At 41.8% G+C, this 60,530-nt stretch overlaps 1 protein-coding gene across 4 annotated transcripts; it reads right to left on the bottom strand.

Annotated features, from left to right (window-relative positions):
- Positions 1-2,515: 2,515 nt before the first annotated feature.
- On the bottom strand, positions 2,516-33,926 carry LOC122180201 (protein FAM53A). Of its 4 annotated transcripts, none has more exons than XM_042871736.1 (4): positions 33,865-33,926; positions 14,757-15,011; positions 5,721-5,775; positions 2,516-3,471 (listed from the first exon to the last, which is right to left on the bottom strand). In XM_042871736.1, the coding sequence occupies exons 2-4, from the start codon at positions 14,832-14,834 to the stop codon at positions 2,618-2,620; spliced, it is 987 nt and encodes a 328-aa protein (XP_042727670.1). In that variant the 5' UTR covers positions 14,835-15,011; positions 33,865-33,926; the 3' UTR covers positions 2,516-2,617. The 4 variants fall into 4 exon arrangements, with proteins under 4 accessions (XP_042727670.1, XP_042727667.1, XP_042727668.1 ...); XM_042871733.1 differs by having other exon boundaries at positions 2,519-3,474; XM_042871734.1 differs by having other exon boundaries at positions 2,519-3,474; positions 33,819-33,890.
- Positions 33,927-60,530: the final 26,604 nt, after the last annotated feature.

The following is a 60,530-nucleotide window of genomic DNA, read 5'->3' as shown; positions in this document are numbered from 1 at the left end:
CTTTCTGTTATTGCTAAAAGGATCAACTGATGCATATCTACATGAAGCTGAACATTTAAGGGCTTAACAGTTTCCTGGGGATGGAAGATATCCTCAGTAAAAAAAAGTTTCTACTTTCCAGCTGCAGCTACCAATCCAAGTACCATCTTAACTTCTTCTTCATGGTAAGAAGCTATTAGCAGCACAAAAGTGAGATTCAAAAGTAGCTCCTTTTTACCTTGTCCAGACATCTGGAAATACCAGGATGATCAGATTCCTGCTGGAGAAAGAATGGACCAAAAGGAGCCAGTTCCTCATGTAGACTATTGTGAACAAATGCTGAACAGGAATAGATTCAGCATTGAACTTCTACAACCATATAACTGCTATGGCAGGATACTGAATGAATGCAAAGTCATTTAGAGTCCTCAGGGACTGAAAACAGCTATCACATTTTGTTATCATTTACTACAGTCTTCTCCACTTGTTTTTACAGCTGTCTTCATGTTCTAGCAAGCCTGAAATTGCACAAGTTTTTATTTCAGCTTTAAATCCAGAAGATCATTCCAGAAGTTGGCACCAAGACCCACACAACACCATTCAGGAGCCTGTCTGCTCATATTTTAATCTACTTCTGCATACATGAATTACTCGTTTTACTGAGGGTTTTTTCCCCATGAGAAATTAAGACATCACAGTCTTTTCTAAGAAACAAAAACAGAGGAGATAGTGAAGTGCAGAGGTGTTTGGACGAAATTACCCAGGAACACAAAGAGAAGCTGCTTCTAATGCTAAGAGTTGCCTGATTTTTTTTCTTCTTTTATTTAAAAACACAGAACTGAATGTTAAAGAGGCAATGGTAGAAAGAAAAGCATAAACAGGTCTAGAAACTTGTGATGGGTGAACAAACACATCAACAACCTGTGAACTGTATTTGGACTAATTTTCTATCACTTATGTTTTGCAAGTCAGTAGGGACTGAAGCATCACTAACAGTCTCTTTGCCAGTTAAAGCAAATAAATCCTTTCGTTTTGATAAATACTATTTGAGAGAACTAAAACCTTAGCAATTTTGCTCTCAGAACTAAAAGTGTACCAGGAGAAACAGCTGTGGACCCAAATTCTGCTCTTCGCACAGATGTGACTTCAGAATAGCACTGCTACATTAAGCAGGAGTCTTTCCCCTGGAACATCAACTGTATCATAGCATGCGAAAAATATTCACTGATCTGTTCTTGAAGCAATGTTTGAAAATTTTTAATTTACGAATTCAAGGATTTTTCGTAGAATCACATAATCCTTACAGTTGGAAGGGGCCTTTAAAGGCCACCTACTCCAATTCTTCTGCAGTGAACAGGGGCATGCAAGATCAGGTTGCCTAGGGCCCAGCACAGCTTCACCACAAAAGTCTCTGAGGATGGGGCATCCACATCTCTGGGCAACCTGCACCAGTGCCTCACCACCCTCAATGTAAAAGACATTTTCCTTATATCCAACCCAAATCTACCCCCTTTTAAGCTTGAAACCATTTCCCCTCATCCTATCACCACAGATCCTGATAAAAAGCCTGTCCCCTTCTTTCCTGTAGTTCCCCTTTAGATACTGAAAGGCTGCTATTAGGTCACCTCAGAGCCTTTTTTTTTTTTTTTTTTTTTTTAAGCTTAGAGATAAATGTTTAGGACCACAATATAAGTTCCAAAGTATAGACGTTTGCTAGGACTTGGGGTACAAGGAGAACACAGGTTATGAAGAAATGTTACACTTTTATCAATGTAATAGGTTAATAAACCACCATTCTAGAACATATCATTGATAGAAAACTTGATTCAAATTTTACTTCAAGCATTTTCAGCCCTTTCCTAGTTTTAAAACAGATGTATAATCTTTTAAATGAGCTGAACTTCAATGGGGACATTTCCTAACTATATTTTCTTCCCTTCATTTAATACACAGTGTGGAAAGATTATACTGAAACAGTAAGAAATTACTATCAGGTCCTTTCCAGTTGATTCTTTCTTAAGTATAACATATGGACAATATAATATAACACATGAAAGGGTCTCTAGAGCTTGAAGAATGCAAGCAGCTAATCTAGCCTTGAGAAGAGCAACTTCTAAATTTTATACTTAGTTTAAGTGAAGAAATCCGTTTTAGACCACACATACAATTGAAAAGTAAATCCACTAGTATTTCCGGAATACAGCAACCCCAATCTCAGCAGTGATTAACGCAGCTAATTTGGTCTTACTTAAGTAAGAAATGTGCATCTTAAACAAAACCTGGAACATTGTCTAGTCATACCTAGAACTCAGCTCGTTACCAAACTTGCCAATGAATACATCATCCTCTGCAGCTTGACACCTGACTACCTGCCCTACAGCTTTATCAAGTCATATTTCTAAAAGAGAACGTCCTCTAAGCTATTAAGTAAACTGTCTCACAAGGGTAGAAGGACCAATGCTGTCAAACAGACTTTCAGCTAAGTGAAGTGGAAGCAAACCTGCTAGCTCAGTGAGTATTCCACAGAACGTAGTTCAATATTTTACTAGTATTTTTCCTGTAATTTCCCACTGAACTGGGGAAGTTAGTACAGATCAGTATTAAAGACAACTACAAATTAGTTTGATTTATCAAAAAATTACATGTCTGCAGCTGTTCCCTTCACACACACTAACTGAGGAAAGTAAAATCTCACCCGTGTCATTTTAAAAAAGTCTAAAGACGGCCTGTTCCATCGTACATCCTCCTCCCGTCTGCGCTTTAGCCGGCTCTTCTTTTCATTCAGAACACAAGGCTGAGAGCGGCACCTCAACAAGCCCTGACGTCGGCTGAGCTCGGGTGTGGAGGTGGGAGTGCTGTTGGCTGAAGGCAAAAGATTCCCAGTCTCCGTGATGTGCTCCTGGGAGAGGGAGAGGCGACGCCTTGGGTTAAAGTCACAGGGCCCTCCAGAATTCCAGCGTGTACTGGAGCTTGTGCTTCCCTCACTGCTGTCCACAAACCCGCTGCTGGCAGAGGAAGGTCTGGGTACTGGCGATGTGTTGAAGCTGGTGACGGTGAAGACGTTATTGAGGGACAGTATGTTTTGTGGCAGGCTGATGCTTGTGCTTCTCTGCAAGGTTGCACTTCCGTGACTGTTGCAGCGTTGCAAGGTTGCGCTGCCACCGCTGTTGCATCGTCTCTTTGACACGGGAGTCCAAACCTTCGAATTGCCAGGTTTCCAGGGTGAGCGACAGCGAGCCAGCTCATCTGGCTCCGAGAGGGACCTGCAGTGGCGTTTTGTGGGTGGTGCCAAGGGCTGACCCGAGTTTTCGTTGAGGTTTAACTCACTGATCCATCCTGACACCATGGACGTGCTGGAGGGCTCCTGCTGCCACTGCAAAGTGCCATTGGTGGCAGGGCCGGTGCTGAAGGGGCACACTGGGAAAGGGTAGGCAGAATTCCTGGCATCAGTCTGGATTGGACATCCCCCATTCAGAGCTTTCCAAGGACTGTCTTCTAGGAAAAAAAAAGATAGAGGTGATACATAAAGCAAGAAACCTTTTCCTTCCTATGTCTGGCTTAATGTAAAGTCATTACTCAGGCTTAGAAGAGAGCCATAGATACCCAGCTCCACATCAACATTTAAAAATACAATTATAAGGTAGATAGCTCCAAAACCATGAAGACCAAGTATTTCAGGGACAACTCCAGGCATTCCAGTACACATGTGAGTACCTAGTTAAGTCTTCTTGCTGTATATTGAAAGATAAGAGCTCTATTTCTTCTCTGTGAGCAACAGTAACAGATTCGTTATCTGCTTTTCTAGTGCACACCATACAACAGAAATTAAATCCTGCAGCAGTGAACCAAAAGTATAAAAGTGGATTAACAACCCTTGTGAAACCCTACCAAGGATTTCTATGTTATTTTTATTTAAAAGAGCAGGATAATCTGTTCATAGACAGCTGTCTCTCATTTGGCTGTAATATTTCTCCATTAAGAACACCTTACTATAGGAAAGTTTCAAAGAGATGGGTGTTCGCATTCCATGCTGTGAATAGCTTTAATTTAAATTGGAAACAGTATAAAGTTATTTTAGACTGCACCGTGTTTCCTTTTTTTCTTTTTGCTCAAATTCCAAGTATCAGAAAAAAAAGTCTTAATTCAATGCATTAAAATAGTGAGGATACCTTCAGAACCTCCTGCAAGTTTTACTGTGAATACAGACATAACGCATAGTGCACAACTTCTCATCTGAAGTGGCAATGCTGGGTTAAAAGAAGTCTGCCAGTGTAGGCTCTCACTCTTTTGTAAAGCATTTCTTTGAGAACATTCTGCACATTTTACAGCTGTTCCTCCACATTATACAATGAAATGTAAGAAGAACTACAGCAGACTTTGGATTTGCAAATTGAAAAGCAGTAAAACTGTTGGCCAGTTAGCAGTGCTTCATGCTTGGTTAGAAAATTTGCTAATTTAAACCAATTAGCCAAGGAAGCTTCACTTATCCCGGACTTAAAAGAATTATTTAAAATATCAAGGGGTTTTTTTTGTTTTTTTTTTCATCTAGACCTCTTTTAAGAGTCTAGAATATAGCCTAAATATTAAATACCTGTGTTTTCTTACAGTTAATTGTCCAAAAAGTGTTTTAGAAGTTTTGCAGGATAGCTTTAAAAATCCAAATACTTGTACATGTTCCATGCCCAAACTATGTCATGGATTATCCTGCTTATTTGGATCTTATTTAAAGAACACCCTATTGTCTCAAAATCATTTAACTGTGCAGACAGCTGGCCTATTCAAACAACATGTTTTATTAGAATTCCTCTGTCCTTCCTCCTCCATTCTTTCAAATGGGTACAACCACATACTGTGCTTTGCCTTGAGCACGTAAGCTCTTCAAGGCAGAGACCATCCATAATTCAATGCAAGTAAAATAGCCAGCACAATAGGATCCAGATACTGTTTGAAACTCCTTGCATCTATTGTAGGACAAATTTTTAGCTTGGTCTGGCTTGATTAAAAAAAAAAAAAAAAAAAAATCTTTAGGAAGCCTACTCCTACAATAGAAGATGTTTTAAAGTTCGCTGTGAAAAGAAAGTCAGAAGTTGCACATGTACTTTAATCATTCATATGCTATCAAAAAATACTGAGATAAAGTATTATTTCCCTTTGGAACCTCATACAAACCATGCACCACGATTCAAAGGGAATCATTGAGCAAGTAAGAACTACTCATGCTTTAAAACAACAGAACACACAGCGTTTCAAATCCATCCCTTAATAAAGCAGCATGACATTTCCCTATCAGTTAGCATGCTTTTGATTTTTGGTGATAAAGCTTACTCTTAACGGGATCAAGGGAATATTGATTAGGGAGGGGGAGCTAATGCACTCAAAGCACTGGACATGACTTATGGTTTGCACTGTATATTCTGTATGGCAAAGCCTGCAAAAAGGTGTGTAAAGAGGTTAGAGATTTCCTCTAGCAGATGAGATGTGCAGGATGAAAACCAGCATTGCTGAGCTTCTGTACACCGTAGTAGATAACATAAAAAGTGTTACCAGGGCTTTTACTATGCAAAGCAGATCACACGTACAAAACTAACAACCAGCTATTCCCAGTATTGTTCATAGACCAGCTTAAACCAGCAAGCTCTGCAACTGCATGCTCCATCCCCCTCACCTTATTTACAAAAGAAAGGCTGCTTGCTATACCAATTACCTCAGTAAAACACTGCTAAGGCTTCTGAAGAACTTACCGTTGATTTCGAAAGAGAACAAGCTGCCACTTTTGTTCAACTTCTCAGATGAGTACTGAAATCAATCAGAAAAACAGTTTTAACTGTGTGAAAGAACCAGCATACACCCCAAGGAAAACACACGCAATTTTCAGTTTCCCTCTATGTGCCCCTAACAACTTCCTTAAAGGAATTGGTTTTGCTGGGTATCTTGAAGAAATTCCTGAACAGCAGATCTTCCCGAATGAAAACTCTGAAGCTTAACTACTGGCAATATTAACTGATACACTGTTAAGTATCAAATTGTTGCAACGTCAGCCCATGCAAGTAAACTTCAGAATTACGAACGATCATTCACTCAACGAAAAAGCTTTGGTTCAATTCTCACTTCAGTGGCAACTGATTTACAATGTGACAACCACATTTCCATGCTCAATCTTAAGGCTAAATAGCAAAATACTTCAACTTAAATGAATGAGGAATAGCTTTAGATAAATTAAGCATACAAATCTTAAAGGTCTCCACTAGAAATTTCATATCCAACACAGGCTTTATTATTTTACATGTTCTTAAATACCAGCACAGCAAAATGTTTCCTTATTTCTTAAGGTCTATGAGTCATTAAAAAGTAAATCATGTCCAAAACTCATCTTTTGCATAGTTTTTGAATTCATACAGTTTATTGGCAATAGTTTATTAGTCTGAAACAATGTAAACCCCCTACTTAAAGTTTGTGTGCAAAGCCCTTCAGAATTTAAGATTAAGCTTTGTCAGTATCACCTGCGCAGTAATACAGGCCTGTCTATAAGTAAGGCAGTTTCTATTTCTTTAGTGAATTTCACCTAGGAAGAAATATCACTCCATGGCATTGTTAGAGTACAGGTTTCTCAGGCATATAGGATGCTGAACAGCAAGCTGCAAAGAGAGTACTTGTAAATAAAACGGCTTCAGGCCCCAGATCCCAAGGACCATTCTTTATTCCTCTACGACAACATCTCAGGATGGAGAGAAAGATTATTTTACATAAGAAGTGTTGCTCTTTTAAACTTGTTTTAGGGTACAGGCAAAAGACATCTGTACTGTACACAGACTTCCTTACCAGACAATTTTTTAAACAAACATCATTGGTCTACAAAGCTTTTGTTTCTTGCTTTATAGCAACACAACTGAATATCACTGATGCACTTCAATCCTTCAATTCCTCACCAAGCTATGGTAGTTTTCCCTTGGTGACTTTGTTTTGGAGGTAGGGAATGGATGAACTGCTGGAAAGGACAGACCACAATCAGATAGATTACTAACCTTACTTCATATCAAGGTCAGCATATGAGAGAAGCTATTTGCATCACCTATTTCCTTGCATCTACAAATGCATTTATAGCTTCCTATTCAAAGGGAAATTCTTTAAGCAGAAGAAGTTTGAAACTCCATCCAGCTTGCAACTGATGAGTCCTTCTCAGAAGATTTAAGCCAAACTTAAGAGCAAGAGCTATCACTCTCACTAGCTTGCCTTTCATAATTGTAGTTGTCAGTTACATCAAACACACTAATAAAGCTAGTATCAATAATCAATAATTTACTAAACAACTACTAAGATAACATACAGAACACAAGAGTACATTGAGATAACAGCAGCGGCTGTGTTTTATCCATCTCTGAAGGACAAAAAACTTAAACATAAGGTTACTCAAACTCCTTCCTCTCCAGTTTTCTCCAAATCCGATAACAGCATCAATTTATTAACTATCAATTTATAACTAAGGAAAATATATATTGGAATCAAGAGCCACATTGAAGTCTTAAAGCTAATTCATCTCAAGCCACATGCAAAAAGATAGTAATTATTATGGTTGTTTAAGAGATTATATACACAGGCTAAGATCTTGGATATGTAGAAGGATCAGAACCTCAAGGACAATCTAAATCACCAGGTTGCTATTTAGTTTTTGCAAACATTTGACCAAATGCATCTTTCGTAGGGTGCTCTGCACACATGCCTGTTTCATCTGTTACAGTCTAACCACCTTAGGAAGCCTAGCCCATAAAATAGAAACCACTCTACTGCATCTCTGACAGTTGAAAACAGCATTTTTGAAAGGGACTTGAAAAAACTGGACTACACATACATAGATTATCTGCACTACAGGGAATGGCTGCAGTGTTCTTAACAGCCATCAGTTCCACCCTTAGAGCTATTTCTGAGCAGCTTCTAGGGAAGTCAGTGCTCAGTTCTGTGAGATAAGCACATTACAGCTACAATTCATTCTCTGAAGTGATCATTTATACAGAATCCTGGAAAAAAAAAATCACAAAAAGTGTCAATTCTTTGGAGATTGAAACCAAAGGGCTCTAAGTGTGACATCTGATACTGAATGCAAGAGAAAGGAAAAAGGGCATTCAGTAAAATGCTTGATGCAGTGAAATAAGGGGGTGAAGAACCTCTCTTACATGTACTTGGGATTTCTGTAACTGAAACTAAAAGTATGTGGATGATTTACCTGTTAAGTGCATTATAATGATGTCTGTAAGTTCAAACTTGAGTAGAACCTGTAAAGCTGTAAATTGTTTATTGCAGTTAGGATCCTTTTTATCTATAGAGAACATGGCAGATGTCCCACTAGGTTTACTGCAACAAAGCCCTGAACCAGTTTATCAGCTCTCCTGTACTGCCTACATACACTGCTTTCCTCCAGTCAGCCCTTTCATAGGAAGAACTACCTGAAGCTTCCTGAGCGAAGAGTCTTGTTATTATTTTACGATTTTACTGGAAAAAAGATAAGCAGAGTTTACAAAGCAATGGGGAAGTCTGCTAAGTTCTGTGTGAAGGACGTTTTCTTTAAATAAGGTCAAGTTATTCAATCAGGTCTTTTTCCTGATAGACTCCAGACCTCAAGCATGTCCATCTGCCAACTACTGCTTTTTCAACAAATGCTTAAAGAAAAACAAGAAAACATGTATTTTTACCCTAAAAAGCACATTTCTTAATCCTCACAATCTTAAAATTAACTTGTCAATGCATTTTCTCCAATTCTTAAGTACATTTGGAACTCCTCCAATTAGTTGGCTCTCTTCCCAAACCACAGGAAAGCCAGAGTTTACTATTCAAGTCCTAATTTAACTACCACCATGTAAGTGTGACGTCCATAGTTTGAATAAGTCCCCAAATCAGACTTTCATTTCTACCAAACACCTTCTAATTATGACTAGCTAGAAAACAGCATGGAAAAGCGTTTCATCTGTTATCAGCACATGAAGAAGTGATCAAGCCACATTTTAGACTTGGCCCTCAAGTCTTTCTACCAGTGGCTTTTCATCCAAAGCCAAGACATTCTCAACTATATTTGAAAAGTCATGGGAGTAAGCTCAAGTCCCTGCTGACTGGAAAAAGGCAGTATAACACATATTTTTAAGAAGGGTAGAAAGGGTAATCCAAGGAACTACTGACCAAGCTAGCCTCACCACAGTGCCAGGGAAGAACATGAAGCAGATCCTCCTGGCAGATATGCTAAGGCATATGGAAGAAAGGGGAATGTTACAGGATAACTAGCACAGCTTCACCAAGGGCAGATACTACATGACCAACCTTGTAGTTTTATGCTGGTGTGACTGCATCAGTGAACAAGAGAACAGCTGTTTATATCATCTACGTGGACCTGAGTACAGCTTTTGACACAGTTCTCTATAACATCCCTCACTCCAAACTGCACAAATATGAATTTGAAGGGTGGATTGTTTGACAGACAAAGAGCTGGTTGTGAGATCATACCCAGTGAGGGATGGTCAATGGCTGAATGTCAGGATGAAGATCAGCGATAAGTGGTATCCCTCAAGAGTCAGTATTGACTCTGGTGCTCTTTAACATCTTCATCAGTGACATCAACAGTGGAATCAAGCACACCCTCAGCAAGTTTGCAGATGATACCAAGCTGTGCCGTGCAATTCACATGCTCAAGGGATGAGATGCTATTCAGAGAGACTTACAGTCTCGAGCAGCAAGCCCAGTTGTCTTGCACCTGGATTGCCACAACCCCCACTGAGATGGAAGAACATAAGGCTCAACCACAGCTCTACCAAAAAGGGCTTGCGGGGTACTAGTGAAAGCTGGACATGAGACAGCAATGTGCCCCTGAAGATCAGAAAGCCAACTCTGTCTTGAGTTACACTATTCCCAGAAGAATAGTGGTCAGGGAGACCTCAGAACACTGCTTGAAGAACACCTCGCTTCTGAGATGGCCAACAAACTATTCTACTGTTCTACTTTGAGCTACAATGGTCACCTGAGATAAAAGTTCAGGATAACCTAACGCCCTAATCAAATCCCTTTCTGCTTCTACAGAAGGAAAAACAATCATGTTTCTTTCAACTCCCACAAAGGCAGGTGCAGCATGAGACTGTGTGACATAACTGATAAAATGTGTTATAGTAGCTTGGAAAATTACTATGTTGGTTAACAGAGCAGTAAGAGAAGCTACAGATGATGTACTACAACATACTTAGACAAAAGCAAAGAAATATAATTTGTCATTGTACAGGTTACACTAATGAAGAAGTACATTATATCCTGTATATGTTATCTTTATATAGAATGGTAGCCATAAGGTAAACGTTCTTTACTATGAGAGTGGTGAGGTGCTGCAACAGCTGCCCAGAGAGGCTGTGGACGCCCCATCCCTGGAGGCGTTCAAGGCCAGGTTGGATGGGGCCCTGGCAGCCTGGTCTGGTATTAAATGGGGAGGTTGGTGGCCCAGTCTATGGTGGGGGGCGTTGGAGATTCATGATCCTTGAGGTCCCTTCCAACCAAGGCCATTCTGCAATTCTACAAACTGCTTTCAAAGAGCCATTCCTTTTTCTTTTACAGCCCTAACGTATGATCTGTATGACTTTTCCTTTTTCCCTGCTAGCTGAATACATGTGGTTTTGTTCTTCAGGCTGGTAGATACCTGGGAAAGGCAAGTTTTTATTCTCTGCATGAGCTAGTAAAATATTTTATACAACTAGAAGAGAATTATTCTCTCACAAAGTCTTAACTCATAATGAAAATTCATCTGTAACAGTACCTTTTTCTTCCCTCAAAAATATATGGGAAGAGAGCCATGCCAGAGCCTGAGAAGTCACTCTGATGAGGATGAATAAGAACATGTTCAAATGAAACAACCCCCTTCCTCCAAAACACACTGCTCACTTCCACCCAAGTCAAAGTAGTTCTAATGGCTCTTTCTTGATATTAACTCTCTACAGAATCATTTTCATGTTCTTCATATTGTGGAGAAAAAAAAAAAAAAAAACAATTCATAGTTCTAACCGCTCAAACTGTAACAAATTCTGATCAGCTACCCACAAAAATCTAGAAACTGCTCAAAAAACTACCCACGAATGAAGTAATTCCTCCAGAAACAAAGAAGTAAAAGCAAAATGGTAAGAAAATCACTCTTAATATCTATAGGAAAAAAAAAAGTAATTGAAAAGCTTGAATAAAGGAAATTAAGAGAGCTTTTTAAAAAGCATATTCCACACTGCTACATGGGTTCAACAATTAAGCAGGTGTTTTATAAAATATATTTTCCTGTTGACTACACTGACCAACTCAAACTTGTACTTTTATGGAATTGTAATCCAACTCAGAGGCCAGCAAACATTGCTTTGCTTAGGAAAACTTAAACAGGACAAACTTCCTGAACAGCTTCTACACTCCTATGTTTATGATTGAAAAAGCCTGAAGTCTTCTGGGGGGTATTTAAAGGTCTCTGAGACTACTAGAAGCTAAATGCTTGAAGAAATCCTAGCAGGCTCCCAAAGTTCACATCTAGACTTCACTTCAGGGTCAGCATAAAATAGCTAGGGAAAAGAGGAAATGTTGGTTTATCTACTTATGCCAAGACATGCAATTATGCAGATGCACTGTGAGCAGGATCATGAAACCGATAAGACAACATTAATCCAGGCAAGAGAGGTTAGCTGTGATCCTGTCAGCTCATGAGATGATTCACTGCATGGTCCCACAAACTTCTGCCAGCACACGTGAAGGAAAGTGCAGGCAAGACTATTTAAGAACTGTTTCTGCTATTAACAACAGCAATTTGAAAACAGAACATTAAAATGAACTTACCAAAAAGTCTACAAAATATGCTACAGTTGAGTTATGGTGGAGGGAGTTGAATCACTCTTCTTCCTTACTAAAATTTTAAACCCTTGAAAGTGAAAAAGTGTACTCTGACCATTATTAGATTGAAATTTTATTCAGGAAGCCATCACTGATTCTGTGAATCCTTTTAAGGGACGGAGCAAGCTAGTTTGTACCTTTCTTCCCACTTGCTTATTCTTCATTTCTACACCTCACCCCATCATTTCCACACTTCAAGCTGTCACTGTCCATAGACAGAACTTATCCCTGACCTCAGAACCCATCTTCCTTCAAGGAGTAGAACATTTACATAACCAATTACTTGATGGTTCAAAGGGGGGAGGAAGGAAGGAGATCTATGCCCCGACAGGACATTGTTTGTCATTTTTATTTTCACACCAGTAATTCTTCTCCTTGTTTCATTTTAAAGACAGATAAGTAAAATAAGAAAACAACAGGAGAGTGGTGGAATCACATTGTGAAAGTATTCTTGCATAAAGTCCACGCAGTGTAAAAATAGCAGTACATCCTCCTCTGCTCTAACAAGTCCATGGTCCAAAAGCTACAGTGACCACCAGTAAAAGGAGGTCTCAATTCCTAAAGTTCTGCAAATTTAAGTGGCTCAAACTACGAATTATAAGCTGCCCACTACATTTTAGCAGCACTACTATTACAGAATCACAGAATCACAGAATTGTAGGGGTTGGAAGGGACCTCCAGAGACCATCGAGTCCAACCCCCCTGCCAAAGCAGGTTCCCTACAATAGGTCGCACAGGTAGGCATCCAGGCAGGTCTTGAACATCTCCAGAGAAGGAGACTCCACCACCTCCCTGGGCAGCCTGTTCCAGTGCTCCGTCACCTCACTGTAAAGAAGTTCTTGCACATGTTTGTGCAGAACTTCCTATGCTGCAGTTTCCAGCCGTTTCCCCTTGTCCTGTCTCCACTCACCACTGAAAAGAGTCCGGCCTCGCCATTCTGCCCCCCACACCTTAGGTATTTATAGACCTGGATCAGGTCCCCTCTCAGTCTCCTTTTTCTCAAGGCTGAACAGACCCAGTTCACTCAGCCTTTCCTCATAGGGGAGATGCTCCAGGCCCTTCACCATCTTCGTGGCCCTCCGCTGGACTCTTTCCAAGAGATCCCTGTCTTTTTTGTACTGGGGAGCCCAGAACTGGACGCAGTACTCCAGATGAGGCCTTACCAGGGCAGAGTAGAGGGGGAGGATCACCTCCTTTGACCTGCTGGCTACGCTCTTTTTAATGCACCCCAGTAAGCCATTGGCCTTTTTGGCCACAAGGGCACACTGCTGGCTCATGGCCAACCTGTCGTCCACCAGGACACCCAGGTCCCTTTCTGCAGAGCTCCCCTCCAGCAGGTCATCCCCCAACCTGTACTGGTGCATGGAATTATTCCTCCCCAGATGCAAGACTCTACACTTGCTTTTGTTAAACCTCATCCGGTTTTTTTCTGCCCAGCTCTCCAGCCTATCCAGGTCTTATTATCTTACTATTAACTGCAGGTCATCATTTTCCCACATCTAGGCCTGCAGTTTAACTAGAAGTGACACAAGATTGCCACTTCATGATGAAAGCAGATTCCCCTACAAAATGCCCATCCCAAGTGCTTCAACATGCTAGCTGAAATAAATGCAAACTAAGTATTTCTATTTTGAGATATCCTGTTTCCCACATTTTACATACGCCTTTCAAGAACTGCACATATTTCAGGTGGGGATTCAAAACCATGCAAATTATTAGAAGACCTCTAAAGGGGGCTGTTCAAGTTTAAAAAATAAATATTAAAAATAGTGCATACTACTAGGTATCTTTTTTATCAGGTTGCATGTGTGTAAAACACCTGTGATTGCAAAGAAATGTGGAGGAGTAAAGCACTTCACATATAAGAATTAGAGGTATTTATGCACAAGCTCCACTGTCTGTGACTGACCAGGTTCGTACTTGTGAAGTATATAAGGAAGCTGTTCTGTTACTGAAGTACAGGTTACAACGCAGGAAGAAGTCTTACTGCTAAAAGTAACTGAACATGCCTCAGGTTCAATGCTTGCATTACTTAATAATTAAATAACAGAAGCAGAGTTTAACAGTACTTTGACATTTAGTCATTAATTTCCCCTCCCACCCCCTGCTCCATTAGTACCCTAGAATTTCATCTGTAGAATTGCAATTAAAGTCAATGAAACAAAGCTGCTGCAGTGCTATACTGCTTTGCATTAAAGCACAGTATGTATCAGGTGGGCACCCAAGATCAACAGGAGATTAACATGAGACCCCTTTTCTTTAACTCTCTCTGGAGTAAAGTGAATCTAATCTCACAAATCAGATGTGAAGATAATAGATTCCTTAGTCTGAATATCATACCTGAATTGCCCACAGGCAATAAACAGAAATAAACACTAAATATTACAGAGCTTTTCCAAGCACACCAGACACCTGACACATTGATAAAGCAAGGATCTACTGACATAGATCAACAAGCCAATGATCAGGAATCTTACTTTCAGTTCAGTAGATGGTTATCTTCTTTTCCTCATGCTGACAGCTACCAACAAGTGGCTACTGATATTTATAACTAAACAGCAGTCAGATATCTAGCACATACAAAGCAAAGAAAGTTTCAGATACCAGTATCTGAGATTTTGTTGGAGAAAAAAAGAATACTAAGAAGCCTTGATAGTTCTTTTTCTGTCATTAGTATATAGGCTTTCAACTATTTAAGTGAAAACAGAGGTTAAACGATAATTGCAATAAGAAATTATCTTCTTAAATCAACCACACAAAATTCGCAATGCTTTCCCCCTTAGAACCTCAATCCACATGACAAGGCAGTCTGGCTGGCCTACACTCTTGAACATGGTTTTGCGTTGCTTTTGATTACAAGGTATTTTCATATTTACACAGTTTTGATATATCCTTACCAGATTAATATTGTACGTTTTACACGTCAGATCATCCAAGCTCTGGTTCTGCAGCTTTTCTGTTATTAGTGTTACCATTGTAGTTGTTCCTTTTCTACTGCTCACACAGAAGTGTTGGAGGCTCTCAGGTGTCTTGTTTCAACAATCACAAGCCATTTCTGTTTTGGTTTAAAGTCTTGAGATTTATGCTTCCATCTTACTGCCAAAGTTTATTTCCAAATGCTGTCAGCGTTTCATGTCTGCTTTTCTGTAAAACTGAGACAGAAAAAGGAAGAAGTCAGAAACATTATTGCATACATCATAATTAGAATTGTCACAACATGACTTGTTTGGACCAGGAAGATGTGAGCACGTCCTGCATTTAAACTGCTACACTGAAAATGTATCCAGGTGTACTACAACAGCCTATGAAACATGCAGCTACATGCCATACTCCTGTATGTTCAGCAACAGTTACACCATTTTGTTTCATCGCTAAACCCTTCTTAAAAGAAGAGTGGACCAGTGGAGAGCACTAACCACTTTCCAAACCCTCAGCTACTTTTAATGCATTCCTGTGGTTTTTGTTGTTTTTCTTTTGAAGGCTATGTAATTGCTGTCTGTCAGCAAACATCAGATCTTAACCTGGTAAGCAGGAGATAACCATACATGTAAAAACATCACTGACAAAAGCTTAGACGTTTGTATTCTGTGAGCAATCATTTGGATCAAGGGCAGATTTGCTCTCTGCCTCCTCTCCTAAGTGTAGAATCATAGGATCTCTAGCTTTCTTCCCATCAGTAAGCTTTAACTGCTACAGTTCATTCCTCACTGTCTTTCCAACACTTGTGGTATAAGCTTGTTGCTTATACCACAGCAAGTCACTTTCTTCTTCCTTAATTTCACCTAACTCCTCAACAATTCGCAGAGAAAAATGTATTTATTTTCCTTCTTCTATCACAAAGTCATTTAGGTTCAACATGATTCTCAAATCAGCTTCCAATTTTCAAAAGCAAGTTTGCATCAACAGCAATCACAGTTTCTCCATACTACTTCCATGGAACTTCTTTCAGTAACTCTGCCTTACTGGCTTAATCAAAACATCCTTACTAAACTCCTGCTGATGATCCACTACTGGGTGCACTAACCACACTCTTGCTTTTATAACTGAGAAGCGCTGAGTATATATTCCACGACTGTAGCTACCCTTCACAGAATTAAAAATTAAAGTCAAGACATAAGCACTACCAAATTCAAACAAAGCAAAACAAACAAACAAAAAACTTGAGGAAAGAACACAGCCAACTTATATACCAGAATTTTATTTTCATTTGCTAGATTTTAAAATTCATGGTGAAAACAAGTGGCAGAAAAACCACCGAAAATTTGTTTGCGTGAAATACTCCATCCTTTCCACAATGTTCTTATCAGCTGTTTAAGTTAGCAGTAGTAGCAAGAGAAAAGTCACTTGAGTCCGTGACTAAAGTTAAACCCACTTAAAACTTTAAGGTATTAATTGCCTTGTGCAGTTACCTTTGAAACCTGTTACCTATTTGTTAGCTCAAATATGATTTCATATGCTGGTCATGCACTATGTCACCTTCACAGACACCCGTTTTGCCAGGCTCCTAATTAGGCTGAGAGGTGCCAAAAACCCTAGCTTCTGACCATCCCTTCATCTCCATCCTCCTATCTAGTTTTATTTGCAACAAGGCAATGCTTACATCAATATATAGTGTTACACAGGCATCTGGATATGTGGAGACATTTTACTGTGTGCCCTATCTTCCAGGAAAGCACCCAAAGATTTGAAATATTTACCATTTCTTGTTCTGAAATCACACCAAGTCAAATATCAATAGTGTTCAAGTTCATATGTTCACTGGTAAAGGTTACAGAAACCCTTTCCAAAGTAAGCATCTGCCATGGAAAGAGTGATTCATGAAATAGTGAGCAAGTTTAAGGGCAAATGTGAACTGAGTATTATGTGAAGTAGCATGCTCAAGTGTACTGTAATGTAAAGGGACATCTACATCCCTTCTAGCCCTGGCAAAGTTGGAACTAGATCTAGAAAACCAGAACACAAGTAAAAAAAACTGACTGGATGGTGTAAGTCATCCATACTCTGCCTAAAAACATTATGAAAACAAAGGACCTACTAACCAGCACAAAGACTTTCAGATTATTTTGAGGATTAAGATTTCTGCAGCTAAGAGGCTACTATTAAGAAACAGCTGAAAAGTTCAGCAGGTGCTTAATTACTAAGCTTAAGGCTTTTGAGTTTTTGGTTTTTTTTTCCTCCCACAAATAGAAGAAAACAAATCCAATAAGGTTATGGGGGAAAAAAAAAAAAGATGAGCTGCAAGGTTCTAATCTGTAATCATTTAGCTATAGAATGTATTCGTATTTTGCTTAGTCTTCTAATCTTCAAATGCTTCAATGGAAAATTTTAAGTGCGCCTAGCACAAAGAAGAAACTAGAAAGGCATTCGTTTTTAGTTAATGGACCAATACATTCAGGTACACGAGAGGATAATGGGGAGGCACAGCACTTTCACAATCAAACTGAACCACACAACAATCATCCATTTAAACCTTACCTGAAGTTGAAAGTAATACTTCAGTTACAACCATTTAAGCAGTCTCTAATCACGTGCAACTCAAATCTATCTGGTACCACAAGCAAAGTGGAAATTCCAAGAGAGTGTTTCTCATGTTGCCAATTCAGCTATTAGCAGTTTATTTTTTTCAGATGAGACATCAAAAAAGCTCTGCTGCTCTCCACATCAGCAAATTCCATTTCTTAGAACCAAGCATGAAGAATGAGTTTTAGTTCAGACCAGAAGGATGCTTTGGGAGGGAATTCCCTCATCCTCTTTCAGCAAACTTTACCTCACATCACAGACCAGCCTCACCCAGAAGTAATCCACTCTGACAATCTGCCACGTAGATTCTCCTCTAATTAGGAATTAGATCCCCCACCCCGTTCCAAAGCAAGGCCTGAACATGCCTAGCTCCTCTTCTCCAATCCATACTCCTATGCTACTAAAATCCAGCAGCACACAGCCAGCTGAAATCAGCCCTGCATCTCAGCACCTTCACTCAGTGACAGAAGTCCCAGCTGCCATGAGCTGAGCTACTCATGCTCTGCAAGGAATTACTTCTCTCGTCTTTCCTAATTCACACTGGCCATTAGAAAATGGGAGGTTTCTAAGAGTCACTCCAGCTTCTCTGTGCAGTTGTCACTTTAAGACTTCACCAATATGTCCATACTACAGAATTTTTTAAGTCTTACGAGATCTTGTCTCTCAATGTCACCTAAAAGGAAGTTTCACAGGTTACAAAAACTCTCCATGATATTTTCACTTTTTTTTGTAGTCTTCATTTGCTTCACGATCCTCTGCTGCAGTATGTGCTTAAGGTACCCATATAAATGTTAAAGTCTATGTACTTCTTCCTAATACCTTCTTTCTAGAGTTGTTTCAAGGCAAGTGACTTTCTCTTCCAATCACTCTTCACTCTCATCAAGCTGAATGCCCCTCTTACTGCTTGGTGCTTCAAACTAATTGGATTTTCAGTCACAGGAACCCTTTGGCCATCCTTGTTAGGATGGATTCTGCTGCATTTGCATGATTTCAGCAGCCTCACAGTAGGGCTCTTCGTGCCACTAAGTTCTGACTACTGCTGCAACCACATGCCCTATGCAAGCCACAAGCATATCCCAAAGATACACATCTTTGCTGTCACGAAGGCTCCACAGTCTGTCTGAACTTGCCTTGCTCAGCTGCTGAGATCTCCAAACCTGAAGAAAACAATATCTCTTGGAGATCCAAGTTTGGTGAGGTCCTAAAAGATTAGGGCCATCTTTCCCTTAGCACTCCATCCTTTATGAAGCCTGATAAGGTCCAAGTGAGAAAGCTGAGGCATCCAAGATAAACACGCATAACAAAAGATGTTAAAGTCTTTGTGCTGGGAGACACTTAATCTTGCTATGATCTCCTTAAACTAGGAGGTGGGGGGTAAAGAAGCTATTTTTATTGCTGAAAGACAGACTAATGAAAAGGAATAACTTAAGTGGGATACAAAAAAACCTCCAAGGAACTCCAAACGCAACAGCAAGCCAAAGCTAACATTCCTCACTGATGGAGAATGCGCTGTGATGGATATCAGTCTCACCATCATTTCCAAATTTAAACTTCTGTTGTACAACAAATATCCTGAAATTTGAGTATAGGTTTGTAGTTCTACTTCTACAGTACTAAAGAAAGAGGTTTCACTACAGTATTTGTATATTAAGACTAATGAAAATTCTTATTTCTTAAGAATTTTAGCCACAAGTAGTAATGTCTGTTAGCACCTCTGCCAAAACTATGAGTGGAGAAGTGCTCATGTCACAAATTCTGCATCTTCTCAGTGATGTCATTGAGGTCTTTTTTGAGAAGACTACTAAAAATATGGATCCTCCTCCCCAGGCAGCGGATGCCAGAGGCTCATCTCATTTGACAACCTGCTTTCAAAGCGATGAAAAGTCTTGATGAAGAATATAAAGCCAATTCAAAAATCTCTTCTTGGATCCTAGAGAGTAAAGCAGCCAAATTCATTTCCAACACACTCCTACTACTCTGCATCCTGCAGGACACAGTGTTCCAGCAACAGTTCTCTTGCTGGGAAAATTTACATTTGTTTGAAACACTTCTAACAATTTCTCCTCTGTCCCTGAAGTTCCATCTTGGATAAAGAAGAAGAGATCACAAGATTTTAGATTATTTGCCCATAACACTAATGCAGGTGTTTCTGATGATTGCAATTCCACAGTTCTACCTATGGGACTAATATTGCCCACTGAGAAGATTCAAAGTTGTTCTCTTTCCTCTTTCATACTATTTCCTACTCTTTGCTCAGCTAACTACATGGAGCCCTTATTACCAACAATCCCACAAAGACATACTTAGCCAGCTCCCAGCAGAAGAAAAGGATTAGCTAGAGTCAAAATTCCAATTCGGATAAGTAGGTCCTTTAAAATATTATCTCTGCTTCAGCAAGCCAAAGCAGCTAATCACCCCAGCAATACTAACTCCAGATCTAGGTGATTTTGCTACTAGACTTCAGATGAAAGAAGCTGTGATTTTTGCCTCCTGGCACTTCCCGCAGCAACCAGGAAGCATTTCAAAACTGAAACACCATGCAAAACCAATTAAGTTTTAACAAAGCATTGTCCATTCCAAGCCTTGCTTCAAGCACAACTAGAAGACCAGGCACGGTCTTTTAGTTGTTTTTTTTTTTTGTTTTGTTTTTTAAACTTCTAAACTAATACTTTATGACATCTGAAAGAAACGACATAATATCCAGTTTCTCACAACACACAAGTCCAGCTTCCAAATGGAAAGAGAACATGGAAATAGAACACTATTTACCACAGTGCTAAGAAGTTCACAGGGAGGCTAAGCATTCCTTGCAACATAAGACTATTATTACCAACTTTTAGCCCAGAAAGGTTATCAACAGCATGCATTTTAAGAAAATTTGAACTTTCAGTGCTTTTCAGCACTAATCTCCAGAGCAGTTATTTTGAAACATTCCAAAATTCCACATCAAGCCTAAATCGAAGCATTAATTATGAAGTTCTTTGCCACTACAGAACTATTCACCAGTGTTTCACGAGACAGGTATCAGAAGTAGACAGACCCGCGTGTCACACTGTGGGAGCCCTCTCCTTGTACTTACCTAGTAACTTGTTGTGCTGTTTTCTAAGGTTCTCTGCATTCAGAAAAATATACTGTATTACAATGACAAAGTTGCTAATCCAAACAGGGTTAAGAAAGTATGGTTAATAACCAGTTTCACAGCTTTAAAGAGTAGTTCTTCTCCCTAAAGAGATGCAACACAAAAGGCAAGGCTTAACAAAACCTTCCCTACCAAAAATGAAGCCAGAGAAACTAGCTTCAACATCTGCAGTTGAGAGAGTTTTAAAGACTGGAAAGGTATTTCTTGAGCTACAGACTCTCTCAGCTTTCTCCATACAATTCTTTCATAAGCCAGTTTTTATTAGAAGAAAGCCTCAACATTATGAGGTGTTCTAGCCTGGATTATGGTTGCCACAACTCCAGCAGAAAATTGCAAGAAAAAGAGACAAGAAAAATGCTGGAAGGCATCTTTCATATTAACTGATGGACACTAGAATCAAGTTTCTCAGATATTCCACTGATTCAGGAAGCGTAAGCAATATAAAGAGCTCAAAACAGTCCACAGAAGAACATACCTCACCTACCATGCAAATAGGACTATATTTCACCACTCTAAGTGGAAAAGAAAAAAAAAAAAGATTTGGGTTGTTATCGCCTCCAGCGATAGAAGAGAACAAATAGAAGATCCACACGCCTCAAATGCAGAGAAATGTCAATGGAGCCCTGAATTTCCCTACATTTTGACCCTAACACATCACTATTCCAGCACCATCTGGTCACTGAGACAGCTCTGACAAAATATAAACTGTTAACAAAGATAGCATCCTATACATTCCTTTATACTCTAACCCCTACACTTCAGATGCAGAAGCTCCTGCAAAAAAGGAGCAAAGTCTGAACCATCAAACACTTTGGACTATTCCTTAAAATGCAACATGCTTTGGCAAATCCTCTGAACTCAAAGGGAACAAGAAGTACTCCGTTTTCTGATTGAAGAAACAGACCTTGTTCAAAGCCTCCCATGTGAGATGGAAGCTGCAAGCAGAAGAACCAGAATTAAACTAAAAAGAATATCCTGGCTGAAGTCGGTGGTTTCCAGTTTGCAAAATTCACAGCCAGATGATGTGCTGGAAAGAACTTAAAGGTGATACTTCAGCATAGAGGTTCTCCTTCATATGCAGAATCCACCCAGCTTGGCTGAAGAACACATACAGAGCAGAAACCTAAACCTGTTTTCATAAAATCTGAATTTAGAAAAATGGAAGATTTTAATCTTTTACGGAATTAACTGTTGTAAGAAATACTACCCTTAATCTCTCAGGTGGTTTGGGTTCATTTTTAAAATCAGGAAGAAAATCTCCTTCCAAAAAGCAGAAGGAAGGGTGAACATAAGGGGTGTTATGAAATAACATTTCTTGAAACAATGGAAGCAGCGGTGGAATAAGCTCATGAGACATTTTCCAGGTCATACCCAAATAGGTAATGTATCACCACAGAAATTTAAAGTGAAGAGCTCAACCCAATGCCAAAGGTTAAAGCTTTTATTATAGCCAGCTTTCATCACTATGAAGTCTCAACCCATCTTTCAGACTTGATGAAAAGTTAGCATTCACATCACGGACATGTCATCCTGCATCTTCTGAAGTATCTGTTCTCCTGTCTGACACAGATGATCTGTGTCTTGTGTCTCATCCTGTATCAGGATACTTTTGTTATCAGTGCTCCTTCCTAAAATAATCCATCACTACTTCAATCACAGGTAAGGATTTCATTAATTTTGCCAAAGGATATAAATATCTACTATGCTCAGACTAGTGCAGATAGCTAACTCTATGATCAGTCACCTCCCCACAATGTGGGAACCTGATTTTTTCCTCCTTCTTCTCAGCGTGATTGCAGAAAGTGCAGAAATGCTCCTGTACAGAGTTGAGGAACACAAGTCTGTTCTACTGAGGCTTTTACACACAAACTCCATGCTTTAGCTATACTCATAAACAAAGTGTGCTAACGCTCTATTTCAAGACAGTGCTAGCTTAAGATTAGGTACTCTGGCCCATTTAAATAGTTCAGACCAAAATCTAGCAGGCAATCATCACTCGAGAGTATTACTTCTACTTGTAGTCTATGACATCACTGACAGACTGAAGACTTACTTTCCCTCTCCACATACTGAGATACAAAATTCACATTCACTGCGAAGTAACTTATACAGGGAATATTTGCTTATGGAGAAACATGTGTACCACCAACCTAAAACTAAAGCAAATGATTCACTTTATACAACACTCACAAGATATTACTTTAAGTCTGTAAAATGTACAAAGATGAACTGGCTCTATTACTGGGATATTTGCCTCACTCCAATTAAAGAAAAGGCAGGGGAAAAACTGAATATAAGCAATAGCACTTTCCCTTAGTGACTGCACTTAAAATAAGAAGCCACACAGACACGAGCTTTAAAAATAATCAGGTCTGAAAGACACATAGCACTGACCCCTAACTTATATGTGCAGTGAACACTGTCACTAACACACACCCCTACCCCTGTGAAAGGCTGAAACCAGTAGCAGTGCTGTTGCGTTGCCAAACCCTATGGGCCCAGTGTTAAGAGATTATACAAATTCCCCCTATACACCTCGTTCCCCAAATGCAGCTATTAAGCCTCCTCCTATTTGCCTTCAGGTTCATTCTGAAGAGTTTCAGACATCTGACTGGCTCACTTAGAACAAAAAGCCTAACTAGTAAATTTGTTTTTATGATCCCTAGTGTGAATGTTCAAGCTTTAGGCTTCAAGCCAGGTGAAAAGCATTTGTGTTAAGATGCTACTTCGTGGCATTTCAGAGACCTAACGAGCTGTATAATCTGCACACAGGGAAGTCTCCCAAACATTAGGCTGTGTATAGGCATGGATGTTAAAAACAAGGAACCTATGGCAGACCAAATATTTTTTCAATAAATAGTACAGCTGGTGAATTAAAGACACCGCTAAATTTAGAACTCAAGAGCTTAGCAGTGTTCTGTAAATATCCATGCATCGCAGTGCTTGTAATAACACCAAGTACACTCCCCCAGCCTTACTGCCCTAATTCTCCATATTGAGAGCAGCATTTCCCTCAGGACACACAGAGCTGCACCCAATTTAGGAAAGTTTCTACCTCTATCTAAAAATTGTAACTCTCCAGAAGATCATTTTGTAATTGTATCAAATGAGCAAGTGAGTATACCCTTATTTTAGCCACTTCATTGTTTGGGTATTCCTATATAAAACCCAAAAACTTCAGAAAAGAAAGTTACAGGTAGAACTATGCAATGAAGTCCTCTTCAGACTCGCATGCAGTAGTCCAAGCTTTCTGCTATATCATATCTTGAAAAAGCACAGAAGGGCATCGAGCAGATACAAGATATCGTATGTAACAGACAAAACAAATACCCTTTCACAGCCCTAAGATCGTTCGCAATCATGGCTGACCATATGCAATTTCCTACCCAAGAAACTTCAATCTCTCTGGCAGGAGACAACACCTCCAGGACTTCAGGAGGCAGCATTCAAGTTTCCTAACACCAATCCAGCTACCTCTTCCATTAGAATTCAGAAGTCTACAGGCCACACAGCTTTGAAGTAGCATAATTTTTTTTTAATAACATTGCATTACAATTGCATACATTGAATTACAAATACCAAAACCAAATACTAGCTTGAAGCTGTCACTGGTGCTCCTTACTCTTCTGAACTGCTGTTTGCTGGCTTCCAAGTTCTGTTTCGCACACCCCCGTAGGTTTTCAAATGTCAAAAATTTCTGAACAGGTCCACACTACACATATACTGCTCTACCATACAGGAACCCACAGAAACAATCCACCAATTCTCAAAGTATGAGTGGACCGTAACTGAAGTTCCCTATAGCAATGGAAAAAGAAATAAAGAGGACAGCAGTACATACACTGATATCGTGTGGACTTTCAACATTCAACTCAGATGTTGCTCCATGTGTCATCAGGGGCATTCCTCTCACCAGACTTATTCAGCTACTTCAATAAATTCCTTTGAGATACACAGCTTAGGTTCTCCTAGTTCACTAAATCATTCCAGAAGCATGCAACTACTTTGCTTGCCTGAGCATTCAGCATATACTAAACAGCTTAATCAGGAAATGCTCTCTTAAAGAACTCAAGACACAAAGTAAGGTGGGTACACAACTGCAACAGGCATTTAGGAAAAGTTTTTGTAACAATTACAACTAATGGAAATCTCACATGGCAGCAGAAGTTACACCACAAGAGAAGATGACTATGCTAAACCAGGAAAAAACAGTTTAAGATGAACTCCCCCAAATTACATTGGTGTTCCTTGCTTTTGAATGCTGAAAATGGATCTTCAGCTTGAAAGAAAATCTCAGCATTTTCAGTGTGCACTACCACAACCCTATCAGATGTTTAATGAACGAGTCACTAAATCTACAAGAAAGGTCTTTGGAGAGATTCATTTGCCGAAGTGGATTATTGAAGTCACCAGGACTCCAAGCCATATTTACTCTCGCCCAGTATAGGGTACGTAACCTTAACGCAAAACCATTCTGCTGGATGGGAAGCAAGTGGACACTAGGTGCCAACCAGCACACACGTATCACAGACTGTGTGTCAGTGCAGTTCTACCTGTGCCCCAAGAACGCCTGACAAGAACTGAAAGTTGGGACGGAGGAAGTTTTTTGTTTTAAATCTTTACTGATCAGAACGTAAGGCTGGGGCTTCAAATGATGGCAGGTAAATTGCTTGACTAGGAGGTCAAGCACATACACCTGCAGACAAAAATAGTGCAAGAGAGCACAGGACCATGAATGCTTAGACGAGAAACCTGTGTGCCCCCCCCCCCCCCACGTGGGGGTGTATGCTTACAGATGACTGCGTTCTGACAAGATCAGCTCCTGGTAACCAAGTTGAAGGACAAAACAATAAAGATTTTAATCAGATAATGTCAACAGAAAGAGAGATGCAAGCTTGTCCTTTCAGCTCTTCACTTGAAAACTCTCAGCCCTTCAAGAGAAAGATTTCAAATGAAATCTTTCAATGCCAATAATAGTGTGCTTTATCTAAACACTCCAAAATAAGCCTCTGAGATTACATCTGAGATTCTGGCATCTTCACTCCAGCAAAGGTTAAACATAGCCTGTAAAGAGCAATAATATGTTTCCTGCTGAAGTTCTGAAACACCCAACCACTGCATTCAAGGGAAGTCAATGGCTCAGCACCTGAACCCAAAGAGAACTTCAGTGATAAACAAGCTTCTGACAACAGCAGGTGCAAAAAGCATTTGCTTCAGTTGGGTTCTGTTTAACAGTTCACCAAGTTTAAAACTTAGAAACTGGTTCTGCGTTATTTGATCCTGCTCAAGCAAGAAATGGGGAGCAGGGAAAGGAAGGTTCAAGCTCCCCACCTTCTCTCACTAGCTCCGCAGTCCTGCTGGAAGCACTGTTCTTAGGGCAGTCAAGATCATTAGTCATATATTATTTTCAATTAAGTTTATTTGAAATGCTGCTTTGAAGCTTCTCAATTAATCCAATTTATTTAATACAGTCTTATTTAATAAAGACTTTGACAAGCAAGGTACATTAAATTCAATCTCATTTTCAATCCAAGAGCAACTGAAGTATTATGTACGTCTTACTATGACAGAAAAGTGCCATTTGATCTATTTCTAGATCTGGACATCTACCTGTGCAACCTACTGTAGGGAGCCTGCGTTAGCAGAGGGTGGGACTTGATCTTCTGAAGTCCCTTCCAGCCCCTGTGATTCTTCAATATACATTTCATCACCCATCACCCTTACGTTTGGCAACACACTGGAGATCAGAAGTAACCACTAAAGTGCTCTCAGGATTCTACAGACCAACATTAAATGTTTTTAGAAGAGGATTACCACATTTTCTAAGCCTCTACTGAATTTAAGACTGCAGCATGATTGCCAAGGGTAGATGCCTGTCCCCTTGGAGCACACAGTGGAAACAAATGGTTACAAGAAATTACACATTGTAGCCAACAGCATTAAAACTGCACTTGACTGCATCTGGGTGATGAGGAGCAACTGCTAGATTTGTGTAGATCGTGCGCAGTGCAATGATTAGAGTAAAACTGAGGAAATTGCTGGAAAGTGGAGATAAAAGTTTACAGGAGCAGAGGCTGGAAGAACAACAATGAAAAGTATTTCCAGAACTCTGTCAAACAATTCTAACAGAGACAGGGCTTGCAGAAACTCTTTGCTAGAAAGTTCAAGATTTCTTATGTTAATTTAGTTAGTATTTCACCAGGCTGTTACGTGACAGGTTGGAGCCCAGGCAGCAACACACCACTTAAAAGTTTTGGACATGAGTTCCAGAAGTTTCCCTTCAACATCAAAAAGAGTCAGATTCATGTTATTGATGCCCCAAATCTCAGTTTTAAACATTAAAAGATAACAAGGAGATAACAGGGTTTGGGGACAGGAGAGAAGCCACTGAGGTCACACAATCAAGGTCAATGACTTCTGATGGTGGCAAGCAAGTAAAGGCTCTACAGCAAGAGCAGTTCTTGTTGGATAACCATACCCAGAGAGCAGCTATCAGTGGCACACAGGAGAATACACCAAGCAGGAATCCAGTTCAATTCGCCAATTAAATTGTCAGTAACAAATGATGGGAGAAATAGCAGAGAAGTAGAAAAATGCAAAACAAAACTGCACAACTTTGGCATGCTGCAAAACTGTTCTGAATGATATCAGATACAATTCAACCGTGAAAGGTGTGCTTGGGCAGCATTAACCAAGGAAACAGCAAGGTGAGGGCCTCAACAGAAAGCTGCTGGCTGCAGTGGAGCAACAAGCTGACCTTGAAACAAGGGTTGAACCCTTGTGGACAAGTCAAATGTTTGGAGATGCACAAACAAGAACACACAAAAACAGCCTTCACCCGATCAGCACAGGAAAGTCAGCTAGAATACAAAGGCTTCAAGCACCACACCTGAAGATCCATGCAAGCTAACTTCGGGATTATAAAAAATAAAAAGAACAATTAGAGCAGAAAACACGACTTCCCATGAAGATACAAATACACTGGCTTTATATAGTCCAAAATCATCACAGGGCTGTTGGGGAGGGGCAGGGAAGACGTGGAGAGACAAGACATGAGAAAACATGAAGATGACAAAAAACCAGTTCAAATATTTTCTGAAAGATTACTACAGGGATAAGAATAGATGTCCCTCGTGCCCACGGGATTAGACAGTAAGCTTGCACTGCAGAAAGGAACATGTCTAGCTCTGTATTCAAAATGAGTTTTAATGCCAAGGACAAGCAAAATGCTGAACTGGGGAAAAGCAGAGCTAGTCAAACTTCTTATGAATCACATTAGATGCACAGTACAGCTGGCCATGAGGCTTACAACCAGCCCACATCCTTTCCAGCCATTTTGGGGGGCTATCTCAATTTGAAGTTACTGTAGTGTCGTTGCCCATCATCCAATCAGATATTTTTATTCTGCATGAGCTAGAAGTCAGTCTTTTCATTTTTCAGAAAACAACTTCACAATTTCTAGCTTAATGTTTGCTTGCCCAGATGCCTTTGGTGTATGACAACAGAAAACTCATACCTGCCTCATATTTTGCTCATGCAGAAATAAATCAAGTCCAATTATATCTCACAGCAATATAAGAATTTCAGCAGCACTGTTGTATGCTGTTGGTATCCTTCTGCTGACCAACAAATTCCAGAATCAGATGCCTTCTAATAACCAAGAAGCACCATTCCAATGATGTAATGGCTTTCACTCTGGTGTCACAAGAGCACATGCACACACCTTTTACTGCAGTTATAGCCTTAGGCTTGGCTATAGGAAAACACTGCATGCAAACCAAATACTCCTAAATAAAAACTGACAGATACAGAACCTTGAAGATATGGAGCCAAAGCAGACAGCATTAGCTACAGCCAGTCGAGGAAGTCTGTGCCCAAAATAAGTTATATGTTCACACAGAAAGTGCAAACTTTGAAGTCATTAAACTGGGGAAAAATGAACTAAGAGCTTAAGCACAAATGAGACACCTAAGCATACAATGGACAAAACACTACGTATTTTGCCTCCCCTGTAATAGTTCTGGTAATATAAATGGCTTGCCAGATACAACTCTGATCTATAGGTCATCATTCTGAACAGATTTGCAAAAAAAAAAAAAAACAAAAACAAAAACAAAAACTGGAGTAAGAGCAATAAGCATCCTGTCTCACCTCCAGAGCGCAGCGATTTCTTATTCAAACACTGAAGTGAACAAGCCTGGTCAGGATGCAGTGTTGATGGAAGAAGACATGGCAAACAAGCACACACCCAGCTAAGTTCAAGTGGAAAATGACATCTAGAGAGGTGAGCAGCCCTGAGCTTCAGCTTCATGCCCAGGTTTCAGTGACAGAAATATTCTCTTCTAACCAGGAGCTCTGCTGTTGTTATCTCACCTTTCCAAGCCCTTACAGCAAGCCACAGCACTTCAGTTCAGCCTAAATTACCCACACTCCTCAAATTCATCAACTTCATTTTATTTCTAACTGTATTTTAAAAAAGCAAATTTTTAAAACTGTAAAAGCTTTTTTAAAACTGTATTTTAAAAAAGCAAATATGAGGTTCTAGGTACTCATTCCTTTCTCCTTTCCCACTAGAAGAAATATGTACCACATTTAGCCAGTTCACTGATTAGCTACTTACCAAATGCTGTTGTCATTACTCCTCTCTCCTCCTCCTCACTAAATATCATGGAACAAATGATGCTGTGATACAGCAGTAGTCTTAGGGCATGCTTACGCAGCACTGTGCTCCATTCCAAGCAGGACATAACAAGTAATTATTTGCCACTGCTATTAAGACTGTGAAAAATTAGCAAAAAAAAGTTCTGTTCCAGAGTCATTTGGCCACACACATTTCCACTATCCCATGTTTGATTCACATCCTACACCACAGCAGACTCCAAACACACCAGGCTTTTTCACATTCTGCATGTGATTTCTGGAGTCTGGAAGTTGATAAAAGCAGCAGGGTTCGACAGATCCAAATGACATACAACTTCTTTTTTCTTCCTTCAAGTTTTCACCCCTCTAAAATCAGAAGAGGTCAAATCAGAACCCTCAAAGGAATACATCTGTCAGTGGGAAAGTAGGGGGAGTTAAAGGAAGCAGACAAGAATTTGCCCTGTGAGCAAGCTTTGACAAGTAGAATAAAGAACCCAAGTATCCACTAGTAACTGCATGAAGTGCAAAACAGGAATACTGCAAAACGTAAAGCCACAAACAAGATAGCAAGACATAATATGGGTGCAGAGTAAGTGAAGGAAGAACATAGTACCATTTACCTCAACACAAACTGCACAGAAAAGAATTAAACATGACATAATAATATGAGCTGCCCAATTAGACTGAAAAGCACACTTACCATACAAATTTCAAAAACCTCCCAAACCCCTCAAAGGCATTAAAGCTGTTCACAACGTTATTTGAGATGCAAATTAGAGACCTAAAGTTAATATAGCACCAACAGAAGCTCCTATTATTCCTGTTCTTGGCTCTAGGGAAGGTGACAGTAGAAGAGGAGTCACAGCCCTGTCCTATGAGGTCCCATTATGTAATGGTTCTTGTTTGGTTTTAAGAAGTTAACTCACTCTGGCATTAATACAGAAATCTCTGAATTATAGTTGTGATGTTCCACAAACCTGTAAGTTTTAAATGCACTAAGAAGTAGCAGCAAGCCAACTGCCTGGGCTAACAAGGAGAAACAAGTTTTCTTCAGGAAAGAGGAACTCATGTCCTGTCTTCCCAAATCACAGACATCAGCACAAAAGTAAAGGTGCAGATACTGCTGCTGCTGCAGCCATTCCACCAACCCTTTCCCGAACCAGCTGGGTTCCAATTTTAAAGCTCAGCAAAAGCTGCTTTCTTCCATCTCAGATGCCTTTCCTGCAACAACATGCGTTTCCGACTGTTCTGAGACAGTTCTGCAAACACTTCTAATGACAGCTCTAGCAAAAGGCAGCTTGGTTTCACACCCTTAGCTCTATCTGTACCCACACACACATCGAAGGGCAATCACCACCTCTGGCATTGGGTGAGGTTCTTTGTGTGCCCCAAAGCTCTGGGCCTGCAATCTGACATACCATGGCAAGTATTCTTCCCTGCACTTAAATACTGGAGGTTCATTTTCACAGGTCTTCAGCCAACGTTGCCATGCCAAATTCAGAGCAATGATGCTAACATTAGGTAATCAGAACCCTTGCTCTTACCACTAGCACCAGTAAGCATTACACGTGTGACGGACAGGGTTTCAACAACATAACACAAATACAAGCAGTGCAAAGCTAGCTGCATTATTCTGGTTTTGCAATTCAGTAAGTCTTCTTTATATACAGTAAAGAAACTTTCTGTATATTCTAAAGCGAGATCTTCAGCTGCTTGCATGAAAGAATACTGCTGTCAGGAAACCAAGAGCCATAACCCAGATAACGTATTTAGCAACAGCCCTGCCTGCTGCCTCACCCCGAGCAAGCGATTCACAGAAACACGGCCTTCACAAGTTATTTCTGCCCACTACAGAATACTGACAGTTGTGACTTCCTTGCCAGCTTGTTGATGACATTACTTGCATGAACTGATTGACTCAAGAAAAAAAAAAAACAACAGTAGAGAAGATTAATATTAGAGTGCTGACAATTCTCTGACAATTCTCTTGATTTTAGGTTTTACACTTGCATAGCCCACGAACAACAGATGACAAATGTAGTAATTTAAAAATAGCCCAAATTTACTTTAGAGAAATAAAAATTTCAAGCAAACAAAGTTTCCTGCTAAAAGAAAATGACTTGTATGCTTGCAGGGAAGTGCCTCAGTGCTGCCAAAAGGCAAAATTGCTGTGTATATTATCACCTCCCAACTATGCAAAAAGAAACGTAAACAACAATATAAGAACTAATACTTTCCATTAGAGGTTTAACAAGATTTCTCACTGCTATTTATGCAAATTCAGAGCAAAAACAGAAAGGTCAAATTCTACAAACAAAACTCAAAACCATCATCAAAAAAGTGTGGGAGCAGAAAAAAAGAATCATGTTTGGAAAGTTTTAAGTACACATGTTTCTAAAGGGAATAATCTATCAAACCACAGGAGGTGACTAGAACTGCCATCATCACTGCTAGCACAAAGGAATGCAGATTGGGGGAGGCAATAGAGGAAGGGGGAGAAAGGAGAGAGAAGGGAAAAGGGGTCAGGACTAAAACAAGGGAGCCACAATAATGGTTACCAGACTTTCAAGGAATTCTTATAGGAAAGAATCAGCCCCACATACCACTTTAAAATAAAACAATAAATGTAATAAACTAAAGTAACCTGAAAGCTCAACTTTCCAATTCTCAGCCCAGTGTATTTTCATAAATTCAGCTTTATGCCACGCATTAAGCTTCTAAAGATTTTAACACAAACGTTGCAAATAAAGATATTTCTTCTTTCAGCCTCCTCATTCTTCCCAATCACAGTACCCTGCATTAAACAGCTTTCAAGAGGAAATACTGAAATTTACAATGCCCAATCTAAGACACTTCTTTACAGTCACTTAACTAATTTTAATTTTCAAGTTAAGATACAATAACAGTGAGTTGCACATCGGCAGATACAGGCTGCTGGAGGACAGGCAGATGGCCACAGCACAAGGTGGCCTGGAAGAGTATCATTAGGGAAGAATCTCATAGATCATTTTCAGTTTCTATCTAACAGCCAGCATGCACTTCCATGTGCCAAAGAGCCTTGCTACTGACTAAAATGAGGGATGATTAAGAATACTGACATTAATAGCATTTCTCAGAAATTCAAAATAAATGAGTAGCAAACATACTTTTTAGTTAGCAATTCCACGTTAACCACATGGAAACCACCTAATGTAAAGCTGATCAGGATGCATGCTTTAGCTACCAAAAAAATTGTTTTTCTGCCTCAGAATGTGCATCTCACAGGCATTTCAGAAGCACAATAATTGTAAAGATACAAGCTCTTATATCACGTTCATTGTACCTCCAATAAAGCCAGATCTCAAGTCACATGCTCTGCTTAAAAAGTTTCTGCCATTCAGCACACATTGTGCTCCAGATTCCCCAAGCCTGACCCGAAGCAATCAGCCCATTCACAATTAAAACCTATCCAGAAATATTTCAGCTCACCACAGCAGGCAGAAACCTTCTACTTCTTGCCAAAAATGGCCTGGATGGAAACATTTCCTAGCAGTTAGGATATGAATCGGAGGCAGCGTAACCATAAGGGCTGTAACCAGTGTTCTCAGGAGCTAAATTTAATGTAAGCACAGCGAAGCAGAACGGAGCTCAGCTCTGCCTCAGGCCTGAGCTCAGGGCTGAAAGCAGCCTCTTACCCCTACGTAACAGCACTGCTACAAAGCACGTGAACTTTCTAAGCACTTATGGAGGACGTGGGCCTCACCTAAAGAGAAAGGCACTCAACTTCCAGTTGTCTGGAATGCCCCATACCTAGAAGTGTTCAAGGCCAGATTGGATGGGGCCCTGGGCAGCCTGGTCTAGTATTAAACGTGGAGGTTGATGGCCCTGTATGTGGCAGAGGGGTTGGAGATTTATCATCCTTGAGATCCCTTCCAACCCTGGCCATTCTGTGATTCTGTCTGCTAAGAGAGAAGTGACGCAATGCCAACCCGGAGGGCTACCTCAAATCCCCAGAAACCACTCTTATGGAATCCTGCGTGCAGGCTGCAGGAGCGTTTGGCAAGCCAAACAACCAGAACAAAGCCCTGAGAAAAGCTGGCACAGCACAAAGAGCCCGTTTAGGAGCGGGTCTGACGCTTCAGCCCGTTACGCTGAGGCCGTCATTCGGAACCGAGCTGCCCGAGGCTGCTTGGGGATGGAAGCAACCCCAGGGAGCAGCCCCACGCCTGCACAAAGGCCTGGAGAGCTCCTAAATACCCGGCCCGCGACCTGATGATTTTAAGCGCCTGCCAAATCCTTGTAGAGATTCCGAACGCCAATGAAGTATTTTCGTGAGGATTTCAGGGTGCTTTTTTTTTTTTAAAAAAAAAAAATGTTATTACGTATGTTTGCTTTATTTTTTTTTTTCCTGCTCTTAGCAGGGCTGCTGCCATCCCAACTCTCCCTGTAACGGCGGAAAATGGAGCCAGGCTCAGCTCGAGCCGCAGCCCCACCGCCACACGCGTCCTCACGCAGGAGGCCGCCGCAGGGAAGGGCAGCCCCGGGTGCCCTCCCCGCACACACACAGCCGTTACCGCAGCTCCACGAAGGAACCTCAGCCTCACCGCCCGCCCCGCTCCCACCGCACGGCAGCTCCCAATCGCTATCGCCGAGGACCGCCGTTTACCCACTGCCCTCTCACCCGGGCCCGCGGCCTCCCCGCCGCCGCCGAACCCAACGGCCGGTACCTGAGCCCGCACGGGCCGCCTCCCCTCCGCGTATGGACTAGGCTTCTCAATGGCAATTGAACAAAACACAGCTGGCTCCGCCCCCGCCCGGCTCCCACACGCTCCCATTGGTTGTAGCACCCGCCCGCCGACCTTTCACCCGCCCCGCTATTGGGCCGCGATGAGCGCTGGCCCCGCCCACAAGAGGCTGGAGGCGGGCCCGTGCCCCGCAGGGCCGTACAGCCGTGGGGTCGGGGGGGACGCGGCAGACTACAGTCCCCAGGAGGCGTAGCGCCCGCCTGCTCTCATTGGCGAGCCTGGGGAGCGCACGGAGGCGCGCTTGTGCAGAGAGAGGGTCGTGCTCCTCGCCCGGGGCCGATGACGTCATCGCGTTCCCGGATGGGGCCGCAAGGAGGACGCGGGGCTGTGCGGCCTCGGCCCGTCCCTTCTGGGCGTGCGCAGTAGCGGCAATGAGGGGATTACCTCAGGACGGGCGGAAGGCGCTGCTCTTGCCTAGGCTGTTTGCGGCGGCGGCACGGGGGTCTCACTAAATTGAGAGTTCCTGGGTACCGGAGTAGGACGCGAACGTGCCACTTAAAGTTCCTCCAGCCCGCCGCCGCGGTTTCCCCTCGCCGGATCCGGCTCGTTTCTTGCCTTCCTCACAGCCGGCTCTTCCCGGCCGCTCAGGCAGCACAGCGCTGGGGCTGCACTGCCCTCTGTCTGCTCCCCGCCTCGCGCAGGGATCGCCTCAGGTGCGGCTCCCCGGGGGTCTCGCCTGGCTGGGGCCATCTTCTGCCGTCTCTCAAGATGGAAGCCAGAAAAATAAAATAAAAAAATCAAGCCGCTTGTTATCCTGCAAGAAATATTCCTATGGGAGTTTTTCAAAAGCAGTTATGAGTCAATCGCAGCGAGGAAGTGGGATGTGTTTGGACAGCAATTACGCTGTACGCTTGTCAGGGCAGAGGCTGCTTTATGTGGGTGCATAATCCCTACCATTCTGAGAAACCAAACCCTGATTTACTGTTGCCTACAGGCCTAACATTGCTGGCTTACGGGTATTTTTTATTAACGGTGACTACTAACGAGCTCTTGGCATCCCTATAAGAAGCGTCTGTTATTTCAGCCTTCTGCAACCTGTCCTTTAGATTTTCCACGTCATGTTTCATTTCAACACCTTTCCTATGACACAAAAGGTGGTGTTTTTTTTTGTTTTTTTTTTTTTGTTTTTTTTTTTCAAATGACTTTACCCCGTTATCCTGTGGGGTTTTTATAAAGTATGAGACCACACTGCAGTAGGTATCTGAAGCTAGGAATGCAGAATTCAAATCAAAACTGTACTTGTGACATTCTTATTTCACAGTCATAGAATTGAGTTGAAAGGGACCCATAAAGGCCACCTAGTCCAACTCCCCTGCAATGAACAGGGACACCTGCAGCTCCATCAGGTGCTCAGAGCCCTTCCAGCCTAACCTTGAGTGCCTCCAGAGATGGGGCATCCACCACCTCTCTGGGCAACCTGTGCCAGAGCCTTACCACCCTTGTAGAATTTTAAGTCTAGGAGACCATTACATTAAAACCAATTCCACTTGAAACAGCATTGCCAAGTTGTGCTCCTTATTGTCCATTATTTTTCTTTTTTCACAACCTCCTTCAATACCCCCTTTTCTTGAGAGCATTTGCAATTTTATTCCGGTGAACCTTAGTCTGAAATCTTTTCAGATAGTTTTCCAAGATACCTTTCACAAATTATAAAGTGAATATTTAAATTAGCGTACTAGTTCTCTGGAATATCAACGCTTACCTCTCTTTAGAAAGATCTTTCAAGAGATTAAAGGTTCGCAGAGAAAGGCACAGCTTTCTCCCATAGTTCAGTCCTGGCTCTTGAAATACTTTCTGCTTGTGCTCATTTTGCTTCTGGCCTTGTTGTGAATTCTAGTGCATGGGAAATTGTAGCTCATCTGCTTTCGCGATCCTATCCGTATCTTTGGCAGAGATTTGGCTCCATTCTGTAATCAGTTTTGTACACAGAATTCACCATGGAAAACAAATTATCCTCCAAGTATTTCATTGCTAAATCCTTATCCAAACTTAGAATTAACAATTTATTCTTTTCTTTAAAAAAAAAAAAAAATCAAGTCACAACAGTTTCATCTTTCACAACTATTATATCTAACTATTCCACTGTAATTTAACAGCTGAGGTGAGAGATTTTGATGTAAAATTGGTTTTCCCTTACCTACAAGTTTAACGATTTTCATAGTTGCCCTTACTTAAGACACTTTCCCACAGCCTCCTGTGGTATTTCTGCTGTAAGTAAGGTAAAACCAGACAGATCTTTTGCTTCTGAAACTGAACTGCTTCTTGATTGCAACAGTTTACTTACAGCCAATCATGTGGCCATGAGGGAGGCATGTGAAAGGGGCTACAGCTGCTTTCCCCCAGCAGTCAGCTGGAGACTTTCAACTTAGATAAACCACACAGTAATTAAATTACCTTATAGACTCCAGTATTCTATCCCATCTTCCATAATGCTTTACTGTAATTTGTCCCCTCATTTTTTTTTAATCACCTTTTTTTTTTAATCATTTTTTTCTCCAGCTTTATCAACTGTTCTTCCATTGTGACAATGGCTGATACTCTGTTCTTTTGGGGTGGAGCTGCATTCAGCTCCAACTATAAAACAGGTGGGAAGTTGAGCCCTAATCTGGTGATATTACAGGGGTGCTAATTACTCTGATCAGTTGGTTGCATCCCAAAGCTTACTTTATGTGCTATTTACGTACAACTACAAGGGTCAACAAAACTAGTGGGCTAGCATGGAAGACAGGAGTGGATGATCTTCTCTGAGAGAAGGCAGGTGGGAGCTTTAATCAACATCATTCAGTATGAAACTGTAGTCTTTTATACTCAAGAGTAAAGCTCTGTCAAGGATCCAAGTTGTCCTTCAGATCGTGGTAAATGCTACCTGAATTTCCCTCTCAAGAAGTTCTAATAGTGATTGTCTTTAGCACTTTAGAATATCTAATTACAAACATGTTACTACATGTTAAAGTGGTCAGTGTCTGTTCAATCAACTGTGCGTCTCCAGGAAGTGCCATCTGTTTCTAACACAACAGTGGGACACGAATGTAGACACGTTTCTAAATTTAAGAAAACAAAACACCTAAAGCGGTAGTGACACAAAAATAACTTTACAATAAAGTATGGGCCAAAATAATAATCAGAATGACCCTTGGGAGAAAGTTTTCACCTGGGGAAACAGATGTGTGGTATGATTGCTCAAGATATCAGTCTGGTGGTTACTTCATGCACCTAAGTGCTAAAGTAAGCATATACAAGTCTTCAGCATATGTACAGATAATAGGTTGAGTTTGGTCCTTTGTGACTTCTGTATAGAAATAGGAATAGCAGTTCCTCTTAAGCCCCCATCTCCTAGATCTATCTAGCTTGTAGGACCTGTTATTCAGGAACAAAGGGGAATGTTTTTCCTTTCTTAGTCATAATACACGGGTAGGCATGTGTGGCCCGTTGACTTTGCCTCTCAGGCAAAAACAACTAGACCTTAATGCTATATATATGTGGTAGTAAGCTCATGCCAATCTAGACAAATTACCATTTAAGTTCAAGAATGGAAATGGAGGAGACTATGCAGCTTAGTTCCTTTTTAAAAATTATTTTTGTTTTGTAATTAGTTGTAGATGAAGAGCCAAGCAACTATTTGGTCTAGATATTGCTTTAAAGAATTAAAGTATGAAAAGTATCTAACACCCTACAGTGCAGAGCTGCTCATAAGGTTAAAATAAACACTTCCAACGCTCTGGTTCAAGTTGGTTGAAAGGTGCTTTGTAAACCAATTTTTACTTAGCACAGCATTACTAAGCCAAAAGTTGGTTTCTTTACTATGTATAGTGATCTTACAAAGAGTTTTAAAAGCAACACAAAGAAGTAAGTTGGGATACTGATATCAAGTCTCAGGTAAATTTACCCCAAGTTGTGATATTTGTCTTCCTTTAGTAATCACTCTTAGTTATTCATCTGTTTCCACATAAACTATGTAAAACGGAAAAGGGGCCTCTGTCTCAGAATACAAATTTATGAAGGCCTCTCAGAAACATTCCAGATCTAATAAAATCCTTCACTGATCCTGTTTCTATCAGGGTCACTTTCCCGTTGACCTCAGGAGCAAGCAGGCAATGTGAATTCCATTTCTCAGCCCATGACATTCCCACACAAGGGAGTAAAGAAGAAAAAACTGGTCTGACTCCAAAGTCCGATGTGGAATAGTTACAGGAGTCGAGGTTCTGAGGTGTCTTGTATGTTTAAAGAGGGTGCTTGAGCATGGCTGATTTTCATCAAAGGTGGAAATGCACTTCTCCATTCTCTCTGTTTATGAGTTTCACAGCTGAGCGTACAGATTCTGGGCACAAGAGGAAGTTCAGCCACTAATTGCATGTATCAGTTGGTGGTTTTCATGTTAACCTTGCTCAGACTGCTCTAACAGATCTGTTTTCCGTGTAAGAAACTTTTCCTTATTTATGTTTGTGGGTTCATTATAAATGAGATAAAGCAGTAAGGATGCTAAATAAATAAGCTGGAACTGAGAAGGAAAGGAGTGTTCAGCATCAAAATCGGAAACAAGCAGAGAGCTGACATCCTGGGACATTGGAATCAGGGGTCTCATATACCGCTACAAGTTGGCTAGACATTATGTTCTTTGTGAACTCTTAAAAGGATTTTTAAAATGCTGAGTTAATCATGACCAGATCAGGTTTTATTGGATTTCATGGAAGGGTGACTCCATCCTATGCCCCGTGTATACAGCCGACTTTTCCTATACCAGACTTTCAGCTCTATTACCTGCTATTGCAGCTACACAGTTGCCTTCCTTTTCTTAAACTGAGCCATCTGGCCAGGATATACTCCATTTTCCAGGGTCTGAATTAGCCATAGGATTTCAGAAAGGGCAAATCAAGCTCCAAGTACTGAGCCAATATAGCACTGTTTTGCTTTTCACTTCAGTCTCCTAGGAATGGTCCCACTCATGAGAACTCTAAATTGCTAAGAGTTCAGCCAAAGCATCTTCTGCCTACTCAGGTTTCTAGTTCCTCCTACATGAATTTCTAAATGCCTTGTTCTTTTCTTGCAAAACCAATACATGACACTTCCTTCATAGACCTTCCAAGACCATATACTTGCTTGCTTTACAAAATGTCTTACTCACCTCTTGACTGCACCTTTTCTCAGCCCAAAACTTTCCAACTCATTTCTCCTTGAGCAAAGCCAGGGACAGCTAAAATGCAGAAGTTACATGTACCTTGGTGCAGCTCTAAGAACTGCTACTGTTCTCTCATACAATTAGAGTATGTTCTGTCAGGGCAGGGTTTACAAATCTGTTGCATACTCTTGTGATTTCCAGTATGATGCATAAAGAATGCCAATTGCCAGCACACAAATATGATTACTGAGCATTGTTAGTTAAAGCATACTCTGTGCAACATATCATACAACATGTATCAACATACAGAATTTCTGTAGGAGCCTTTTCCACATTTTTAATGAGTGCATTTGTTTTTGGTGTTTTTATTGCTGTTTTGTTTTGAAGAAGACAGTAGTAAGCACAGTTCTGGTACTTAATTTTTTTCATTATAACTTATCCAGAAATCTAAGGCAGCAAGTAACAAAGTCATGATCCCTCAGAAGCATGCTGGATGACCATTTGCTTAGTGTAAGAATTGTTTATACTTGCATAGTTTTGCATGTTTTGCATGGTTTTCTTATCTTCTACCTCAGAATCTGCCAAGGAGCGGTGGAGGATGTACAGAGGTAGGTAGCATTGTGACAGGCCTTAGTGCCTCTGAGCTGAGACCTTCCAAACATGAAACCTTACTGGAAGACAAAGTGGTCTCAAAACAGTATTTCACTTTGTCTCATTCTTCAATCTGTTGTGGTTAAATAAAGAAGGAGTTGTTTTAAGCACCAAATCGAACTAGGGATTTAGGGATACATTTTCATATGCATTTAGCATAGAGCAAAGTGATATATACCTAGGATTTTAAACATGGATTCTTCACATGAATTTGTGCATGCTAATCATCAGGTATATGGGTTTTCTTCTACATCGTGTATTTCTAGATAATTTCCCTTGCAGATGACAATTCAAATGTGACGTTTCTACTCATACTCCCAGACCTGCCTCCGCTACTCAAACTGAAACTGTAGCCTGTCTCTCAAAAATCCCATCCCCAGTACATAGCTGACAGATTGAGCTCACTGTGACTCAAACAGAACTTTTCATTTTCTCTCCGTTTTTACTTGACTAATACAATCTTATCATTCATATCCATTCAAAATGGTTCGGCAGTGGTTGTCTGACCATGTCCTTTGGCCACACCAACTTTCTCCTTCCAACTGTCTGTTGTCTTTGTTTTTCTTGTGTCAAATGCATGCTGTCTGTCTTCCATTCAAAGCTCTTTGAAGCCCGTTCCACCTCTGTCTATCTTTTACTAAAGCAAAGGCAGCTTTTGCCCCTCAGGCCCCCCAGTCACTGCTCCATGCGATCACCTCGTGTGACCTCTGCTCACCTCAGATCTTTATATTTTAGCAAATAAGCCCATTTATTAAACCTAAAGGTTTCAATTAAACTGAAGTATTTTAATTCTCAGGAGACTAACCTGTGTTTCACAAGCAGCAAACAAGAGTTATCGCTTTTGCCTGAGGCTTTTACGATGGTCTGAATGATTCAGAAGGTCAGCCAGGCCGATGGCTGTAGAGAAAGGGCAGAAAAAAAAGACAAATGAACCTTCATGTCTCTGTTCCTCCAGCTGGGAGGGAAATCTCATCCTGACCCACAATGAACCCTGTGCAGGGGAGCAACATACATCCATCAGTCCTGTTGAAAGAGGGGTTTCCCCATCACTTCAAAGCACCCACTTTAACTGTTCTTTGTTTCAAGCTGTGAGCCATCTAGGATGCCTCTGAAGAAGGGAGCAGATAATATTTGAGCTAGTAAACAGGCCTGTTTTAATGAAACCTGGTGTCTTTGGATGTGTTTCAAGGCTGACTGACGAAGATGCAAGTCCTGACTGAATCTTTTTCTGCAGCTGGGATTGGTATAAAACCTCACAAGCTTTTTTTCTGTGTTCTCTATGTCTAATACTGTGGGAGCTGATTATGTAGGTTTATCTTCAGTGGGAACACTTGTGGGGTGTCTTCTGTTCGGTTGGCTACTTCCATAAATTTTCTACAACCTTAATCCTGTTTGAGGCCTCTACCTCTTTACCAAATTCAGATGAAGTTGTCCAACTGGTTTTAAATGTATTACTGTGAATACAGATATGCATGGACAGACACAGATGGCATGCACTGGTGTCTGTACATTGAGAATAGGAGACTGGGAAGCTATTATTTCTCCCTCTTCTCTGATACTATTGGCTAAGGACAGGAGATTTGATTATAGGCATTATTTTAGTGCTGACCCAGGATCATTGCAGGTGTATTGAAGGCTGTGCACAGAGCCTTACTTGCAGAAAGGACTGAGCAGGAAGATTCATATATAGATACTGGATTGAGGAAGAGCAAAGTGAGACCTTCCAGTCCCAAACATGGAAACCACAGAAGCTCCCTGGTGTCTTGAAGCTACTGAAGCTTCTCATGACTTATCTTAAATTGATAGTGAGCACAATGCATTGCTAAATCAGCAGCAATGCATGTTTACAATCACAACCGAAAGAAATGTCTGTGATTTCAAATTGTAATTTATCTAACACAGTGAGGGCCACCAGAACCCATAACAAGGATCAGCCACTGAACCTCTGTCTCTTTATTAAGCTATGATTGCACATCTCTTGGCCTTCTCCTGTGGCAGTCTTAGGGCTTCAGAACAACTCCTCTAACCCTGAGGTTAGGGATTTATCTCCTCCCATAACCCCTCCAACTTTGCTCTGACAGAAGCTCGGTGAAGCCTGCAATGATGTGCTGAAGACACTTCTAACCAAGCTGACCATCATGCACAGTGTTTCCAGTTCTCTGCTGGCTGCCTGCCTCATCTTTATTTTGGCACTTCTTCAGGCAAGGACTGTATGTTTAACCTATGCTGTACAGTGTCTAGCATAACTATCCCTGTAGTTCCTATACACTGTGATTAGACGGCAAGAAATTGCTTTAGGAGCTTGGAGATGGGGGGAGGGAGACGGGGATGTATTTTCTGTAAACTAAAGATTTTTGCTTGCCAAAAAAAATCAGTTAAAATATTCCACATACAGATCTGCAGATCCAAAATGCAGAGAGGTCACTGTAAACAGCTGAAAGAATTTCCCTCTCCCCAAGAGAGCAATCATCAAGTATGTTCTCTGAGGAAGAAGAAGTGCAGTTTTAGAATCTGTTTCCTGTTTCAGATCATTTTTAATGTTCTGAAGGCAGCAGGTACTTCATTTAAAACGAGTATTTCAAACTTTGTAATTAGGATAGCTGCTCTAATTATTTTTTACAAGTGGTGCATTTTAAAACTAATTATATATATATGTATGTTAAGGCCTCATGTGAAAAAAGAAATGCAAAGCAAACCTCACAACATCAATGTAAGGCTCTGCCTGTTTTTCTCCTGGTTACCAACCCTGTACAAATTAAAAGCACATTAGCCACTTTGAAAATAAATCTGACTGCAGTTCAACCTTTTCTCTTTGGAGTTTTAGTTTGAAGATAGCAGTGGCATTTCACTGCCTAAGCCACTTGAGTGAATTTCCTGATTTTGCTTGGTCGCTTAATTTCCTGTTGGGCTCATATTTTGCTTAATTCAAGACAAAAAGACCCCTATAAATTGGATAAATGATTGAAATTGCAGAGCTGGACGTAGTAATTCGATTGCAGTTCAGTATGTGCCTGTCTGAAGAGAGGTAGGATTTCTGAGACATGCATGTAGCTCTAAAAATGTCTTTAATTCAGCGTTTTCTCTCGTTATTGAATTACCCCTCTAAATATCCAAATATTTGTTATCAAAGGTCTTCTCTTTGTGTTCAGCTTTTAATGTGTGTCCATGACAAGTTTTACCCTGTTATGACATCGTTCTGAAGTCTCTAAAACAGGACCAAAATAAAACAATAGGAAGTGCCACAGTCTGTTATTCATAACAGCTCCCCAGCAGTACTTGAGAGTACATTTGAAACAGATCTACTTCTCTGCATTCTCTGCATGATTTTTCCAGTGCTAGGCTTTTCATCTTTTAAATACTCAAGATTGTGAATAGGGCTAAATAATGCTTTAACAAAAGCCTATAAATAATGGATATACAAAATACATACAATATAAATCTCTCATCTGTTTGTTCTACACGTAGTACCTTTATTTATATTGCCTCTCGTGCTCTACAAAATTACTCAACTATGATAGCTAAAAGTAAAACTGAGCTTTTTTTTCTGATGTTCCTTCCTCACCCAGAATCACAGAATCATTAAGGGTGGCCACTAAGATCACCAATCCAGCCCCCGCTCATCCCCACCAAACCCACTGACCACATCCCTCAGTGCCACATCTCCACAGCTCTTGAACACCTCCAGGGACAGTGACTCCACCACTTCCAAAGAATATTTCCTGTATTCATTTATTTAGAGGTCAGATGAGCGGAAGATGTTATGAACTAAGATATGCACTTTTACAGTGCTTCTGCTGTATCTGAGCACCATCAGCCTGGGCTCCACCTGATCTTTTTTTGGAAGGATTTCCAGATTACTTCCATCTGAGAAGGGAGTTTTTCCACAGCACAAGCAATGCTCCAGGAATTACTCAGCATATCTCCTGCACGGGGCAGGAAGCTTCAGAATTCAAACTCTGCAGTGACTGGATCATAGAATCGTAGGATCACAGAACAGAATCATATAATATTCTGAGTTGGAAGGGACCAATGAGGATCACTGAGTCTAACTCCTGGCTCCATATGGGACCATCCGAAATTGAGGCTACATGAAAGCTGTGACAACACCCTGTTACAGAATCTACATCTGAAATATCTGTAATTCAAGTTTATTCTCAATCAAGAACTTGATGGGTACCAAATTATCAATTTAGGTGAGCTGAACGCTTGTTAAAATAAAAAGCTAGTGTGGCTGTGGATGCCTGGACCGTGATTCGGAAAGGGTGATGTGAACCACATTTCCAGCAGTCTGATTTGCTTCAGACACGGCAGATGGATCCTGCAGGAAATGAAAGTGCTGTGCCTTCTTTTCTGGGAAATATTGTTGTTATTCTTAAGCATAACTCTTGTGTCTTTTTTTTCAGATGGTCTATTAGTAGCAGGGATCTCCCTTGATTGTACATCTGGTTAATGGCCTAGAACATCACCACTGTTTACAGTTATTTCTAACAGGAACTGAGATCAAAGATCAAGTTAATGGAAGAAAGAACAATGCAAGATGAGAGCCTGTCCTCTGGTAGGAGGGACTATGTTCAGCCCTTGCAGAGCCCTATTTGGTATTTTTCCATCTCTGACTTCTATAAGCCAGATACTCTGATCTTTATATTGCCAAGCTTTGTATTTAAAACTATATCAACTGCATTAAATTGGGGCACATTTTTAACCAACCATCCTTTCGGTTCATCAAAACCCCATTCAACCTGGTGAGGGCTGTAACACTGCCCCCAAAACACTGTGCTTAGGCATCCTTCAGCCGTGAGCTTGGACTTGAGCTGAAGGTTGCATTATCTTCTGGGTTCCTGCAGACAAACAAATAGAGGTTGAAGCAGGGGAAATAATTTCTAATAGGGATCTAACAGCTTCTTGAATCCTTACAGGCTAGGTAGGCTTAGCACTGAGCTCATATTTCTGACTATATGGCAGCAAATTAAAAAATGTGTATCTAACATAAACAGGGCTAAGGTACAATGACTGATTTGGGTTCTTCTATTTTGCTTTTCTTTTCTTTTACACCAGCCAGGGTTTTAAATTAAACCCATCACTTCCACATATTTGAAGAGGGATTTATAGAAGATGCACTTTTCATGCCAATTGTGCATGCACCCATTGAGAATCAACAGTTACAATTAATTTCTGAGCCTACACTGCACCAGTGAAGCAGCGCCGTGCCTCGTTATCAACACAAATGCATAGAGATATGGTTTTCTATACATTTTTTCAGTGATGTCAGATCCTGGGTGTTGTGAAATGCCTCAGATTTCATTTGCATGCATTTGTCCAGGCCAGCATGAAGGTGCAGGGGACGGCAACGGGCCCAGCAGCACTGGAGAGCTGTACCCAGAAGTCAGAGCACACAGAAGCAGCCACTGCTACATTCCACCTGTTATCTATGGGAGTCAGCATGCTGTCTTCCCCCTCCAGCCTGCCCACAAGTCCTGGGCAGCACCAAGATAACATTCTGCTTCAGATCTGCTCACACCAGGTTATCGATGAAGTTAGGAAAACGAATACCTTGAGGGGAGTGAGGCTAGATTTCAGTTTGCTTAATTTATGGGCCAAGTCTGGTCTGGCACAATGCAAGTCCAGCTGTTGGTGTTCTTTGTCATCCAGCTTTAGACAGTGCCATTTTGCTAGGGCAAGCATGAAAGAGGGGGTTAGGAAGACTTTGCAGGCAGGCAACAGTGGCTGACTGCCGCCTTCTCTGGTTACAGCTAACAGCACATTCTCACCAACTCTCTCTGATTCTGTTTGTTCACAGGCCCGGGGCAACCAGAATACCTCTCTTTTGTTCCACACTCCTTCATCACCACAGCAACAAATGGGCAAATATTATTTATTTATTTTTTTTCAAGTTTTCAAGACCACACACACACAGAATGCAGATAGTTCAAGTTGCAGGTTGGGCACATTAAAACTCTGGGATTAAGCTGTAACCTTCACCATGGCCCAAGTCCATCCAATGCCCATTGGAAAATATCTCATAGAGTTACATCTGGGGCTGCCCGAGAAGGTGAGTGAGACCAAACATAGAACTATGGAAAGGCTTAGCTTGAAAGAGACCTGAAAGCCCACCCAGTTCCAACCTCTTGCCATGGGCCGGTTGCCTCCCATCATACCAGGCAGCCCAGGGCCCCCTACAACATGGCCTTGAGCACCTCCAGGGATTAGGCTCCTGCAGCCTCTCTGGGCAGCCTGTGCCAGGGCCTCATTACAGAGGGTAAAGAACGTCTTCCTAACATCTAACCTGAATCTCCCCTCTTTTAGATTAAAGCCATTCCTTGTTTTCCTATTAGACCATGTAAAAAGTTGGTCCCCTTCTGCTTGTAAGTTCCCTTTAGGTAATAGAAGGCCACAATGAAGTCTCCCTAGAGCCTTCTCTTCTCCATACTGAACAAGCCCATCCCCTCAGCCTTTCTGCATAGGAGAAGTTCTCCATCCCTTTGATACCTTCATGCCCCCCCTCTGTACCCACTCCACAGCTCCACATCCCTCCTGTAGTGGGAGCCCCAGGCATGGACGCATTACTCCAGAGTAGAGGAGGACAATCTCCTCCCTGTCTCACCACCACCTTTCTTTTGATTCAACCCAATTGGCCTTCTGAGCTGCAAGAGCACACTGCTGGTTAATGTCCAGCCCTTCTTCCGTCAGGACCCCCAAATCCTTTACAGAGCTGTTCTCAGTGAATTCTACTCCCAGTCAGTGGCTATGAAAGTCATGGAAGGAATATCGAGGTCTCTCAAGGACGACCCTGATCTCATCCTAACTGTGCCACTGGTGGAAACAAAGGTCAGCCCTTGTGCAAGAGATTAATAATTGAATGTGCACCCCATGGGGACACACTAACCCACCGTCCCTAAAGACACTGCAGTCAGCAGCAGAAGCAAGTTTCCCAACTCCTTTAATAAAGGTTGGCACCAAATGGGGAGCAAAAAAAGCAACATCAGTGACTCCTATCCTGAGTTCTGCAGGAGAGGATTCACCTCAGACAAGGTGTCTATGCAAACCAACATCTTTGCATCACTGCTGAGCCCCACTGTGCAGCAGCAACTGCAGCATCAGAGCTACAGACAAACATGGTCTACTTGTTGTTGGTTCCAAGTTTGGGAAGGGATCCTTGCCAGCTGCAGCTGCTGGAAGGTACAGCAACTTGGCATGGTTTGGGGGCTGATAGATCATCTGTCTTTGGAGCTGAGGAAGCTTAGACACTCTTATCCACAGCCTCTGGTTCCAGGAGTTCGGCAGAAGGTCTTCAGTTTTTCCTTAATCTGAGATTTGTGAGACACCGTGAAACATCTGTATCACCAGAGTATTTCATGGGAAAGTTCTTTTTGCTGGTTACGTGTTGCTGCTTGCACATGTTTTTTGTTGTTTTTTTTTTTTTCCCCTGTATCTCCACCATCTATTCTTTTCAAGTGACAGATACTAAAAGTAGTAATCTGCAAAAACATGTACCACCGGGGTTACAAAGAAAATCTCTTGGGAGACAGTGAAACAAACCGAGCCCCAAACACCCTCCCCATCCCCACGGTGCCAAACCACCTCCTCCCCTTCCTCCCTGCCAACAGCTCCATTCTTCCCCAGTACCCACAGGGAGGTGGTAGCAGATTCAGATCCCAGAACGCCGAGTTCCTCCCTCCTCAAAGCCTCCCGGAGCACATGGAAGGGGAAAGGCTGGCGGTGCCCTGTGCAGGGACAAGCACCTTTTCAGCAGTATAAAATATATTAAATTCCCATCGCGGGAGCCAGTGTTGAAAGATTTCAGCAAGGCCAACACTTGACCTTTAGCAGACAATAGCCACGGCCCTAATTGGCAAGTGCTCATTGTGCATTCTTGTGTGTTGTGAACAGGCGGGTTTCATGCTCATTCCCCTCCAGGCTCAGGTCTGGAGCTGTAAGCGGGACGCAGGGAAGGTTTGGTGGTTTCCGATTGTTCCGGCGGTGCCACCTGCTGACTCGTGGGCGACAGTAGCCAGTGTATCAAAAGTCCTTTCACACAGCCCCGCTTTAAACTTCAGCCCTATTTATATTAATGGGATCATTCAATGCATTTCACTCACGTTTTGATTTAGAGCCGGAGGACAGACCTGAGTTACAAATCCCAAGTGAACACCATGAGAGGTATTGGACGCTGGCTGTACCCGCTCATTGTGCTCCAGCTGCTCTGCAGCTACAGAATGCAGCTACAAAACAGCTCTGAAAAGGTCTTGAGACTCAAAGTACAGAAGTGCCACGTTTAAGGCACGCTGTGCTTTCTCATGCCTGCTCCACACTATGCACCAGCACCACAGTGCATCTACATGCAGTACCCCATAATTAATATCCAGTAATTAAATACCCAGCACCCAAAGCAAATCTGGCTGAGGAGCTCCAAGCTGACATGCAGGGGGTGCTTTTCAGAGCAGGAGGAGTTCAATACTCTGCAGCACCATACAGGCGCTGCAAAGTCTTTGCACCACTTTCTTCCTTCTGGCACCTAAACGGGGTCTAATTTTTGCTCTGGACTCCCACACATTTAATGAAAGATGCACATCCAGGCAGGCTTTGTGCCCAGAACGCAATTAAGCATCCAACTGTCCGATCTGTGTGGCCAAATCCTCAGCGTTCCCGGGGGTTCTCAGGTGCAGGTTCACACTGGTTCATCAGGTTTCCATAGGGGGGAGGAAATGTAATTTAGCTCTTTCAGTCTTAGTCATTGAGAATAAAAGGGGAGTAAGTGAAGCTTGTCTTTGACGGTAGGAATGGCAAACAAACCAGGCATGATCTTTTATCTTAAAGTGAAATTTGCAAGTGAACAAGGCATTATAATTGATGCAGATTTCAAGATATAAGGTGAGGCTATTCTGTGTTTAGGTTTAAATGACAAACCTTATCTGACTTTTCCCATCCCCTCCCTTCTTCTTCCCTTACACAGCAGAATGCTTTACCATGATTTCTTGAGACCCAGTCCTCAGAGCTGCCATTCTCCAGCAATTTCTGGAGCAGCCCTGAGAAAATTTCCCCCTTCAAACATTCTTCTCGACACCAGCTGACCACAGACATGCCACAATACCTGACATGAGCAGTTTCCATGTGCTGGGTCATTTTGCAGAGCTAACAAAAATCTTACTTGTGATGAAAAACAGATAGAAAAACCCCCAGACCTAAAGTCACGACATAGAAAATTACTGATGCATTAGCCCACATCAACATGTGGAAGGATATAAAGATATATTTAATGAAGATATATTGAGTCTGTTTAATTTAGGACCTACTTTCAGTGTTCTCTAATGCCAGTTAAGAGGGGAATTCAGAAGACTTTTTGGAAAGGACCTTTCAGGTCCTTAAAGGGGAACTACTGGGGCCTCTGCTGCTGACGTGCTGCTCTGCAAGAGACCTCTGAATGCAAAAAACCACTGAGCTCAAGAACAGGCTGCCCAGAGACTATGGGTGCCCCATTCCTGGAAGCTCTCAAGGCCAGGTTGCATGGGGCCATGAAGCTTGAACTTTAGGGGGCAGCCAGCCCATGGCAGCGGGTTGGGACTGGATGGGCTTTAAAGGTTCCTCTAACCCAAACCATTCTGTGATTCTGTGATTCTATGATTCTGTGACTCTACAATAGCTGCAGTCTGTGCCCAGAAGAACCCTCCCACAGGGTGACTGGCAGAACTTAGGGGATAGCAAGTATTTCTAAGGCTTCACCAGCCCAGCTGTTGAATTGCTTTGGATACCTCAAAGTGGAGTGTCTTAGGCCTATAAGGCAAGCAGATGCTCCCAGAAAGGACCACGGTGCCATACAGTCTACATGAGACAGGTTGTATCACCTTCCTTCATGCCAGAAAACAATACCTGCTCCTGTTTTATTTAGCGACATAGATATTGCTAAGGAAGCAAACATTTTCACCTCCTAAGACTTACCAAGGCAAACTCTTGGGTTCTTCCATTAGTTTTATTAACCCCAAAACACTTAAAAATATAATGGAAGACTTGGTCTCCTCTGTGCACTTAGGAAGTGGGAATTTCCTAAGAAGTTGAAGATGACATGAAATGATTAATGCCAGAAAAAGGTCTAAGATGAATGAAAATGTAAAGCAAAATAGTTTATAATTCCATTACTAAATAACAGAGATTCTTTAGTACACTAATGCATCATATATTTACTGTGTGAAAGAGGATATTCATCCATCCAGAGATGGATATGTCCAAAACCAGATTGTAACCTTGATCTCTCTCTACTCTTTTGCTTGGTTTGGACATGGCATTGATTTTGCCCTTCAGCTGTAACTGAGTAAGAAAACATAAATCAGAGGAATAAAATCTGCATGAACACCCAGACTTCAATGCAAAGCAATATATTGGAGCTATAGGTTCTAACATTTTGCTTTGCATTTTCCAACAATTACAGAGCTGTCATTTGACTGAAGGCAATGCTGTCCACTCAAATATTTGACTGCAAAGAGAGACGGATGACCCTTTGGTGAATTAGCTAAGGTGAGAAAGTGGTGCACAAAGCAGGAAATGACACGATGCAGAACATATGGAAGCTAAGCACACCTCTGGCTTAATTCTTAACATTGCTAGATTCATGCAGGAAGAGAAGTAATACTGTGGTCCAGGGAACTCACCCAAGCTACAGCCCTATCTACTCCTCCCCAGCCTACCCTGCTCCTCAATATTGTGCCTGCAACAGAGATCCCAAAACAACCTCAGCCCCACTGTGAGGTTTCTTTGAGATAAGAACATTCAGCTTTTCCTGAAAACACAGCTCTAAGCACATCTGCATTGCTGAGAAGCTGAGAAGCCTCAGTGCTCAGCTGAACATTGGCTGTCAAGACTTCCACCTCCTTCAGGACTGCATCCCAAAGAATGAATGGAGCTGGGAATGGCAAGAACTATTTATGAAGGCAGAGCCCATGAAACTTCATGGCTTCACTTTGGAAGCAAAGAAACACCAGGCCTGATGTCTGAAGGGTTACAGGGTTATCTTCAATAAATTAAAATATAAGTATATATATATATATATAAGATTTAAAGTAATTCATAAGTGAAAAGTTACCTTTCAAAACTCATAAAAGCTTCTGTGGAGTTATATAGTATTAATTGCCAATCTGTGTGGTACATACTATGAAGGAACATTTGCTTTAGTCAGCAGATCTCTTCTGAGCAAACCAGAAGGTTGTAGATCTAATGCGGAGTTAGTGCTTAATTATATATTGTTTATTTTATTAGTTATATAGTAGTTATGTCTCAATGTATGAAATGAGAATGAGAAAGAGCAAGAGTAGTTAGCTGAGGAAACTGAATTCTCAAAACACTTTGAAAAAGCAACTGCAGGCATTCTGCCCAGTATTTTTGTTGCTTTCTAAGGTTATTGGTGCAAATTAGAGTAATGCTGATGTTTTCGTTCCAGTTTGGAAATAAACACTGGATGACAAATCTCATTAGAGACTGAAAGTAATTGACTATTTGCTGCAAAAGTGAGATGGGATATCTTTCGAAGAAAATGGGAAGCTTTTAAGGGACAGACTGCTTACTTGTCTGGAGCCTTTGGTTCTGGTAATCTTCCCAGCTCCAGATGTGAAGTCTGGCTGGAGCAGAGGGAGGAAGGAATGGGGTCATCAGCAAGGAGACCCAACTGGCTGATAAAGTTAGAAGGAGCGTGAGGAGGTCACTCCTTCTAGATCGGACTATTGAACTCAGTGCTACAATGCAAAGGAATAACCTGAACTAAGTGAATTCAGGCACAGCTCCCTCTATTTTCCCCGTGATGTTTATGTAATATAAATGCTATATAACATATAATATATGCTTAATTGTAATTATTTAATTCAGGCTTCATATGCCTTGGGTACAGGGACCAATATTTAACTATATATGTTATGCCATGATCAGAATAAATGTTCTAACCCAGCGTGGAACAAAGGAAAGAACATTTCTGCAACCAGTGGTCTTTGGCATAATTTTTTAAAATACCTTAATTGCATTCTATTTCTGTTTTAATTCCTGTTACACAAGAAAGAGGAAAAACGTAGATTGGATTGGTCAGCCAGAAGACCAGTGGATACAGCAGTTTCTTGGATGGCTGACAACAAGCTCAGGAGTTGTAACAGGAAAGGAAGCATAGCCTTATATCAAACAATCTAGACTTTGGGAGGTTTTCGGTGCTTTGACTCTGATGGCAGTGAACTACCATTATTTGCCAATAAAACTGTGGAAATGATGAGCAAAATGCCTGTCTTTGAAGCCACGTCTTAATGCTGAATGATGCATTATTTGATGGGAATTATGAAAACAAAGCTGGTCCAAGAAATTGGAAGGAGATAGAATCACCTGTCTGTGGACCCACAGCCAGTGCAGCACTACAGGCACTGCTGTGCCTTGGCACAGACACGGAACTGCAGTCCAGAGAGCCACTCTGAACTTGTCCCGTGGATCACTGCCTAACAGCTGCGTGCATCACGTAGTCTAGAACAACAGATGTGGCACCGAGGATGATCGGCATAACTCAACAGGAGATGTTGGTTCATTTACAAACATGAGATTTCTATCTCCTTTAAATTAACAATATAGGCCACTGAGAGCAGCAGAATGAGACAATTGACCTTCCTGGAATGTTCATAACAAGCCTTGCTTGATTTTCTTTTTTTTTTTGAGTTTCAATTGCAATACTGGCTAGAGCTCAAAAGAATTCTAAAACCCTTATATCCTGATATTATTTAACAGGACCAGGACAACGGACGCTGCGTCTTCAGTTCCTTCAGCTATCTTTAAATGTTATCTGAAATGCTTCCCAGATGACTGGGTTTCTGAAAACAGATGTCTTAGGAAGAGTCATAGCAAATGTCCCATTGCATCATTAATGGTGAGGAGAAAAAACAACGTTCCAGCCACTCCAGAGCCATGCTATTCACATCTAGCAGGAAAAAAATATCTGTGGTACAAGTTAAAATACTCCTTTGTTCACACTGCAGTATTAAACAAAGCTTCTGAATTAGTTGAGTATTTAGTTATTGCCCAAAGCAGAGGGCTGGATTTGTCCTATAAGTTACAGGGCAGAACTGAAGCATGGAAAATAGGCCCCGCTATGCCTCTGAACTCCTATGTGACATCGGGCAAACCCATTTCTCTTCTATGCTGCAGTTTCCCTATCTGTAGTTGGGCCTGATGATAACACCTTCTTGGGGAAGCACTGCTATGTATGACCATCACATTGATTTTCTCTGTATCGTAAAAGTTTCTTACGTCTGTCTGTTGGTTGACCAGGTTCTGCATTTTTCCAAACATCTCCAAAAAGAAGGAGAGCTTTGAGCCTTCGTCCAGCTGCACTATTCCTGCTCATTTTGCAGGCAGCTCTGGCTGATGCTGTCTGCTGGGTTCTTGCACCACAAGTTGCACTTTGATGTGGCATTGGCACAAGGATGTTCCCCTCCAGCAACGCACCCAGCAAAGCCACAAAGTGAAGTGCTGAGCCCAGGCAGGGTCAGGGTGGATTCCACAGCTTTTGTGTTGCTGCCTCTGCCTCCGCTTCAGTTTTCCCTTCCTGTAGCAATTATTGCTCATCAGCACAGATTAACAATTGCACAAGCCAACCCTTGGAACAAATGAATTCAGGGCCAAGGGCCAATCTTAGTGGAGCTGTGCCACTGACTTTAAATGGGCCGAGGATTTAGCCCTGCAGCCTCCCCTGTACTTCCTCCCTTCTCCCATTCATGTGCTGCACATGTGCAGCTTGCTGGCTGCAGGGTGAGGCACTCCCAGGTATGAGCTCCAGAAATTGCTCTCACAATCTCCTGGCATTTCTCCCCACCGCTCCCTGGCCCCATCTTCCTGCTTAGAGCTGTTCCAGCCATTTTATGGTTTCTTTTAAAAGGTAAGACAAAAATAGATCGCAAATTCGTTCCTACAGGTTTCTGATGGGCTGTGTAGAACTCAGAGGTCCTCTCACCTCATCTCTGGTTTATCTGGTAGCCTCAGGCCTCATCTACATGAAAGAGTTGCACCAATTCAACTCGATGTTAATTTAAACCAATTCATTAAACTAACACTAACCCTGGAGCAAAGCAGAGGAATGGACATTCCTGCAGCGTATTAAAACCAGACTCCTATCGGTTTACTTTAATCTGGTGAGAAACTAAGCCAAAGCAAGGAGCACCCATGGACAGGTTTGCTCTGGTTTTAATGAACATATGGAAAAGAGCAATGCAAATCACTCCACGGAGTTCTCACTCAGCTGAGCTCTGCTTCTCGTTGGCCTGCAGGGACCATGTTATGACTTGAAACGAATGCATTTCCCTCCAACCCAGCTGCAGTTCTTTGCTTTCCTTTCTTGCAGAAAAGCAGCAATCTGTCACTGTTTTAAGTCTTTACAGAGGATTGTTCGGGGCATTTGAAGTTTTCAAAAGCCATGTAGATGTGGCACTGATGGACGTGGATTAGTGGGCATGGTGATGTTGGGTTGACTGTTGGACTAGATGGCTTTAGAGGTCTTTTCCAACTAATGATTCTATGATTCCATAATTTGGGTTTTGCAGGAGGTGGGTTGGAAAGTCAGCACAGTGCTGCTGGATGTGTAATAATCTTCTGCGCTACAGGAAACCAACAGGGAGTAGAAGCTTCTTTTACCACAACAGTGAGGTTCTCCAGGGCTTATCTGTCAGTTCCTGGATCCTGGCCTCAAGCTAGGTGAGCTCTGGAAGCACGAAAATATGGCCAGGAACCTTCAACATTCATGACTGCCATAAGCACGTCTCTTGCAATGATATGCATTGTTGAGGTCTTATGTCTTACCCAACCCAAGGAGCTCTGTTCCAGACCACCTCCTGGCTCCACACACAACCATCTAAAATTCAAATTCTGTGTCTGAGAGCAGTGTTCAAGTGCTCCTTGAGCTCTGGCTGCTTGTCTAATGTTGAGGTTATCTGTTGTTTGAGTGGGGAGGTATTACCTAGGTGGTCAGTCATCTGGAAGAGAAGGTAAGCAGAAAACCGGGAGACTCTGCAGAGCAGTGCCAGTCAGTGGTGTATAATTCCATAAAGTAACACCAAAGGTTTCCCATCAGGAAAATGCAAGTGGGAAAGTGGAAACCTACCGCGAACATTCCTTGGCAGCCACCTACCTGCTGAGCGGGCCCCACCAAGATGTTTTTACTCCAGGGGACCCATCTAGGCTAGGGAAGCATGTGAAAATGTTTCCTGATGTTGATAATATCAGTTGGCTTTCTCCTGCATTGGTAAGTACTGGGAGTCTGAGTGTAGGTGGCTGCTGGCTGGTCCTGGCACTTTGAGCTACATCACTGAGACATGTTCTGAGCAGCACTACAGCACGCTGCAGGGACTCTAAGTCATCAGTACTACATTTCCATCACAGAATCACAGAATCACAGAATCACCTGGGTTGGAAGGGACCCCAAGGATCATGTAGTTCCAACCCCCCTGCCTAGCAGGGCCACCAAACATACACATTCAGATCAGGTTGCCCAGGACCCCGTCCAACCTGGCCTTAAACACGTCCAAGGACGGGGCATCCACAACCTCCCTGGGCAGCCCGTTCCAGGGCCTAACCACTCTCCTAGTAAAGAACTTGACCATCACTGTGAGTATTCGAGGCAGGAAGAGAAATAGAATCAGTGTTCATGTGGGCAAAAGCCATTAGCATGCATAGGGGTAGTGTAAGTACAACAAGGCTCTCAGTATTTAAGGGGAAGAGGAAAAAAAATGAGGGATTGCTTTTCAAGAGATATACAGCTTTTACTGTATTTACAATATTAATTGAATATTTTTACTTTTGGTTATGTTTCAAAATGTATGTTGGCAACCCTGCCCATGGAAGAGGGGGTTGAAACTAGATAATCTTTGAGGTCCTTTTCAACCCAGGCCATTCTATGATTCTATGATTCTATATTTAAGAAGATTTGAAACTTGTCTTTACAGGAGATTTTCATCATACTGGAGAAATTCTGGTGTTTTCTGCTAGACATGTTTGTATTCCTGTGGGTCTTTTCATCCAAGGATTTCAAATTATCACTCCAAAGTTTTCATGCATTCAAAGGCACAATTAAATAAATTTGCAAGAGGAAAATATGCCAGGTGCTGTGAAAAACAGAAGCATGATCTCTAACTCAGGAAGCCCTTAAGCCACAGCTAGCTGGAAGCTAGGTGAACACACCAGAGAAATCTTAGATTGTATGCCTGTTATTACCTTCTTTTCTAGCATCCAACAGACGTTACTGGCTACGTGCTGTTTTCATGTTCCTAACTGGTTCCTTATATCTTTGGTCAGAGGAATGTGATGTTGCATCTTCCAGTGGTTTCACTCATCCTCTTATATTCACAGTTATCCCTAACTCACAGAATCACAGAACCCCTTCCTCCCATAAAACAAGACTTGGCAGCCCATCATCTCACAGCCGGGCACATCCCAGAGATACGCATAGACGGCAAGCAGAGTCCCATTTGATACCACGATAAGGAGTGGGGACAGAGGGACAGGCTGTGCATGCAGTGGCCTAATGCACACCCAGAGCCAATAGGCAATAGGAGGTTACCTCCGCCGTTCTCAGCACCCCTCCCTCACTGACCCTGTGCTAATGTAGATCCCTTTGAGATGCAAACTCTCTTTTGTTCCTTTTGTGGTTTTCTGCCTTCTTGGGAATTGATTCAACATGTGCCAGAACTGGCCAAAGGGAGAGGAAGGGAAAGCACAGCTGGAAGCAGAAGGAAGAAAAGCAAGCTTTTCCCTCCCCATAAACAAGCTGTTAAATTCGTTCTTGCCATAAGAACTTCTGCCTTCAGGCACAGCTCCACCTATCTGAAGATCTTCGGAGCATCCCTCTTACTTTCTTGGTCCCCTTACATTCTTACACTCTCTCTGGCTCTCTTAGCGATTTTCACAGTGCTAAATCAATGGATTGAGCTAGCAGTTGGTTTGGCTTACAGAGGGGTCTGACAACTACAGGAGGTCGCACAAAGTAAGTGGAAGGACCATGTGGCTGGCTGGAGATAAAAGCAGAGCAGAAAGAGTAGGAGAAAGCAGGCTCCTCATTTTTGGCAGCAGTTGAACAGCACAAACTCTGGTACACGACTTCATCCTCCCTTACAGGGGTCAGGACTGCAGCAAAGCAGCCCCCCCAAAGCTCTTGCCATTAACAAAGCAGCACTAATTCTTCCAGCAAAATTTGTCTTGAAAACTCCTCACACAAGCTGCATTAAGAGACCAGATGCAATTCCTTCAGACACATGGTTGGCATGGGTACCATTTAACACTTCCTCATTTGTTCAGGATAGTGGAAACTGACCTACCCTAAGCCTAACAGTATGTGGACCAAAGATGGACAGACTTTGGTCTGTATTAAACCTCCAAACATCATGGACTAACGTGCTACTCATTGAGAGCAACAGAAATCAGCCTGGCTCTAAGCGTAGAAACTCAGTGCAAGAAGTTTGTCAGTAGAAAGATTCTTGTTGCACTTCATCTCATCGGCCTCAGCCCAGCGATCCAGCCTGTCCAGATCCCTCTGTAGGGCCTTCCTATTCCCAGGCAGATCAACACTTCCTCCCAGTTTGATGCCATCAGTAAACTTACTGAGGGTAAATTCAATCCCCTCGTCCAGGTCATCAATAAAGATATTGAACAGGACAGGTTCCAGTACCAAGCCCTGGGGAACACTTGTGTCTGGTCTCCAGTGCACCCAGTGATGCATTTGGGATTAGGAAGAGGTCTGGCAATACCTGCCAGCAATGTGAGGGGTGAAGCTGATCCTACTGGAGGTAAGGGCACATTCTTAAGGACTTCTCCTGTATTGATGCTTGGCATTAACTAGAACTTTTTTCTACTGTTAAATTTGACTCATTTCTTCCTCCCCACTCCATAAAACAGATGTTGTTATAAATCAGAGACAGAGTGTAAGTATCAGTGAAGAGTAAGAATGCATGAGCAGATAACAGAGTTTAAATTGTTGAGTTGTGACTTATGACAACAATTTTCAAGTTGCTGTGACCTGAATCACAACGCAGTCCTAAGTGGCTGTGCAATGTCTGCTCTGCTGCACTTCTGTGGCAATACAACTGCAAAAGATGAAGGAATGAGTTCCCCTTGATGTCACACAGCCTATTAAAAGTCTTTGGATAACTGCTGGGTGAAGCCTCATGGACACCTGATCTTGCCTCTGGCTGTTCGTGGAAGATGATATGGACAATCAGAGCACAGTTGTAGATGAAACAACTCACATCTCACCACCCAGATGACACAGCTGGGTGTCTGGTTAAGGCTCTGTTTTCAAAAACCATATTCAGTAAGTCCACAACAGAAGCCCAACATGAACACATGGTTGTAGATGAGAACTGAGAAATCAGATGAAGGCAGAAAACCTGATGTAATATAATTGGAGCTCCTTATCTATTGCAGGCTGTATTCTGTGGCCTTCCCAAACATCCAATCTGGGTCACTTACTGTCAGACACAGGATTTACTGCAACAGATATCAAACAAGTTATCTCAAGCGTTTATACATTTTGTCAGGCACTGAAGCCCACTGAACTACCTACCAGTTCAAATTTATGCAAGAGCTGAAATTGTTTTCTAAGTAAGATGTCCAGACGTAGCTGAGGGGAGAGGGTGCTTACAGAAGAAATCTTTCAATGAAATTATTTCTAAAAGTATAAAAATAATCTTTCTATTGCCAGAGAAGGTTCACAATTTATCATATTTTGCTGCACTGAAGGCCAATTTCTATTTGATTTAAAGTGTTGCAGAAAGTTGACAGGAGCTTTAAGAAATTGTACAGAAAGTGGTAGCATAGTTGTTACTGGGCTCATCTTTTGTTTTGTTAAAGAGATTAAGGCTGTGGCAATAGTAAGCTTTTGAAGGTGAAGAAAGTAAATCCTTGGCCACAGGAGATAAAATATCTTTCAGTCATATTTAACACATGGTGTAGTTTTTGCACATTCACAGCTGTGAAATAAAGACAACAAGTGAGAATATGAACAGCCAACAAATGCTGAGCAAAGAAACAAGAACCTGCATCTCATCTTGTTCGGACAGCATGGGAAAAAGGGAGGGGACAGCCAGAGCAGCTGCAAATATCTATGTCTGTTTCAAATTCAGAACAAATCATCTCCTTGCTGTAATTCCTGACAAATAATTTTCTTGTCCAGCAATTTTTATGTTGATCCCACAGGACTGCTAGGATAATCATCCTGACACTGCAGATAACAGGATTGCAATCATAAATCTTAAGATTCAAGTACATTCACCATGGTCGAGTGACCTCCAGCATTTTAAGGGAATGAGAATATTTTTCCTCTGAAAAGACGACAGCGCGAAGGGCACATAAGCAGAAAGTGGAGTCTCTGAATTTGAGAACAATGCATCACTTTTATTTTCAATTTGCCATGCACTCCTTATCGTTTCACCCACGTTCTGCCCACTAATCAAGGCAAGAGGGCTTGGCTGGTGCAACTGGTTCTGGACGGGTCTGTTTGTGGCTGTTGCCATTGGAGCAACAGCAAAACCGCTTTTTTTTTTTTTTACAGAAGAATCTAGGCTCTGTCCCAGGATACAAGAGACTTTATCTGAGAACAATTATTTTTGTCTACAGAGTGAAAGAACCTTTACTGCAGAGTAGCCCTGTGTGGAGCTTTTCCAGGCAGGCATGTGTAAACAATGAGGGAAGGCATGTCTGTTCTCATTAGTTGGCCCTGCCTGCTGAAATCCTGCCTTTTCCATAAGAAGAGAAATCAGGTATTCAAGAGATATCAATATTATAGAACTGCAGAGCTGTATTTTTCCTTAGGAATAATGAACTTTGCCTTTGAGGCTGGCTGATCTTCTGCAGGCAAAGTGAGGAAAATACAAACTATGAGCAAGTTGTTTATCACCATGAAACACTCCGCTGATAAAAAAGCACTAATCCACAGCCAAACCCTGGAAACAGCCAGCTGACTCATATAAACCACCACCTTACTCTCACTAAAGGGCTTTATGTGTCAATACAGTCAAATCCTGGCAATACCTACCATTGGAGCCAATGGTTAACCGCAGCCCTACGTGTCCACAACAACCAGAAAAACGATCACCTTCCAAAATGTGAGGAGCATGACGTTAATAAAGGCGTGCATGCCACACCTTGCTGGGCAATATACTAACCTAGCAGGCATGCCACATTGTGCTTCTTGCTAACTACCTGCAGCGTATGGCAAACACACTCACTGGGAAACCAATGAAGGGGCTGCAAGTCTGGATATGCTTTCTTCCCCAAGGACCTCCCTCTCCAGCAGCCAGCATCTTCTCCTTGAATTGCTGTCATGCATTGTGCACAGGTCTTTACCAGTCATACCTGATATGTCCTGCAATTTCTGTCCTAATATTGCGAAGTGCTCTCCTCTTCCACACTCCACATTCTCATGTCACTGGTTGTCATTCCCGGGCCACACAAGATACCCTTTTAAAGAGAACACAAACACAGATAAAACGCAGACGGGGTGGAAGTAAATGGCTCTGAAAAAAAAGTAGAACAGGGATAAAGGCTGAACTGCAGCCTTAGCTAACAGGGTCTTACAAAGGGTCCCCTTTGCTTCCATTTTCCCTGTGCTGCAGGCAGCCTTGTAAAGCAAACAGACCTTACAAACAAAGCGCCGCTGCCTCACAAGATGCCCAGGCATTTCTGGAAAAAGTTGGTTAAGTCAGTGAATAAACAGTTTTGTTCGGGTTGCAATGAAAGTGACTCGGAGTGCAGTGAAAGCAAAGCTTCTTACCTTCTTTCTTCGCAATTGCAAAGCTCACGCGACAGGACCCTCACGCTCCTGCTGCAT

This window comes from Lagopus leucura, unplaced genomic scaffold, assembly GCF_019238085.1.
Source record: "Lagopus leucura isolate 7727_CA_CO unplaced genomic scaffold, USGS_WTPT01 Super-Scaffold_100004, whole genome shotgun sequence".
NCBI lineage: Eukaryota > Metazoa > Chordata > Aves > Galliformes > Phasianidae > Lagopus > Lagopus leucura.
The sequence above is the reverse complement of the archived record's forward strand: the minus strand, read 5'-3'. Positions and strand labels throughout refer to the sequence as shown.

Bases quoted from the DNA above. Each gene is read 5' to 3' on its own strand.
- LOC122180201 (XM_042871733.1), bottom strand. From the start codon at position 14,834: ATGGTAACACTAATAACAGAAAAGCTGCAGAACCAGAGCTTGGATGAT. The intron at 5,776-14,756 runs GTAAGGATATAT...GATTGATTTCAG, and splicing joins AAACGTACAATATTAATCTG to TACTCATCTGAGAAGTTGAA. The intron at 3,475-5,720 runs GTAAGTTCTTCA...TTTTTTTCCTAG, and splicing joins GTTCTCTTTCGAAATCAACG to AAGACAGTCCTTGGAAAGCT.